The sequence below is a fragment of the Rhamphochromis sp. 'chilingali' genome (genome assembly GCF_963969265.1).
Source record: "Rhamphochromis sp. 'chilingali' genome assembly, chromosome: 3".
Lineage (NCBI taxonomy): Eukaryota > Metazoa > Chordata > Actinopteri > Cichliformes > Cichlidae > Rhamphochromis > Rhamphochromis sp. 'chilingali'.
In genome coordinates, this window is record NC_137931.1 from 41,738,567 (window position 1) to 41,810,655 (window position 72,089).

The 72,089-nt window shown below is 39.9% G+C and overlaps 2 protein-coding genes across 2 annotated transcripts; both read left to right on the top strand.

Moving 5' to 3' along the window:
• Positions 1 to 11,577: 11,577 nt before the first annotated feature.
• On the top strand, positions 11,578 to 12,860 carry LOC308393874 (mast cell protease 1A-like; the record flags this gene model as incomplete). The annotated part of the gene is made up of 5 exons (XM_080877891.1): positions 11,578 to 11,635; positions 11,737 to 11,896; positions 12,082 to 12,220; positions 12,391 to 12,606; positions 12,723 to 12,860. The coding sequence occupies 5 exons, from the start codon at positions 11,578 to 11,580 to the stop codon at positions 12,858 to 12,860; spliced, it is 711 nt and encodes a 236-aa protein (XP_080734017.1).
• Positions 12,861 to 21,333: 8,473 nt separating this feature from the next.
• Positions 21,334 to 22,828, top strand: LOC308393978 (granzyme E-like; the record flags this gene model as incomplete). Its single annotated transcript, XM_080878060.1, has 5 exons — positions 21,334 to 21,391; positions 21,712 to 21,871; positions 22,052 to 22,184; positions 22,351 to 22,575; positions 22,664 to 22,828. 5 exons carry the CDS (start codon positions 21,334 to 21,336, stop codon positions 22,826 to 22,828), a joined length of 741 nt encoding a protein of 246 aa, XP_080734186.1.
• Positions 22,829 to 72,089: the final 49,261 nt, after the last annotated feature.

Consider the following 72,089-nt stretch of genomic DNA (forward strand, 5'->3'; position numbering starts at 1 on the left):
AGCTAATATTTGTGGATGTGAATGTGGTTCAAAGCCACAACATTTGCAAATGTACACACACACACACACACACACACACACACACACACACACACACACACACACACACACACACACACACACACACACGCCTCCTTCTCTCTCTGTTCCAAGACAGCGTTTCAAGATTGAAGATGTGAAGTGTTGTATCATTCTCTTCAGTAGTTCACCCTGACTTTCATCTCGCAGTGTTTTCCCTCTGTAATCTGGCACTAACGATATATGTATTGACTCTTCAAGGCAAAGGTAAGGTTATTTTCATGACGTTCCGGCCTGGGGGAAATACAGGAAACGGTAAAGACTGACTGTAACCTGACTGACAATGAGCTTTGTACTAAGCTAAATAAGTACTGCTCCGAGGGTGCAACTGGACCAGCTTATGTAAGTAGTTTTTGTATCTTAACTACAGAAAAAAAGTTAGGTTAATAATAATAACAAGCTCATTGTTCAATTGTTACAATAACTACATACTGTTCATGTATTTCCAGAGATACTCTGGTGAAACATTAGTCTATGAAGGTGGAAAGGCTTATGGGGTGGTGTCCACCGGCAAGCAAAACTCAGATTTCCTGCCCTTAAAATCAACAAAAAAAGTAATGTCCTACTTTGTGCTGTGCAGCTTTGATTAATCGAGAGTGAGAATCCAGAATATCTTGTTTTTTAGCAGCGTATTATCAAGCAAGAAACATTATCTCTTTCACTGTTATCTTTCAAGATGACTTCTTTTCACCATGAAAATGCAAATGAGTAAACAGCTCATTTTAAGTAAAAATTGATTTTTGTATCTTAGATTTACAATATGATACATACTACAGTACAACAGACATTGATGTATGAACAAAAATGAGTGAAGATATCTAAAACTACAAAGCTAAAGCTGAAATGAACAATAATAGTATAAATCAGCGGTTCCCAACCCCCGGGCCTCGGACCGGTACCGGTCCGTGAGTCATTTGGTACCGGGCCGCGAGAGTTGAGGCTCAGGTGTGAAATGTACAGTTTTCAGGGTTTTTATCGGTTTTCAGCGTTATTTTGTTATCGTTTTTATCGTTTACTCGGTTTTCCTTGGTCTTTTCACGTGTGTTATGAATAAATTTTCTTTTTTTTGGTACCGGTACTAGTTTTATTTTGTTGTATTTATCCGCGACACCTTAAAGGCCAGTTCCATGGCGCAAAAAAGGTTGGGGACCACTGGTATAAATGAAATATGACAGAATAATACAGGTCAACCAAATTGACCTGCTGCATCCCCTGATTTTTGGAACAAATTGGCTGGAGTTTAATACCCTTCAGGGCCGTATGTGGGGATGCGATCACAGCTGTTAGTAGCATGTAGTATTTGTTATTGACTAATAGGCTTTATTGAGTGGGTCATGACACTCGCAAAGAGGAAGAACACACCCAGTTGTTGGTGCCTAAAAAGGAAATGATATTCCAGGCGGCTCATTATAACCCCATGGCAGGACATATGGGATATGATAAAACTCTGGAGTGAATAGAGGCCCGATTTTATTGGCCGAGCATCTGAGCGGATGCGCACTGATGGTGAACGTCCTGCCCAGAATGTCAGCTGGTTAACCAGCCCGTCATTCCAGAAGTGCCTTAATGGAGGTCCTGTTTGAGTGCATTGGTATTGTCATCATCGGGCTGTTTCACCGGAGTGCACGTGGCTACTGCTTTGTATTAGTTCTGGTGGATTATGCAATGCAATACCTGGAACCAGTGCCGCTGTGCACCATTTCTACAAACAGTGTGGTGTAGGTGGTGTTTCAGGTAATCTTCCAAGTCGGCATCCCGAAAGAGATACCTACTGACCAGGCCACATCGTTCATATCTCGCACACTAAAAGAGCGGTGCAAATTATTGGGCGTTAAATCGGTTCTACAGGCTGCCTGAACAAAAGCAGCAAATTGTTCAGAAAGACCTGGCTGAAATGCTGAAAATGGGAGCAATAGAAGTGCATGGTGTAGCCCCATAGTTCTGGTTGTGAAAAAAGATGGGGCTACACGGTTCTGTGCTGACTACTGCAGGGTGAACGAAGTGTTATGGTTTGATGCCTACCCCATGCCCAGGGTTGACGAGTTCCTGATAGGCACAGCTATTTTTTCACGACACTGGATTTAACCAAGGGCTACTGGCAGATTCCCTTGTCTGCAGAGTCCAAGAAAATATGTCCCAGCAACAATGGTTGAGGAGAGTGATGGTGCATCTAGGCTTCTCCACTCTGTACGGTTTGTACCAGTTCGTCAGATTTACGTTGGGCTTGTTCGGAGCCCCAGCCACTTTCCAGTGCCTCATGGACCAGGTGCTGCGGCCGCATATGCAGTGCCTACCTGGATGATGTTATCATCTACAGTGACACCTGGGCGGGGCATATGCAGCATGTTGCCATGGTCCTGGAGTCCCTGAGGCAGGCGGGGCTCACGGCCAACCCGATGAAGTGTGCGGCAGGTGTGTCCACAGGTGGAGAAAATGAAAGTTATTGGATCCCGCCCTCGCCCCAAGACCAAAAAGGAGGTTCCTTGCGCTGGCTGCTTACTATCGCCAGTTCATGCCTGGGTTCGCGGACCTGGGTTTGCAGGTGACCCCTTGACCAATCTCACCAGAAAGGGCACCCCAGATCTGGTCCAGTGGACTGAGCAGTGCCAGGCGGCATTTGTGTTGGTAAAGAAGGCTCTCTGTGGGGAGCCACTGCTCCACACTCCTAACCTTTCCCTCCCTTTCATCCTGCAGACCCAAACAGAGGGCCCTGCTCCAGTGGCTGCACCCCATGAAGGATGCCATTATCCAGGGGTCACCTGGTGGTATCTGGCTTTGCATCCCATTCAAGGTGGTACATAGGCCAGGGACACAGATGGTTGTCTCCCACTCCGGGGAGTGGTAGGTTTGACCGGATGTAGCCCCAGCCTCAGTTGGCCGGTGGGGTTGTGTGACAGGGGTGTGGTGTCTGGCTCTGCTGCAGTGGAGGGGTGGTGCAGCGGGCTAGAAGCGCAGTACCAGGGAGGCTAAGTGCCAGGTGAAGGGAATTTCACTAATGAACGCTCTTCTTTTTGTAGTGACACTGAGGACCAGAGAGGAGGTGTGTGTGTGTGTGTGTGTGTGTGTGTGTGTGTGTGTGTGTGTGTGTGTGTGTGTGTGTGTGTGTGTGTGCAGAAACAGCTGGAAAGCTTTCCAGAGCAGTCAAGGTGCCAGACAGGAAGCTCAGTGGCTGAGCTGCCATGAAGAAAAGCATGTAGTGTTTTGACACCCTGTAAAAATAAATTGTTTCACTATAATGAAACACTATGTGGGTCCGTGGTGTGTCACACCAACTTTAACTGTTTTCTTTTTACTTCATCATAATAAATACTCCACTTTCTTCTGTATCCTTTACATTTCTCGACCCATTTCTCTAGTGCTCAGGACAGAAGTTGACTAAAGATATTCATTGCCTCAGAGACTTTTATCAGCTGATATCAGGGGCCTAAAATCAGTCAGCAAGTGGTTGGTCTAAAACTTTTTTGTCCAGAGAGCTGTCTGGACAGCTACACTGTAAAAGTGACAAAGAGCAGCTTTTCCTAAATCTATGTGGTGTGCAACAGAACTCTCTCTGCTTTGCATTTGTCTGTGTTAAGTTGTGGAAAACCCTTTTTTTGCAGATTTATATTGCGTCTGTGCGTAAACGCCTAAACACTGTAATATTACAAGCTCACGAAAATAGACAAGTAACAGCTCTCAATTTCGCTTCCATTTCTGAGTCATCATTCAGAGTTTTCGGTGTCTAATCCATCTAAATAATGCATCTAAATAGATGGATTAGACACAGAAAAGACACCACTTTTAGATACCATTTTTCATTATTTTGTAATTGTCAGATTTCTTTAAAAGAGAACAGAACGTTAACTATAACTAAGAGTTTTTAGGAAAAATCCAAAATAGGCCTGAGGACTCTTCATGCTTAAGCATAGCAACATATTAATAACATAGACACTATATGGTGTAATTCAGTAACATTACTGTAATACTCTGTGAGAGTTACACTGTAACTTTCTTTGGAATGGAGTTTCAGCTCATTCTTGACACCTCAAATGTCAAACAAACAAGAATTTCCAGCTGGTTTTAAAATATCAGCTATGTATGTGTGATTGGTCCTTGCATGCATCATAGTAACATCATTCCACTTGGATCAATACCTTGTATATTCAAAGAGATATCTTTCTATAATATCCAAAAATCTTTATCCCAGGGTCGCCTTCATGAGTTTTGCTAAATTTAAATCACTACTTACTTTGCCTTTGATATAACTTTAATGAGCCAAAAATTATACTCTCTTATTAATAAGTTCTTGAGATTTTAGCTCTAACTGAGAACTTCATGCATTGGCCAACTTCATGCACATCTATACGTAACATTAGCTCCACTGTGTAAGGCTAACAATATCTTATTTTCTTTCTGCACTTCTCCTTTGTAGACTGAGTTTTTGAGCCTTTGAAAATCAGGGACCATGCATAGAAATGTGTGCATTTCCTAAACAGTTAAGAAAATACTTGGTTAATCGCTTGAATTAGAGCAGAAAATGTGCACTTTAATCAGTTAATTGTTTGATGAATACAGTCATAATTACAAATAGAAATATAACTTCTCAAATCTTCTTGGATCTAACTCATTGTGTATGTCCTTCTCTAATTTCTCTAAGTTCTTTTGCTCTCTCTCTCTCTCTTTTTTTTTAAAAATCTTGGCTGTGTGCTTGGGCTCCTTGTCCTGTTGGAAGATAACCCTTTGCTCCGTTCTGTGGTCCACAGCACTCTGGAGCAGGTTATCATTAAGGATGTCTGGGCATGGTCATGCCACGCAGGCCTGATTGGTAGAGTACTGCAGAATTGGCTATCCTTTTGGAAGGTTCTCCTCAGCACCACCGCCATAGCTTCCAGTAACCTTTTCATTGCAAGACAGTTGATGGCCTTTTGTAGTTCGTTCAATGTCAGTCCCACATCTAGCTTTTCCATGATAGTTAGTTGGGGAATCGCAGTTAGTGCAGTCTTTACAACTTCTCATGTTTTTGGCATTAATACAATATACATCTTGTTTGATAATTCTCAAGACTGAATGGCCAGTGTATAAATATGCCTTTGTACTTATACATCTCCAATAGATCTTTTCTTTATTGATGCAAACCTTTTAAAACTCGAGACTCTGCACTTGTAATATTGTATATAACGGAGGGATAACTCATGGGTGAGATATTGCAGTTTCTTAAATGTTGGTCACATTTGTTTATTATACTTACTTTTTTCTGTTTATCTGCTTCCAAACAGCAAATTGATAGAGACTCAAGCTAATGGCTGTGGACAAGAAAATCAAGAAAAAGAGTGGCATCTGGAGCAGAGTCTAAAAGAAAATATGTCCCAGCAACAATGCCATATATCTTAGTTAAGTCAGATATTTGTTTATTATCCTTATTCTTTTGTCTGTTTGTCTGTCTGGAAACATCTCAAAGAGAGAGATCTGAGACATCATCTTTATTTGACTCAGATGTGACTAGTTGCCTGCTCTAGCCTCCAGTTTTCTCTGCCTTTCATCCTCCCATTCCACTTCTGTCTGTAAATGCAAATAAATGTATTATTGATAAGGTGAAGGCTCTACACTAACATGCTGGCTACACTTGGTGGTAATCACAGAGTGTGCATCGGTTAGAATGTGCTCCCTTTTTTCCCCTAAGGGTTAATGCAGACAAATAATCCTAACAGTGTTGATGGGTTTACTATTAAATGCAGCACAGAGAATATGTGTATGCATGTGGTTCTGGAAAGTCGGAAATAATTATAATTGTTGTTAATAACTCTGTCATAAAAAAATCAAGGACTGGGACACAAGCAGCAATTAACTATGGATCTGATCGAGCCCTGAACTGTGACTACCAGCTTGGCTGAACTGATTATAAGGGGTCCAACTGCACTAAGTACAGTCCGTGGAATCCCCCTTGTGGGCATGGTGGGAAATAACATGCCCTGCCACATCTTCAGAACAATTGCTTTATTTGATAGAACAATGATATGAAATAGTAATTGGTCACAATCAAATCTGAAATTATAATTGAGTATATTTAAAAATATTTTCACACAACAGTTTATGTGTTTAAACACATATGTGTTTAAACACATATGTGTTTAAACCACACATATTACAGTGATCTTACCTGGAAAAAGAATTTTACTGTTTAAATAATTCTGCATGAATAGTATGAATAGCCTATTTAACGTCATGCCAAAGCACTGCAATCCGATTTAAATCCAGACTTTTACTAGGTCACTCCAACAGCCTATTGTGTTTTGTTTTGGCAGTGTTCATTTTAGATATATGCATCTATAAAAAATCTCAAAACCCCCAAACTAGATCGATAAGGCAGAGGAAAGGAAAGGCAGAGGTTTGTCATAGTGATCTGTGCTTTCTGGAAATAGAATTTAGAACATTTCAATGTTCAACTGATTCACATAACTCAGCAAAATACACAAATACACAAACCTAATCAAACACAACCAATGCCGTTGGCAACGTGCAGCACTGTTGCTGAATTTTGGAAAGTGTTTTGTGTGCTTTTGCAGCGTTTTTCTATTTGCTGGTGTCTGTTTGACCTCTCAGGGCCACTGTACATATCAGATCTCAATGGGAACCCCCCACCCGAAAACAACCAGTGCTATATCTATATTAATATACGTTTCAACCCCCCAGACCATCACTGACCCACCACCAAGCCAGTAATGCTGGCAGCATAATATTCTCCACGGCTTCTCCAGACCCTTTCACAGTTTTCACAGACAACTATGAGGAGACAAGATGCAAAAATCTGAAGACGTCACTTTATTTGAAAATTTTTTTACAAATTACTCGAAAGCTTTTTAAAAAATGTTAAATGCAAAACTTATTAGAGTACCATGCAGCTCATTGTGCAAATCGTTATTGTAAAATATTATTAAAGTAGCATTACTGAAATCTATTCAATTGTACTTTGCTTTACTTGACAGGTGGTGTTTGACTATATACAGTAGCCACAGACATTCCTAATTCCTAATTTCAGTTAGTTGTTTTTTGTTGTTGTTGTTGTTGTTGTTTTTTAATTTTTGCATATGCAAACAACACAAATCCCTCCTTCTAGCTCTGTGATCAGGATGCATTTAAAGGCTGAAATGTCAGTGAAGTGTCCCACAGATGAAAAAAGTTGCCTGACTGTAACTTACTTTGACTTTGACCTCACTATATCTACGCACTGTAACATGGAAGGATTGATACTTGTGCTCATGATCATGGCAAGCTCTTTTCATGGCACAAACTTTTACACCATGTTAGAATTAAGACAGTGGATGGTTCAAAATCAGGTCCGGAATTTTCACTGGAATATAGGCTTTGTGGTGGTTCTGTGTAATAATTACTTTTTTGAGTAATGATTCCAACACAGATCACAAAAAGAGGGGAAATAACGTAACAAACATGCACAAACACTAGACCCACAGTATTCAATTGATTTGCATTAATATAATTTTATTATCGCTGCTTAGCAGTGGTGGAGACTCTCAAAACAGAGCTGATGAGAACCCAGTGACAATTGATAGGAGAATTGATAAGGAATCGAACTGATAAGTGATATCGCAGTTCCCGGTTTACACAGGAAATCGCAACTTTGCTCTCAATAAACTATTTGATTGGGTAAGGGGGGTCACGTTGAATGAGTTATACTGCATGCTACTGGTCTGTGTGTTTCCTATAGATGTACAGTGACTACTGTAAAGGCAATACAAAAGCTGCGATTAAAATAACGCTACTGTAAATACTGGAAACTTTGCTCACACCCCGTCAAAATCGGACCGCTGTCCTCCTACTGATGACCTAAGTTACGAAAGTTAAAAACTTAGCTTCTTAACCCTTAATCCTCCGTTCTTTTAAATAGCCACCAGAGGGCGATACCTCCGTATAAAAAGACTTGGGAAAGCTTTTTCCACACCTTTGAAAGCACTTCGTTTCCACTGTGTATTAACTTTTCACAGGTTGACACCAGGCTTTTTCTTTCTTTTTTTATGATTGAGATGTTGAGTTGTTTGTTTCCTGTCATTTGTCACAGAGTTTCTCTAAATTCACACCCAGTTTCACACCTTGGCTCAGGCGATTAGAGGATCATTTTGTCCCTCTGTGGGGGGAAACTCCCACTAGGTTTATGTCTGGGACTCTCCACCATTTGACCTTAGAACTGAAGAAGGTTCTCGGATGAGAGGTGAAACGTCTTCAAGTAATTTAAAGAAGTCAAGACGCTTTTCTTTGCAAGCTCCTTTGACTACGATGACCTGGATGACTGAGAATCTTCACAGACATCTAAATTCAAATATTTTACTAATTTGTTTCTTCTTTCTGTCATTCACTTACTTTTACAAAACTGTAATTTTTAAGGGTCACTGTTGTAAATTTTAAATTAAATTAAATAGTCAATACTTGTATATGGTTCATCTACCAGTATGTGTATGTGTAGCATGTGGTTCATACATATTCTATGATGGTAAAATTACTGGGCCACCTAAACACTACATCTACAAGAGCCTCTCAGCCATAAAAACTTGCCATGAAGTTCACTGAGCACAGTTTCTGTCCTGATGTTAATGCCAGGATTAATACTCTGCAGTTTTTGAGTCAGCAAATAGTTGGTGACTTGTGCTGCACAATGCACCTCAGCACTCTGCATCTCTATAACTTTATGTGGTCTGTCACTTTGTGGCTGTGCTGCTGTGGTTCCCAAATTCTTCTACTTTGCAAGAAAAAAATCACTTACTGTTGTTTGTGGGCTATCTGAGAAGACCAAAAATTGACTAGGTTATTGATGTTATACACCTGTGCCATTAGAAAGAGAGATGCATTCAAAGATTAAAAAGTCTGGCCCAAAACATTTGACCAAATATTGCAGGTATTCATCACTACACTGATTTACAGGTATTCTCTAAAAACTAACCCATATAAGGAGTGACATAATTAGGGGAAATTTCTACTGCTATGACTGAAGACTTAAAAGAGATGATTTTTGAAAGACTCAGACATACCGAACCATGGCGGATACACTGCAGTTTCACAAGTCAGTCAGAGGAAACTATGATATAAATCTATACTTCCTGATAATTACAAACAGGATGAGAGATGCTAGAACATTCACAGATATGTGACCAAACCAGAATAAAGTTGAAATGACTCACTGAGTGAGCCATCAAAAATACAAATGTTATTTATAATGAGCAAAAAAGTACAAGCGCATTAATATATGGAGCTATATGTAAATTGAATGCACTGTTTGTGCTTTATTTAAACAGTTATTGTCCAACTGCATGTTAGCAAATATACTGTAGAGTAGCTGCATTTCTCTACACAGTAAAACACCATATACGGAGCTTTATAGCCAGGACATTCCTTCTTTTAAGAAATGTGCCAGACTTGGTCCCTGCTAAAATTTTGGCTACGTTTCTGATAAGTTTATGTTGATTTTTCAGCCCCATGATGGTTTCCTTCTCTTGTCTTTGCGTCTGCCTAAAAATTAAGATAAAACTGAAGTTATTCTGTTCTGGCTGGTGTTGCACTGTCTTTGTTTTGTTTTTGGTTTTTTTTGCAATTGTCGCACTTTATGTAGTCCTGTGTTGATTGTTATATGTCATATGTAGCACTATGGTCTTGGAGGGACGTTGTGTAATTTCACTGTGTACTGTGCCACGGCTCATGGTTGGAATGACACTAAAGCCACTTGACTTGACTTAACTTGTTATTATACTTGGCCCCAAAAAATCATAGAAACACATTTACTCTGGATGGCCTCCAGTACTACTGTGATTTTTGACCAGAATATGTCCTTCATATTAAATAAATATGTAGAACTACAGTCCTGCATTTTTGGATTATATTATAATCCTACAAATTTATGTTTGTCCCTAAAATTTGAAACATCCTGTCTCAGAGTGATGGCGAAAACCACAAAATTTGATAAATTTCTACATGTGAGTTTTTGTTTTCAAATTCACCATGAAAAAGAAGTGATTTGATAATTGAGTTTTTGTGCTGAGGTTTATGCAAGAGGAGATTAGAAACTCTGCAGTTGTTGAGTCAGCAAATTATTGGCAACCTTTATGCACTGTGTGCAAGCAAGTGAGCAGGAAGAGCAGAAATTAAATTGTTGAGGTTACTGATTTTATACACCTGTGTAATTTTATAGACTCTAATTTTATATATTTAAGAATTCAAAAACTACATTCTGTGCTTGTACTTCAGGGAGACTCTGGTGGTCCATTAGTCTGGGAAGCTGCAAAGGCGTATGGGTGGTGTCTGCCAGTAGGCCAAACCCAAATTATCTAACAGTCCACACTTATACTAAGATAGTTATATAGGGACTGAATTGATTGTATACTGAAACATAAGTGAAACACTATCAAGAGATCTAATGACTGAGATATCAATATTCAGGCTGATTACAATGATGACGATGGTATACGTGTTTGTAACACATAATTAGACAATAAACTGTTGCACTTTGTTCTTGATGTCTATTTTTCATCATCGTAATACAAACTAAACACGTCCTTTGTGATTGTACAACTGGCTTATCGTATTATACCGCGAAGGGCTGTCTGAGTAAAACACTGTATACTTAAGAATTTATCCTGCTCTACATTGCTGTATATCATGCTATATGTATTACAAAAAAGCAAAGTGACAGATGACTTGACCTGTAACTGGTGCTACATGTCAGCTGGCTTCCTGTTTCACGCGCCCCCAACATTCTGAAAATAGTTTGTTTCCAAGTAATCCGCCAGGCTTTCTCACTGAATATTGTGAAGATGCTTTCTTGAAGCCATGTGCACAAATTCTTGCAACTCTTGCAACAGTCATAGCTTTCCATCTAATACATCATGCTAACAAACAATAACTTTTCACACTGTTGTCACTCTTTAAGTATATTAAGTTAATTACCTTCTTAATTTTCTTTTAAATTTTTCTTTCATCATGAACCCCAAAAAACATTTTACCCCATGGTTTTAACATTCTTGCTATAAATTGAAAATGTTATAAAATGTCTTCTTTCTTTAACATTGTTCATAGAGTTTGTACTGTGAGTTGACTCTATCAAGTCATATACTTGAATCTTGGACCAATTTATAGCAAAGCCTGTCTCACAATATCTCAACAAAAAGCCATGTTATATTCACCTTTTTGTTTTGTTTGATTTGATTTATTTTAAGCTTTATTGAAAGATTTTGAATCTATAACAATGCATAATGTGACCCTTGTTAGAACTATATTACTATTAAGCCTGCTTAAAGACTCCAACTAAGACTAATGAGCTACATTTAATAAGCTACACTTTTTTCCAGCTTCTGGAGGTGTCAGAGATGATCTCTTTATAAATGTGGTTTGACACCCCATCATTTGCATTTACAAAAACACAAACACTTCCTCCTTTATTATAAGGAAGCATTTAAAGACTGAAGTGTCAGTGAAGTGCCCCATTGCTCTTCAGTAACTCACCTTGACTTTGATCTCACCATGTTTACCCACTGTAACCTGGCAGCACTGATACTCGTGCTGACTCTTCATGATCAAGGTAAGGCTCTTTTCATAGCACAAACGTTTATACAAAGTCAAAACGGAGTCCATGAAGTTAAGATTTTGATGCATAGAATATGAAAACCTTTTTCTCTCCAGTTCATACAGGAGAAATCGTGGGTGGCCATAAGGTTGCACCACATAGCAGGCCGTACATGGTGATTTTGGAGCTGAACAAGTCAAATGGTATTACAACATACTGTGATGGCTTCCTTGTAAATGAGCATTTTGTGATGACTGCTGCCCACTGCGAAGCCAGGTGAGTTTAACCCACTCATGTTTATCTAAAATGAATTATGTGGCCACAATAATGCTAAAGTTACACAACTTCAAGCCACAACCTTTGACTGCAATGTAGGTTTCATGAAGGATTTATCTTTTCTTTTGTTAATACTAAAAATTATTATCTTTATTGTTTCAAGATATTTTTCCCCTATTTTTCAGATTGTACAAAGTCTTTCTGGGACTTCATGATTACAAAAATCGCAGAAAAGTACAGACTGTGACTGTGGATGAGACAAATGCTTTTCCACACGAAGGCTACAACAAAACTTCTTTAAAAAATGACATAATGCTTCTTAAGGTAAATAAAGACCAAACTAATTGTATTTGACAAAAAGATTATTATTAATTTGAGCTATAATCAACTTTCATTTATTATATTAGGAAAAGCTCAGTCATCAACAAACAGCTGTTAATCTATATACTGTATATATTGATACTAAAATTCTCTTATTTCTCGTTTTCTTGAAGTTGCATCCCAAGGCTAAGTTCAACGAGAATGTGACATCTATTACTCTCGCAGGCCGTGATGATGTCCCAAAGTCATGTGCAGTCCTTGGCTGGGGAAAAACAGAGAATGGTAAAGCATCTGATGTACTCCGGGAAGTCAATGTGAACCTGACTGACAATGAGTTGTGTGCTAAGGAAAAAAAGTACTGCTCTAAAGGTACAACTGGACCAAGCAACGTAAGTAGATTTTGCATCTTATAACAAGAAAGAAAAAAGAGCATTGATCAGCATTGATAATTAGCTCATTGTTCACTTATGATCACAATAACTACATACTGTGCTTGTACTTCCAGGGAGACTCTGGTGGCCCGTTAGTCTGTGAATGTGGAACGGCGTATGGGGTGGTGTCTGCCAGCAAGCAAAACACCTACAGTTATACTATGATACCTGAATACAGAGACTGGATTGACTGCATACTAAAACATAAGTGAAAGTCATAATACATTTAAACCTCAGATCGCTAAGACATCTGATGACTGAGATATCAATATTTAGACTGAACTGAGACTGCCTAACAGACAAGATATCATTGTGACCTAATATACTGATACTGCATTTCATGTTCTTAAAAACAGTAATAATCAATTATTGCTTTGCCTTTCTGTTAGAGTAGATTCAAAGAGAACCCATGCCGTTATGCTTGTTTGTAACATTTAATGAGACAATAAACTGTTTTTCTTTGATGTCTTATTTTCTTAATAGAAATGCAAACAAAACATATTTTACATGATTATGCAGCATATTTTAAGTCAATGTAAACATATATATTTCCTAGATATATGAACAAAAATCAGGAAATATATTGTAAAGGCACTTGATGTTAAACATGTAAGCTAAAGCATGCATTACAAGTGAAACAAACAGGAACAGAATCACAAAAGCATATTGTTAAATGGAGACATCAGGTTGGGATCTGAAAAAAATTACTCAGGTTACATAGTTCATGATATATATCATTAAATGACCTGATATGAGGTACAGTACACTGGCTGTTCAAATAAACACATCCAACACTTTGTATATCCGTGATGTCTCATATGACCTAAGTAACACTGAGAATGTATTTGGTGATCATTTCAGCTTGCCTTTAGAGCCACCATCAGGTTTTTCTCTTTTAACACACTTTATGAACATGTACACTCACTGAGCACAATTGTTCAACTATTCATTTATGCAAACATCTAATCAGCCATCAGCAACTCAATGCATTAGGAATCTAGACATAGTCAAGATGATCTGCTGAAGTTCAAATCGAAGTTCACATGGGCATGAGGTCAAAATATTTATGGCCCTAACTACTAGTATACATTATGACTAAATGAATCGTTGTGTATCTCACTCCATCTAGTTTTGCACACGCTCCACAGTAAAATAACAAATGACAAAGTTCACAGGTTACAGCTAAAAGTCATTAATTTATAATTGATTGCTTTCTATATATTAGTGCTATTTCTTAAATGTGTAAACTTTGCAATAAATTGTATTATTTAATTAGTTTAGTCTCTTACTGTTACTGTCTTGGAGCAACTGTAACGCACATAGTTTCCTTAGGGATTATAAAAGTATTCTGATTCTGATGCTCCAGTTTCTTCCTGCCATAAAGTGTAATGCAGATTAGACTAGAGCAGTAGATCACTGCATATGCACATAAATGATCTTAAATTAATTATACCATAGACATGGGGACATGTTTAAAAAAATGCTTTAATATAAATAAAATAGCTGTCTGTGAAAATATATATATCAAAGAAAATGTACATAAAATGCGTACTATATACGTATTTTTTATTTTAGTACCGGCTCACAGGAAAGATGCATATTAATAAAAAAAAACATTAATATCTATCCATCCATGGATTAATATGTGATAAATGCCAGAGAAAGTTATGTAAAGTCTTTGTAGTCATGCATTTTTTTTATTTATTTGTAAACGCTTCATGCTCGTGCATTACCTTTTTCACCCACTAGAGGGTGCTGAAGCACCACCTACAGAAGAGGACGCACTCACTGAGGTCAGAGCAACGAAAAGCAGCTTTCTTACCTCAGAGATCAGAGTAGACAGAAAGAACAATGGACAGCTGAGGGTTTGTTGAATTGGAGCATGGAGCTGGTGAATAGGTTATGAGTTTATACGCGGTCTGGTCTATTCCTGTAAAACAAAAAACAAACAAACAAACAAAATTCCAGCAGTTTCCAATGTCATCAGAGCCTTTGAATAGCAATACTATTAAATAATTGCTACATACTATTATTATCATTATTATTACTCTTTATAGTTATTATTACAAGAACCCTGGCTGTATTGAAGCAGATTTAATCCTGCTCATAAGCACAATAGCCAAATGTAACCACAAGATGGCAGCAGTTTAACCCCCTTAGACCCGAACTCTTTCATGGCATGCATTTTTTTTTTGCAAGTTCTCTTAGCTATTTGGGCTGATTGAGACCTGATGAATGTAAAAAGAATTAGATCGGTTTTTGTTTTTTTTGTTTTGTTGTTGTTGTGTCTGAGAAAGATGAGATCCACATATGAGGACATTCGCCTTAAATTTCGATAGAACAGTGGTAGTAAAATGTCCTTGCTACTGTGCAATGACGGTTATTCAAATTTAAAGAACAAAACAAAAAATATAAAAAAAACAAAACAATAACAACAAAAAAAAACCCCAAAACGAAATATTTGTGACTAAAGTACAAATCTGAGTGCCTTTTCTACCATTTTCCATCTAAGTACCCTTGAAAGATAACCAGTAACATACCTACCTGGACTGCCTGGAATGTACCTGTTATAGCGGATAAAAATATGTCTAGAAACATTAAAAAAAAAAGTCCAAAATTATTTCAGTTGCTTAAATGGTTTGGAGAAACCTTTCAGAAACCCTTCATACCTGCACTGATTTCACAGAACATAAGCTACAACAATGTAAACAGTCTATGAGTGTGCTTTTGCCAGTGTTTTCAATTCACGTCTGCCCTGTATATTTCTTTCTTTCTCTTTTTTTCTTATGCCTTCCTCCTGTCCATCTTAACGTTCAAATCTTTTCTGAAAACAGGAACCTGGACACTGCATGTCTGATACCTGATGCATGAATTCTAAAGAGCTGTCAATTTATTTCTGCTTGCTTTGACTCTTTGCTTCTTGCAGTACTGTAGTTTCCTATTCACCTAATTTTCAGGGGATTCTTTCTCATACTGGCTGGTAGTGAAACCGCTGCAAAGTAGGTTTTAACCACCATCAAAATTCTGAACGTTTGTGCACGACTGCTTGTTTATCTTTTATCATCCCCAGCTCATTTCATTGCTTAGGAGCTCTATGACAAACGTTTCACAGCATATCTCTCTTCATCACAGTGATGCGTGCAGAAAGGCTTCTTTTCTGCATAGTTATTTTTCACTGATTGGAGTACAGTGGCGATAAAATGATAAGAAGCCACAAAAAGATAATGCACCAGAAAAGTGATCACTTTAGCATAGTCAGCATTTGGGCACATTTTCATTTTGTAGGTTGCATTTTCATTTTGTAGGTTGCCACAGCATACCTACAAAATGAAAAATGACTTGGTTCACTGAGGATAAATCATCTTGGGCACAAATCATTTGCATAATTTTCTCTTTATGACTATGCAGCAAGTCAAAAAAACGCTACATCATATAGGTCTCCTTGTTTTGTTGTCAATGCTTAGCAGAAGAGCCAATGACCGAAATGTGCATGCCCTTTCGCTTTGAGCACTATGTGCTGCAAAAGGATTTTCCTGCATCAACATAAGCCTTCTGAAAGTAGTTGATTCTCACCACATTTAATGCAGTATCCACTGTTACATTTTAAACCGTCTGAGAAAAGGTGCAACTGTTCAAGCGCTTTTACATCAAAGAAAAAAAAAGAGAGTAAAACACGTAATAGCACCTCAAAGAAATTTGCGTGTAAAATACTGAGATTTTACACAATCATGCAGAGGAAATGGTTTATGATAGTAATCTCTGCTTTTTGCAAATTGCAGGCACATTGATAGATGCAGGAACATTTCAACCAGTTACACAAGACTGAGATAAGAACTGAAGTTCAAATGAATCATAGAACAATCTGCATTTTATATATATATATATATATATATATATATATATATATATATATATATATATATATATATATATATATATATATACATACACATACATATGTACATGTATAGATAATGGGCAAAAATAGAGGAAACTTTAATATTTAAAACAAATTAAAATCATACGCAAGCCAAAGAAGAGAATGGGATGGATGAACGCATTACTTCACATACATAAACAGATAAATGAGTAGAAAGACTGAAGGTTTAAAATAGACCTTCAGAGTAGCAAGTGTAGAGTGATATTAAAAAAATATGCTATGTTTCACAAATTTCTATTTTGGTTGATTACTTTTCTAAAACCTGAAACAAAACAAAAAAATAGTAACTGAAATTGAGAAGTAACTGATCATTTGAGTCAGGTACATATTCTCCCCAATAAATGTGTAATCATATCATATCAAAAAATGTAACTTACTAAGCTAAATAGTATTGAATACAGGCCTTTATTATTCTTAAATGGATAGCTCATGTAAAAGACAGAATATGCAGAATTTTGGGTGTTATGTCTGTTACTTTGCCTTGTTGTTTAGATTAGAAATATACAAAAATGTGTAGTCTATCTGAATATTGAGTTTTTATGGATACACTCTTAAAATCCTATTAGATGACTGTTCACAGCAAGTCAAAACCATATTTCAGGTCACCAGGAAATGGGCTTACAAGTACTGTTTGAAAATACTTTAGGCAGTATAAGCAGTACCACATCACTTAAATTGTAATATAATGTTACCGCTTTAGCAGGTCAGTGTGCTGCGTGGGTGTGTCATATCTCATCCATCTCTCCTGACGAGACAGTGCACAGGTGGCTTCATTCAGCAGTCAGCCACCCAGCAGTATATAAGCTAGTGAAGCGCTGCTCAGTTGGTGTGTGGACCACTCTTGGGTGGAGAGTGTTAGTGTTGTGGTCTACTTGTGTTAACTATGATGTTTTTTCTTTCAGACATCCCACAAGTTTTGGTCTTCAGCACTTCTGTATTTAGTAAAACTCACACTGATTCTTTCTTATAGTAACTGCTGGTTTTAATAGTGTGAAGTGACTATTCGTCTTCATCATTTTGAAAGTACATGGTAATCTATTATTGTATATGTTGGTAGCCTTCAGCTAATCCAAAATGCTGCAGCAAGAGTCCTGACAGGGACTAGAAAGAGAGCAGATTTCTCCTGTTTTGTCTTCCCTTCATTGGCTTCCTGTTAAATCCAGAATTGAATTCAAAATCCTGCTCCTCACTTACAAGGTCTTAAATAATCAGGCCCCATCTTATCTTAATGACCTTGTAGTACCATATCACCCTATTAGAGCACTTCGCTCTCGCTCTGCAGGCCTACTTGTTGTTCCTAGAGTATTTAAAAGAAGAATGGGAGGGAGAGCCTTCAGTTTTCAGGCCCCTCTTCTGTGGAACCAGCTTCCAGTTTGGATTCGGGAGACAGACACTATCTCTACTTTTAAGATTAGGCTTAAAACTTTCCTTTTTGCTAAAGCATATAGTTAGGGCTGGACCAGGTGACCCTGAATCCTCCCTTAGTTATGCTGCAATAGACGTAGGCTGCCGGGGATTCCCATGATGCATTGAGTTTTTCCTTTCCAGTCACCTTTCTCACTCACTACTATATGTATTAACAGACCTCTCTGCATTGAATCATATCTGTTATTAACCTCTGTCTCTCTTCCACAGCATGTCTTTTATCCTGTCTTCCTTCTCTCACCCCAACCAATCAAAGCAGATGACCCCGCCCCTCCCTGAGCCTGGTTCTGCCGGAGGTTTCTTCCTGTTAAAAGGGAGTTTTTCCTTCCCACTGTCGCCAAAGTGCTTGCTCATAGGGGGTCATGTGATTGTTCGGTTTTTCTCTGTATCTATGAAGCGCCTTGAGGCGACTTTTGTTGTGATTTGGCGCTATATAAATAAAATTGAATTGAATTGAATTGAATAGATCGGTGGACTGAAAGTTTTCATGGCATAGATCTGTTCATAACTGCTTTCTTGAAAACAATTCTTGGAACCACAAACAGTCGTATCAGATTTACATTCATGTTAACAATTCATTCTCATAAACAATCATTTAAACAATGACTATAGTAAATTCAGTATATGTAGTAAACTATGATTGTCTTGTGCAAAGATAAGAACAGCTTGAAGGACAAAGTATCTTTAGCTAGCTGATAGTAATGTATAGTTTTACACACTCCTGACATCATTACTTGCTTCTTTGACACTGCTGCATCACTTATATTGTCAAACTATTTAAAACTTTCTTAATAATATGTGATATAATTGTTGGAGCACAAGCTGTTGTTGAAAGAAGGCTTTCAGTTTTCCTTTTTTTATGTTTTTGTCTTTATTAGATAATGCAGCAGAGAGTACCAGTAAAGCACTAGAGAGAATCGGAAGATTCGTGACAAATGGCTATAGGCTGAAGTTGAAACCAGGCTGCTGAATTTGGCCTTAGTGACATACAGTGGCCCGTGAATGCCATGAACTAAACAGACATCCAACTTTTGACAATTTATCAGAAATGATCTTACTTACCTCAAAAGTCTGCATTGCTTTTACCAGCTCAGCTATTTTTCCAGTTGCACACATAACCACTGATGGCCACATAGACAAAGAGCACCCTATTTGCAGGTTAGGTTGTTTCTGACTTGCCAGATAATGCCAGCAGTTGGTGTACTGCATCAAAATTACAAGATCGACCTTCTTCATTTATATTCTCAGGCCTTTCACCACAATTTGTTTATGCCAGAAAACAACTACTACCTATAACACCCAGCACGCCCCTGCGGGCGGTTTATCCTTCAAGCTCGGGTCCTCTACCAGAGGCCTGGGAGCTTGAGGGTCCTGCGCAGTATCTTAGCTGTTCCCAGGACTGCGCTCTTCTGGACAGAGATCTCCGATGTTGTTCCCAGGATGTGCTGGAGCCACTCGCCTAGCTTGGGAGTCACCGCACCTAGTGCTCCGATTACCACGGGGACCACCGTTACCTTCACCCTCCACATCCTCTCGAGCTCTTCTCTGAGCCCTTGGTATTTCTCCAGCTTCTCGTGTTCCTTCTTCCTGATGTTGCTGTCATTCGGAACCGCTACATCGATCACTACGGCCGTCTTCTTCTGTTTGTCTACCACCACTATGTCCGGTTGGTTAGCCACCACCATTTTGTCCGTCTGTATCTGGAAGTCCCACAGGATCTTAGCTCGGTCATTCTCCACCACCCTTGGGGGCATCTCCCATTTTGACCTCGGGACTTCCAGGTTATACTCGGCACAGATGTTCCTGTACACTATGCCGGCCACTTGGTTATGGCGTTCCATGTATGCCTTGCCTGCTAGCATCTTGCACCCTGCTGTTATGTGCTGGATTGTCTCTGGGGCATCTTTACACAGCCTGCACCTGGGGTCTTGCCTGGTGTGATAGACCCCAGCCTCTATGGATCTTGTACTCAGAGCTTGTTCTTGTGCTGCCATGATTAGTGCCTCTGTGCTGTCTTTCAGTCCAGCTTTGTCCAGCCACTGGTAGGATTTCTGGATATCAGCCACCTCCTCTATCTGCCGGTGGTACATACCGTGCAGGGGCCTGTCCTTCCATGATGGTTCCTCGTCTCCCTCCTCTTTCTTGGGTTTCTGCTGCCTGAGGTATTCACTGAGCACTCGGTCAGTTGGGGCCATCTTCCCAATGTATTCTTGGATGTTCGTTGTCTCATCCTGGACTGTGGTGCTGACACTCACCAGTTCCCGGCCCCCTTCCTTCCGCTTAGCGTACAGCCTCAGGGTGCTGGACTTGGGGTGAAACCCTCCATGCATGGTAAGGAGCTTTCTTGTCTTTATGTCAGTGGCTTCTATCTCCTCCTTTGGCCAGCCTATTACCCCAGCAGGGTACCTGATCACGGGCAGGGCGTATGTGTTGATGGCCCGGATCTTGTTCTTACCATTCAGCTGACTCCTCAGGACTTGCCTGACCCTCTGCAGGTACTTGGTGGTTGCAGCTTTTCTAGCGGCCTCTTCATGGTTCCCATTCCCCTCTGGGATCCCCAAGTACTTGTAACTGTCCTCTATGTCTGCAATGTTGCCTTCTGGTAGTTCAATCCCCTCAGTTCTGACTACCTTCCCTCTCTTTGTTACCATCCGACTACACTTCTCCAGTCCGAACGACATTCCAATGTCATTGCTGTATAGCCTGGTAGTGTGGATCAGTGAATCGATGTCTCGTTCACTCTTGGCATACAGCTTGATGTCATCCATGTACAGGAGGTGGCTGACAACTGCTCCGTTCCAACTGCTGGCTATATATATATATATATATATATATATATATATATATATATATATATATATATATATATATATATATATATATATATATATATGTGTGTGTGTGTGTGTGTGTGTGTGTGTGTGTGTGTGTGTGTGTGTGCGCTTGTGTAAAGTTACTGATTTTTTTTCATGGAGTTTGTTGAGCTGTGATCCGACAAAATCACCCCACAAGCTTAAATCTTGATTGTCCCATGACCAGCATTAAGCATATATATATATATATATATATATATATATATATATATATATATATATATATATATATATATATATATATATATGTAATGTAATACTATGAAAATAAGAGTTTTTGTCAGGCTGTGGAGGTGTTCCTTATGTGGTTCAAGGCCACATCATTTGCATATGCAAATAACACAAGGACGTCCTTCTGTCTCAAATATAATGAAGTATTTAAAGAGTGAAGCTGTCAGTGATGTGTCCCACTGCTCTTCAGGATCTCAGCCTGCCTTTTGTCTCATCATGTTTGCCCACTTTAACCTGGCAATACTCACTGTTTTGCTGATTCTTCATGATCAAGGTAAGATTACAGATAGATGTATTATATTATGTAATTCATGAAGAGATCTGCTTTGCCTCTGTGCAGCAGTGATTGCATAGAATAAGTTATATGATGGATAAATAAATTTATAGCATACAGATAAATATTATGGAATACCACTGGTTATGAAGCAGAACTGGTGAAGACACATTGAGTTCTGTCCTCACAGAGTTTCATAAAGGCATACAGGGGCTCCCCCAATAGTGTGCCTTCATCAAAGCATCCATTATGTATTGCATCATGTCTGAACTATAAGACAGTATGTTTTTGTTTTATAAGGTATTTGATTTTTATTTCAGTCCACACAGGGGAAATCATCGGTGGCCATGAGACCGTGCCACATAGCAGACCGTACATGGTGCTTTTACAGCAGAACAAGGCAAATGGTCATTCAGGACACTGTGGTGGCTTCCTTCTGAATGAGAATTTTGTGTTGACTGCAGCCCACTGCCATGCTGAGTAGGTTAAACACACTTTATGTTTAACTACCAGAGATTCTAATGCCCCTAATAAGATAAGTCTTGAAACTGGGAAATATGTTTTATGATGGCTCCATATATGTTTATTTTATTGAACACAATATATAAATAAATAATCTCTTTATTGTCACTTAACAGTTTTGCTCTTATTGTATTTCAGAACGTACAAAATATTCCTGGGTCTTCACAATTACCATGATATGAATGGTGTACAACACCTGCATGTGGAGAAAGCCTTTCCTCATGATGACTACGATGCAAATACTTTTGAAAACGATATAATGGTCCTTAAGGTAGGAGAAGCAAATGACTTCATTTGTGCTTAATAACATGCCATAAGTAATAATGGTTAATTACTGTAATGATTTATCATTTAATATATTTAATTTAGATAAGCATCAAAATGCTATAATTCTAATATCTAATAAACCATTTTTTAATCTCTGCTCTTTCCTTAAGTTGAAGTCCAAGGCAGAATTTAACGATAAAGTGAAGTCCATTGCTCTCGCAGACCATGGCGATGGCTCTCTGCCACAATCATGTGTCGTCTCTGGCTGGGGAAGAACAAAAGAAGGAAGCCATATGTCTTTGAAACTCCTGGAAGCTAATGTAACCCTGACTGATGATGAGAGGTGTGCTATGGAAATGTTTTACTGCTCTAAGGGCGAGACTGGACCAGGCAAGGTAAGTACTTTTTTGTAACGTAACATGAAAAAATTTAACTTTTAGTCAGAAACGATCATTTTTTTGCACATGTATTAATGCTTTTCAGGGAGACTCTGGTGGTCCATTAGTCTGTGGAGATGGAAAGGCATATGGGGTGGTGTCCACCAGCAGTAGCCCAACTCCCAGTGCTTCATCAATCCATAGGTATACTAAGATACCCACCTACAAAGTATGGATCAATTCCATAATCAATGGTAATGGGAAATACTAATACGTCGAATGCGTGATGGATCATGTCACAATATTTGCACCACTGAAGTAAATCGCTCTTAAATGAGATTAGAATAAGGTTCAATCCCCAAAATACTTATCCCAATCACTGTAAAAAGACAAAATAAAAAAACAACAACCCAAAAACAAAAACGTAACATCATACAGCAAAAAAAAAGTGTTATTGTGATTACTTTTTAAAGCATATTTTTCTGTATCCAGTTATTGAGCTTTTTTAGATGTGACATGTGTGGATATGGTACTACTTTGCTCTAAATAAATAATAATAAAGTATATCAAAGGTGTGTGATATTTGCTTTTAAAGCTTTCCCACTGCATTTTCTCAGTACTTGGGACCCCCTGTTTTCCTTCGACAAGAATGATATATCAGACACTAACTTTCATTACCACAAATGAAGTTGAATTTAAAACTATTTAGGGGAGCTTATTTGTACATGTTTAGGATAATATTATGAATTGAGCAAAAAATTTATATTTGTAACATTTTATTTTAAAACATTCAAGTTTAAGCCAACGTAAAATCTACAGTGGGGCAAAAAAGTATTTAGTCAGCCACCGATTGTGCAAGTTCCCCCACCTAAAATGATGACAGAGGTCAGTAATTTGCACCAGAGGTACACTTCAACTGTGAGAGACAGAATGTGAAAAAAAAAATCCATGAATCCACATGGTAGGATTTGTAAAGAATTTATTCGTAAATCAGGGTGGAAAATAAGTATTTGGTCAATAACAAAAATACAACTCAATACTTTGTAACATAACCTTTGTTTGCAATAATAGAGGTCAAACGTTTACTATAGGTCTTTACCAGGTTTGCACACACAGTAGCTGGTATTTTGGCCCATTCCTCCATGCAGATCTTCTCGAGAGCAGTGATGTTTTGGGGCTGTCGCCGAGCAACACGGACTTTCAACTCCCGCCACAGATTTTCTATGGGGTTGAGGTCTGGAGACTGGCTAGGCCACTCCAGGACTTTCAAATGCTTCTTACGGAGCCACTCCTTTGTTGCCCGGGCGGTGTGTTTTGGATCATTGTCATGTTGGAAGACCCAGCCTCGTTTCATCTTCAAAGTTCTCACTGATGGAAGGAGGTTTTGGCTCAAAATCTCACGATACATGGCCCCATTCATTCTGTCCTTAACACGGATCAGTCGTCCTGTCCCCTTGGCAGAAAAACAGCCCCATAGCATGATGTTTCCACCCCCATGCTTCACAGTAGGTATGGTGTTCTTGGGATGCAACTCAGTATTCTTCGTCCTCCAAACACGACGAGTTGAGTTTATACCAAAAAGTTCTACTTTGGTTTCATCTGACCACATGACATTCTCCCAATCCTCTGCTGTATCATCCATGTGCTCTCTGGCAAACTTCAGACGGGCCTGGACATGCACTGGCTTCAGCAGCGGAACACGTCTGGCACTGCGGGATTTGATTCCCTGCCGTTGTAGTGTGTTACTGATGGTGACCTTTGTTACTTTGGTCCCAGCTCTCTGCAGGTCATTCACCAGGTCCCCCCGTGTGGTTCTGGGATCTTTGCTCACCGTTCTCATGATCATTTTGACCCCACGGGATGAGATCTTGCATGGAGCCTCAGATCGAGGGAGATTATCAGTGGTCTTGTATGTCTTCCATTTTCTGATGATTGCTCCCACAGTTGATTTTTTCACACCAAGCTGCTTGCCTATTGTAGATTCACTCTTCCCAGTCTGGTGCAGGTCTACAATACTTTTCCTGGTGTCCTTTGAAAGCTCTTTGGTCTTGGCCATGGCGGAGTTTGGAGTCTGACTGTTTGAGGCTGTGGACAGGTGTCTTTTATACAGATGATGAGTTCAAACAGGTGCCATTCATACAGGTAACGAGTGGGGGACAGAAAAGCTTCTTACAGAAGACGTTACAGGTCTGTGAGAGCCAGAGATTTTCCTTGTTTGAGGTGACCAAATACTTATTTTCCACCCTAATTTATGTATAAATTCTTTACAAATCCTACCATGTGGATTCATGGATTTTTTTTTCACATTCTGTCTCTCACAGTTGAAGTGTACCTCTGGTGCAAATTACTGACCTCTGTCATCATTTTAAGTGGGGGAACTTGCACAATCGGTGGCTGACTAAATACTTTTTTGCCCCACTGTATGCTGTCATTGATGTTAAAATACACTAAGATAAACTTAATGGTGATTAGTGCTTTAAGATATTCATACCAGTGTTACAAACCAGGCAAATTACATCTGTACAAAGGCAAAATTGTGTTTTAATATGAAACTACACAGAGACTACACAGAAATACACTGCACTAATGTTTTTGTTGGCTATCGCTTCCGTTGAGTCCCCATGTATTCATATTATACCTGTAGATTAGCTTCTTCTAATTTGGTTCACTAGTCAGTTTTCCCATGTTTTATCTGGCACCTTTCAGTTATTATACAACCCCAGCTGCAAATAAATTGGGAGGGTGTGTAAAATGTAAATAAAAACCAAATGCAATTATCTGAAAAACACAATATCCTATATTTTATTCACACTAGATCATTGAAAACGTAGGAATAATTGGGCTCAGGAGCACTTCTGGAAATCAGTATTTAAGAACATGGGTCACTGGGGCATTTACAAATGCATGTTAAAGCAAAGAGGAAGCCATATCCAATCCATGACCCATAAACGCTGCCATCCTTTCTGGGGCAAAGCTAATTTAAAATGGACTGAGGTAAAGTGGATTACGTTCTTTAGCTATTAGTAACATTAACAATGAACGGTAGAGGTTTTAGAGCAACATATGCTCTAAAACTGAAAATGTCTTTCAGAGAAAGCTTCACATATTTCAGCAGGAGAATGCTAAATAGCATACGGCGTGTATTACAACAGCATGGCTTGGCAGTAGAAAAGACTGAACTGGCCTGCCTGCAGTCCAGGCCTTTCACTAATTGAAAACATTTGGAGCATCATGAAAAAAAACATGACAACGACAAGAATGGGACAGCATTTCTCCCACGAAAGTGCAGCAGTTGGTCTCCTCGGATGTCAGATTTTTATGGAGGAGATGCTACACAGTGGTAAACATGGCAATGTCCCAACTTTTTGCTGCCATAAAATTCAAAAAGCTCTCATTTTTTTTTCAGTTTAAACATTTGATACATTATCTGTTTTGTAGTATCAATAAAATATAGGCTTTTGACAACTGCAAATCATTGTATTCATTTTTTTACATTTGACACATTTCTCACTTTTTGGAACAGAGGTTGTTTGTATTATTTGCATAGTATGAGATGTTCTGTTTACATTCCTCATAGATAGATAAATGATTCAACGTGCTATCTAGTTATATAAACAAAAACAAGGGACTTTGGCCTTTTAGTAAACCTGTTCAACCATCTTATGTCTATTATGTCTAATATAAGGATAATTTATGTAACATGGATGACTGTTCAAATCCTCATGACTAACCTTTTTGAACTTGGTAATGTTTTACCTCTAGTGCCACCATGAGGTGGTTTTCTTTTTTACATTGTTGCAGTTAAAGAAATATTAAGACTACATACATATACACATATTTACATACATAATATTAAATTCACTTGTAAAAAGTAAAATAAAAGGTTTTATATATTTATTAGATACATTTGTTCATCCGTTTGTCAATAAAATGTCTAATTTGCTAACCAGATGGCATTTGAGCATGTTGACAATAAGACTCACTCAAGTTCAAACTGACCATACAAAAGTGGTTTGAGTGAACTTGAATGTGACATGGTTTTTGGTTCCAGACAGGCTGGTCTGAGTATTTCAGAAACTGGTATTTTCCCACTCAGCCATCTAAAGTGTTTTTCATGATCCAAGCTAGAGCAGCACCTGATGCGAGAGTTTAGAGAGGAATGGTCAGACTGCTGAGTGGGTAGGAAGGAAACAGTTACTAAAATAAGACCAAAAGTCTGAGGCATTTTGTTACATGTAATATTGAATAAACACTCAATAATATGCTAATTTAAAAGTGCTCTATTAACCCGAGAAGCATTACAATGCTGTAAACATGATGGTAATATTTAATGTTATTTCTGGTCTTTCTTTAAGTTGTGGTCCAAGGGAGAATTTACCTTATATGTGAGACTTGTCTTTGGCTGGAGATGAACAGAAATCGATAAACACGCCTATTTAAAACTGTAATGTAACCCTGATTGATGATGAAAAGTGCTCTAGGAGAACTTTTACTACTAGAAACTTAACAAACAACAAGCTTTTGCTCAGAAATTATGATTAATTTACTGTTTACTTGATGCAGTCACTAAATTCTATTAATATACTTTTAGAGATTGATGCTCCATTATTCCATCTTTGGAGATGGCCCAGATGGCCTGGCCTATAGTCATACTAAGCAGTGACTAACATGGTGTTTTGAATGTATTAATGTTCATAGTTTGGTACCCCTTTTTATTTTGCTTTTAGTGCCACCATGTGGCAGTTTCCTTTTTTACATTGCTGTAATTAAACTCACATCAAGAGAGAGACTAACAACACATATAGTGTTCACATATTCACATACTCAGTATTCTGTACACCTAAAAAAACAAACAAACATAAAAACCCTAAAACTTTTATATTTCATTAGTAGCCAGTGATTATCGACCACCATTTTACACTAAGTACACCTGTTGAACTGCTTAGTAAAGCAATTATCTAATCAGCCAATCATACACCAGCAACCCAAAGCATTTAGGCACGTAGACATGATCAACATGGCCTGCTCGAATTCAAATTAAGCATTAGAATAGGGATGGAAATGGAGGTGACTTTGAACTTGGCTGTTTGTGCCAAGGTCCGAATGACTGGCAACTGGTCTGAGAATTTCAGAAGCTATTAATTTTTTGAGATTTCTCCACATAAGCTCAAAGGTTCATATAAAAAGATCTGAAAAATTGAAAATATCCACTATGTGGTATGTCATTGGATGAAAATTCATCGTTGTTGCCACAGGTCAGAGCACAAAGGCCAGAGTGCTTCAAGTTGAGAGGAAGGCAACAGTAACTCAAATAACCACAGCAGCAGGAGAAAACTACAGCGCTGCCAGCTAAGAACAGGAGACTGAGGCTATAACTCATGTCATATCACCAAAATGTACAACAGAAGACGGGAAAAATATGGTCGAATAAATCTTGATTTCTGCTGTGACTTTTAGACGTAAGTTCAGAATTTGGCATGAACCACATAAAAGTATAGATCGATCCTGCTTAGGATCAAATGTTCTCAGTTTTACATTGCTGTAATTAAAAAAGCCTTCAAATACTATATACTTGTTCATAAATTTAGATTCACAAAACATGATACTGGAAACCCAAAAATAAAGGTTTGATGTTTTAATTGATGTTTCTTTTCAAATGAGGAAAACTACTTGATGCTGGCTCCTTTTCTAATACCGCTACGAGGTGAGGAGTCCAGAGATGGGGCTGGAGACTGTTCCAGGAAGAATATTTAACGCTTAACCTGATCTCTCATTCTTTTTCAAACCAGAGCAACACAATATTAAAATATATGACAATGATTTGGCATATTTATCGCTAAAAAACAGTAAAAACTTTAGAGTAGAAGTTAGTATTTTTATTTAAAATTATGAGTCATTCACATCTAAGCCTTGGTTTTCATATGAAATCAACTTTTCTTTAAATATTTAGCAACTCTCGATTATATAACTAAAATATACATTGCAAAATTTTGTAATGAGTAATGACTATTAATGAATATTAATCATATTAATAACTGAAGGTTAGAGTTTTCAGAAAGAGCTAAAGCAAGGCTTGAGGCCTCTTCATAAATCAGCATACTGGCACAAGAATGGTGCAGACACTAGATGCCTACTTCAGTTACATTAATGGTGGACTCCATAACCAACTTTACATCTCATTACTGACTCCTCAAATGTGGGAAAAACAAGAATCTTCAGATTATACTTGAAATGTCATTTAGATACATGTGAATGGTCCTTCATGCTTCCTATGAGCATTATCTTAAAACCTTATATGTTCAGATAATAAATTCTCTTTTTTTTTCTTCTCATCTCAAGTATCCACCAACTCCACCAACAATATCCTTTTTTCCAGAAAAAACACAAACAAAAATAATAAAAGGATTTAAAAGATTATTTTTAAAAAGGACTGAAGCTTTGAAAAATCATCTAACTCCACTGAAAGATTGGAACCTACTTTTTAAAAGCTGTTCTGTCCTTTAATATCCAAAATCTGCCACAGGTGTTTACTTCAGATGAGTTTAGGTGACACTGGAGTATAGCATGTGATTCAAATATTTTCATAATCACCAAGCCATCCAGTGTCCTGTCATGCCCCATGAATAAGGACATTGTCATCTTGGATTCAAGCACACTCATCACTCATCGCAACAGAAGTTCTTCACAAGATCAAAACAATTATTGTACAGCCTACACTACACTGAACAGCATAGTGCTTATTTGCAGTAACCTGAACCTCTAAGGTGACAAGAGGGCCCAAACTAACATAACAAAGGCAATGAATGCTCTTCCTGTTGTGGTTGAGGGTTCTGCTTTTTCCTTTAATTTGTCATCTCTCTTCTGTACCGTACAGTCATTGCCTTGAAAAACAAAACAAAACAAAACATAATACAATTCTGTGTTATTCCACTAGGTGGCAGTATGTGTACGATGGCCCAGTCCCTTACAGTAAACCGCTTTCTCAAACTGTGGGTTAGGTTAAGGAACACCTTGCAGTTTAAGCCTTGTGCTGCTGAGATTACAAATCAGTGATGCATAAAAAACAACAACAACAACAAAAACAAAAACAAGAAGGGCACAAAAATGTTTGAATAAAAAGATGAATCATTCTCACCCAAAAGGAAAGCTGAAATGCAAGAGTACAAAATTATTAAAATGTAAACAGTAAACACCCCCGACCTTCCCACCTCAATCATACACACACTATAAAGTGGAAAGACAATGACTGTTTTACTGTTGACTGAACTTACAATTAAAGGGCCGCGACACAAACTTTTGCTTGCAGCAAGCTATTCTGAAACTGTAGTTGTGGACTGACTCTAAACAAATTGTGCTTAGTGCAAGCAATTAAGATTAGAAAGTTAAGACCACAGTCAGGTTAAAAATAGAAGACGATAGTGCTGCAGTAAGCACTCTAACTTCTGAACTACCCTGTTTCTACCTCAGCACCTCCTACACAAGCGCACCTCATGGCTTCCTGTTCAACACCACAGTTTTCCATTGTGGTAGACTCAGGGCTGTCAAGCTTCACTGACAGCTTCAGTCAGGTGAGAAGCTGCAAAATGGGCATGAGAGATATACTTTTTTAAAAAGTGCACATAAGATCTGCATTTGTGCTTCTTTAAAATACATATATATATATATATATATATATATATATATACATATAAATCTTCTTTGTTGTTACATGTAATTTTACTGATTTTGTACAATGGAATTTTCATATCAATCAATATGCCTAGAAGGAAATTAATTAGGACGAGTAAATCAACAATAAGGTTAGCCTGTGTGCATGCGTGCGTGCATGCATGTGTGTGTGTGTGTGGGCGAGAATGTGTGTTCTTCAGATATACAAAATTATAATCGCTTTTGCTATTTTTGCAATGTCATTTATAAAATTCATTGAAATGACAGAAGAGGGCACTCTCAGTAAACCTAATAAATGCCAGCGAGGACCAATACCTTCTGTGAGAGCTTCATTGACTGCAGCCTGTGAGTGCTGTGTCTTGTACTTGACTCTCTGTTTGATGTTGATTGCTATTCCGGAGCTGCAGCTTTGCAGAGGCTTTGGTGTTTCAGTGCCTCAGTGGTCAAATGCAACTGTGATGTTGAGTTTTTTGTATTTGATGATTATATAGCTATGATCATTTTAGATTTTTTTAAGTTTTTGTTTCTTTTCATTATTTTGCTTCATATTACAATGCATATTTGAATTCCAGCACAGATATGCCACAGCTAACAATTCTATCAAATGAAGTAAATCTATAAGTAGTTGTATTTTATTCCTTTTTCTTAACCTCAGAGCTACAGGGAGTACATAAATGTAGTAGCATGCTCTTGAACTGATAGATAATGAACTGAAGATAAGGATGCAAAAAGCTGCTTGTGTATCTTTAAGAGGCAAGATCACATTGTTATTCTGGGTTTGTCCACAAGCCGACTGTGGAGGTGGACAGATAGTGGTTCTGAGGGTGGTGTGCGGAGGAGGAAGAGGGTGTGGGAGGGGCGAGTGTAGGAGTCTCCTAATATGAGTCTCCAGGGGCCAGTATGGATTAGAAAGAGAAGGGGGAAAAGAGAGAGAGAGAAAGAAATAGAGAGAGTGAAAGCGACTACAGAGATGTGGATAAGATGTCCTTTAGATGCATCCCATGTTTTACAGCACATCCAAGGAGGCAGAGATTGATCCTGTGTTCCCCTCTCTGCTACAATGGTGTTGCAGGCTGAACACTCAAGGCTAAGCTACCCATTAACGAGCCAATAATTTGTGTCATTATGTGAAGACTGCAGCTGGTGCTACTGATGCACTGCTTCTCACATGTCAATGCTGAAGACTGAAAGGAGTCTTAGCACTGCTCATTATAAAGCCGGCCTCTCATCCCTGCTTCCATCCTTTGTCTTGGAAGCATGCATGGCAAAAAAGGCTTGGCCTGGATAGCTTATTTATTTCCTCCCCAGCTCCCCCTTTTTGAAACACAGCATGCTCAATATAAAATCAATGTATTAAGTGTTCTCAAGTATGCAGAGTGACGTGCTGCCATTCCCACTCTATGCCTTTGGCTGTGATTACAGCTAATTTGAATGATTGAAATGCTTCCATAGTGGAACTGGAGTGAGTGAAGTGAAGGGCTCACACAGATGAAGGGGGAGGAGGCGAGAAAGGCTTGGCTCTACTCCAGGTGGAGGAGGTGAGTCATTCCCCACACAGATAGACAGTCTATCAGTGTGTGTGTGCACGTGTGTGTGCATGTGCCCAAATTGTTGCTGAGAGAGTAAAATAGTGCAGTGAGCAACATTATATCTTAAGAATGAATGCCATTGTAGGCACACAGTGCTTTGTTGTATGTGTTTTTGCAATTTTCTGTTTTGATTAAAATGGATATCTTCGGCTAATCTGTGCATTGCACAGATGAAAAGAGAGAATACCAGTGGTCTTAGGTGGGCTGACTTTACTTTCCAAAGTGGGTGTAAGATTCACAAGGCTCCACATAAGCAACTGTAAACAAGGGTTTCAGTAGTATTTGGCAGATAATATGAGCTTGTGAGCTGTTGAGTATGTTGCGGTACATCCTAGAGTATACCTCCACTTTTTTTTTTAAATGTCTGTTTAGTAAAAAAAGGCCTTGCCATAATTGCAACATATTTCTTAAGCATGCATTGTTCTATAACACAAAAAGTGCCCTTATTTCATGAATTATGCATGCTAAATAAATACATTAATATGTGCAAAACTCTGCATATCACTTGTTGATTTGCTGATGTTGCAGTTGCACAGTGACTCTGCTTTTCAGGCCACCCGATTCCGGCACTAAAGGTGGGCGTCAGATTCATTGGGCTTCAGCATCAAAGTAAACAAAGGTAGTGAGAGGTTTCAGTAACCGGTCCTTGTGTCCCTCGTGTCAGATCGTAATCTTTTATCTTACAAAGCTAGCGTACTTAGTTTGAAAGTTATTTTTGGGAAAGTGGCAAATTATTTAGGTCTTTACCGCAAAAAGACACAGAAAGGAAAACACCCACCTACAGCGATTGTCTAGGCACATTCACATGGGTCTTATTGTTCCTGTCTGCTCTTGAGATGTATTCTTTCTTCCTATCAAGTAGTGTAGACACATATCTCACTATATTCAAAGGGTATTTCTGGATGGCTGCAAGCAAGTTGCTGGTTCCTTGTCTTGCATCGAGGGAGGGGTGTACACAAAGAGCCATTCTGTTCTAGACAAAGCAAACAAGCAGGAATACAACTCTACTGCCTTCTTCCACCCCCCCATCTATCTATCTATCTATCTATCTATCTATCTATCTATCTATCTATCTATCTATCTATCTATCTATCTATCTATCTATCTATCTATCTATCTATCTATCTATCTATCTATCTATCTATCTATCTATCTATCTATCTATCTATCTATCTATCTATCTATCTATGTCTGTCTCCACCAACGCCATTGAGAAAGCACAAATAAAAAGTTGTTGTCATGGAAACCTGCCGTGCCTTTCCTCCTCTCCCCTCATCACCCCCTCAGCACACTCAAACTTGGAGACACACTTGCGCGTGCACACACACATACACAACAATCTCATTCTAGAACACTCAAGAGAGGAACAATTTCAAGAGGCAATGCAGAAAAAAGGACTTCTGACTTTTAGACAGGCAGAGTGAGAATACAGACAAACACTAGAAAATACTACAAATTGTTGACAGTGGAAACCACTGATGTACAAGTCAGGTCATAAAGACAGTGCTTTGTTTTGTTCTCTGTAAATGAACTCTGTGTATACCTGCTTGTTTAGCATAGATGTAGGAATCTAATTAGAGCATATGACGAGTGGGGAAGTAAAACCAATAAAAAGATGCAAATAATGTTAAAAGTATTAATACCTAGAGATTAACTTGTTTTAAGTTAATCTACTCACCTGGTTACTTGCCAGTGATCATATTTGTACAAGAGGGTGGAGTTCTAATTTATGAATGAACTCTGTATAGTTTGGATACAAGGCTCCATCCATAATAAGAACAGGAGTAGCCCTCCTCAGTGAGCCACCAAGTAAAGGGCAGTCTTCAGATGGAGCAGCAGCTGGTCCGCTGCTGCCGCCACTGTTGTTACTGATGTTGATTTTGTCCCTGTGGTGGCAACGTGGTCCTTAGAAAACCAGCTTCCTTTGCTGTCTTCTACGAAATCACAGAAATGCACATTTACGCTCACATGCAGACAAACACTAACACAGGTTGCCGTGGGTGTGTCCCCAGCTGCTCCTAGAACTGACGCACTTCCACTACGCCCCCCTACATCCTCCCAGTGGAAGGCACATGTCCCGCAGGCCTCCTTTCATTCAAGGTGAGACACAGATGAGGTGACAAGTTGCTACCATGACAACGCCTAGTTGGGTAAAGCCATGCAGCATGAGCCTACATGTTGGCTGATAATGAAATGGCCCCTCCTTTTTTCTCCTCTCCTTTCTTTACTGGAACAGAAGAAAGACAGAATAGCTATGATGGTGTTATGTTTATCATGTTGTTGTTGTTGTTGCGGTGTTATCAGCCTCTGTTGATTGGTAATGTGGGTGTGTTGGATTTGTAGATTCTGGTCAGGTGTCTAGCTCTCCTCAATCAATATCTAATCAATTCACTGGATGTAATTGCCGAGGTGCTGATTGCTTCTCTAAGCTCTTTCACCTGAAATGCATTTTCTTTTTTCTTTGGCTATTTTGTGGGGGGGTTTGTGCTCGATTCATTGTTGCTTTCAAGATCAGACACAGTGTAATTTCGGTGTTAGCTTGCCAAGAATTGATGAGCCTGTACTTCCCATCTCGGTCCTGATGTGATGCATTGAGCATGATTGGCATGTTGGGAGAGAAAATAAACCAAAAGAAAACAGAAGAACAAAGTGTTTGTCAAATTAGTCTATCATCCCCCCCAACAGCTAATGCATTTGATATGATAATTATGTTTGTTTATTTTCCAGCTACTTGTTACGCTAATTAGACTTAAACAAGCTTATTAGGCAGAGGTCTGCATGGGAGTTCGACTTTGTTGTCATGTTTATGGTGTAGGAAGTTTTGTTAATTTTTTTTGTTCCAATTTAATCACCAATTATAAACAATAAATTACTCTGGATGATCTATAGTAAGTGTTTAAACATGATACGAGTAATTCAATTTGACTTTAAGCAGGTGAAACACTAGAGCCTTTTACCATTAGGACAGCAAATTAAAACCAAAATTAATATTTTATCTGCATTATCATTGTGTCTTATAAAAAACCTTCACTCCACCTCATCCTGCTTCAAATATTGCATTCAGATGGACTGCACCACAACAGCACGTAGATAAGAAGCTACATTGCAGGTGACATTTAAAAAGAGTCACTACCTCACTAACCCCCTCATCTGCCTGTCCATTGTCAGCGTCCTCGGTGGCCTATAATGAGAATTTGTACGCCCAGGCCATTATAAATAGCCCATGTCCTAAATAAATGCAACACTTCTCTTTGGGTGCTATTTGGGCTCCATGATTCACGGTGATTCATGGCAGTGTGTGTCCTCTGTGTTCTCACACATGAGCTGGATGACCAGGGGGAGGAGATAAGGACTGCGACGGGAACATGGATCATGGGCACATGTGTGTAGTATTTGTGTGCTTGTTTGTGTAGGCTGTGCCACATGTACAAGTGGTAAATTGAACAAAGAGAGAAAGAGATGTGGAAACTGAAAGTGCACCGCTGAAGTGCCAAATTTTTCAGCCCACTTTTGAGCCCACTTTCAAAAATAACAGACCTACTTGAAGGAGGGAGGAAAAAATAGCAAACAGAAATGACCAATCATTTCTTTCACTGCAGTATTGAATGGCAATGATACCAGATACCATGTAGTGTGTGTAACTGTAAGTTTGTGTTAGAAATGTGTGTGGCGGGGGGGGGGGCAAGTGTAGCTACTTAAAGAATAGAGAGCCTTGTTATCACGCAGCTGGTATTTTCCTACTGTGCATGCAAACTGTACATTACCTCCTTCATGGCTGTGATAGGCATAGTGATTGAGTTATGGACACCTATTTAATTGCACCCTGCTGTCTGTTGTGTATGCACCAGCAAGGTAAGAAGAGCAGACATGAACTAATAGACTGATACGAGAGCCAGCCGAGAGGGCACATTCTGTTCTCTACACTTTGCAACCTGATATATTGCCTGCTTGTTTAGCTTCTAATTATTTACTCTGATATCACTTGGCATCTGCTGCTGGGACTGTATGCGTGTTTGTTTTTGTGCATGCATGTGTGTGTCCATGTGCGATTGTGATTTCTAGAGCACAATATCTCCCAGTAGCCATGTGGGTGTGTGGTGGGTAGCTTAGAGTTACATTAATAGCCAAAGGGCAGGCAGGCAAGCAGGGAGGGAGGACATAGACAGGAAGGGGAAATACAGTTTGCTGGTCGCCCACCACTTCCTGTGTCTCTCCTACGTTCACAGCCCACGGACCAGAGCTGCTTCTAAAACCAGTTTGTTTGCTTGCACTGCAACAGAGATAAGAGTGAACAAAAGGTAAACACTGTGACAAATGGGTGAGGAATGCTATCAAAAAATACTGTGATGGGTTTGTCGCTATAGCAAAGTTATGCAATTTACTGGAGATGACTTACCAGCAATGCCCTACCCTTTCACTTTGGACTTGCCAAGTGTGTTCTAAGTGAGGCAGTCAAGCATTGCAGTAACAAATGTAACAAAGATAAAAAAGATAGCAAATATTTTTTAATTAGTTTGTCAGCTTAATATAATTACTTCAGGCATGTGTGTCTTTTAATGAAATATCCAACAAAATCCTGTTCTTGTTAGAGAAAGTGGAGTCAAAGATGACACTACTTCGATCTCATAACAGTTGTAACAGTTGCAGTATTAAGACATATCCAGTAGAGGTCCTTCTCTCATTAACTGTTGGCAATTTTTTGTCTTGAAGTGGAGAACAGCAGCAAAAAGAGGTAAAGGTGAACTGCAGAAGTTTCAGAATTATAGCTATATGTAAAAGACACTCAGGTGATGATGTACTACAAGCACCGCTAGTTTCTGAACATTGTACCTTTGTAACTAAGAGATAATAACCTCAGTTTCTTTAATATGAATCTGGGGCATTTTAAGGCCTGTCAATATGTGCCACACCACTGTGCATTTACCTCCACTGCTGATAATATGCAGAGGCAGACAGATGCTGTTGAGTTGTGGTGATGCAGGGCGGGAGATTGAACCAGTGGATAAGAAGCCCCTGATTTGCACTCGTGCTGTGCGCTAGTAAGAGGCAAACCCCCTGCCCTTCTGGGATCCCACATCCCCATTGAACTTTCCACCCACTCACCAAGGAATGTGGAGAGAGGAAGAGAGGCGGGTGGGGGTGTAGGAGGCAGAAATGGGGGATATAGAGGAAGCAGAAGGACAAGGAGAAGAAAAAATTGAAATGGCAACAAAAGACCGAGCAAAGCAAAGTTTGAAATACAGTACTAAGAAATGGCCCCTATGATAATACTCAAAGACCTTTCACCAGACAGTTAGAGAACAGGGACAGGAGTGCAACTACAAAGCGAGCGATGACACATTGTGCGTATCCATGTAGGAGTGGAGGCTATTTGAGGGAATGCATGGCTGAAAATGTATGTTCACTTTATCTTCTTCTGGTCAGGTATGCTTCGACATGCATAAGATCATAATAAGATTACAATGACAAATACGTATGGATTTGCACACACAGAATCTGCAAGCATATGCGCTAAAGTGCACACATACAGATAGAGTTTGATCCCCACAATGCAATGCACATGCATACTTCAGTATCTGTGCATCTGTATGTGTGTAGCTGTGTGTATAGCTTTTGCTATTGTCCCATCCGTAAAAGCTTGTTTGTGCCACATGCCCTTAGGTGCTTGTTTCATTTTGTTTTTGACACCCAGTGTTGTCAACAAGTTGATAATGCCTCTCTCCATCACTATTCTCTCTTTCTGCAGACTTTCTCAGAGGACCTAAGCTCTGATGAAAGCAGGTGCCTTGGTACGCTTCTCATTGAATTAGGAATTCCACCGCGTAAAGTGGCAGCATTGTTGATGAAAGGTTAGAGCTGTTTCAAATTCTCCCCCCTAAATGAAAAGGCCCTCTCTCCAGCGGTTGTACAAAAAGAGGGATGACATTTTGGTTGCATCAGCTGTATATCTAAAGTGTCTGCAGCAAAATGCCAAAACGATCAAAGCCAAATAGGGAGGATAATACACACAGAGAGCACCTAGGCACTTTTTGTTAGGTTATCTACCCACAAACCTTAGTCAGACCTCATAAAAAGTCATTACACCCTCAGTGATAATTCTATGAATACCACCCATTTAATGATAAACATTTACATGGTGACAGTGAAAAGAAATGATCAGGTCTTTGCATTAGGGATTCGATTCGGTGGTTGAATTAGTGTCTGTTCAAGGGCAGAATGGAGGATTGGAAACTCAGGGGGTGGAACATGAAGAGATTTCATAAGAGGAGGCAGGTGGTGGTGACACAAGACATTAAAGCTTTCTCTCTCCCTCAGGATCAGTCTCTGCATCTTGCTCTTCCTGCCTTTTCTTCTTGTGCCTACCTTCAAACACACCTTTTGTGACATATTGTGTCCACTCACATCTACCTCACTTTGAGGTGTAGGCTGGAGGATTGAGAAGGAAAATGTTGCAATTTCAAAGATGAGAACGTAAGAGGCTGGATCCTTGACCTTTTTTGTCACTGCCCTCGTTCCATTCGCTCATGTACACATCACTACCGTTCTGTATTGTTTGTTGTTTAAAGAACAGACATGCTATCTGCTTACCTCACCAACCTTCCACTTTGCTGGTGATGCCGGCTTTCTGTGTCTTACAGTGACTCACTAGAGATCAGAGCACTTCATGTTTGCTCCTCTTCTAAGCCAGTGACACCCCACAAAAGGGAGACATCATGCTTGAGATTCAGTCATATATAAGGATTATCAAAGGAACATGATGTCGGAAGGTAAACTTAAACTCTGTGTCTGCCCAACAGGCAGACAGAGCTGCAAGGCAGCGCAAACAGAATGGATGTATTTGCTTTTCATGTGAAAATCAATGGGCCCAGACAGATGGTGGCTTGTTTCCTCACTATTTACTCCCCGGCTTCATGACAAATGTCCTTGTTGCCCCTCCTGGGCTGACGGTGCACAGGTAAGCAGAAATCATCCCTCCCCTGCTCATTCTAAACGTATGACAGATGTCTCAGCTTTCACAATCTTTATTTCTTTCTTTTGTAGTAATTTTTGTTTCTCACATGAACACACACACAAGGCTTTTATTCATACAGTACAGTGGGTGACTCATAAAACTGAAGAGGAGACAGACAGCATCTATGGTCCATTACCACCAAAGATAGAGAGTGACAAATACGTTGATGAGTACTTCATGCCAGCCATGCCTGAAGTGTCTGAACTCTGAGGGAAGGTTAACTTGGCCCGGCTTATTTAAAAGGCTGATGTGTTAGGAAGAACAGCTAAACGAAAAAGGACTTGTCATTCTTTTCTGAACCTCACAGAGGATACCGCCAGTATGACTCAGAGATATTACAACAGACTGGCTGTGTGCCAAAGTAAGAGCCATAACGTTCATTCAAAGCTGAAAAGTAATGTTTTTTAGATCAGAACGCCCACTCTGAAGCCATTTTCCCTGGACACAGATTTACACAAATTGCTTTTACTGGAATCTGCCCCAGTTGAGACTGTATGTGAATATTTTTCCTTGTCTCAATCAGTACAAACTTCAGCACTAGAGGCAGGAATGATCCTCACTGGAATCAGACTGAGGTCTGCACTGCTGAATCTGTGGGTTTTAACAGAGCCTCGTATGGAATCAGACTTTCCTTCTGCTGCTCAGAGAGATATTTTTAGTCAGACAGTGGCACTTCCACTCAAGTAAAAGACGGCACAGAAGGTAACTTTGTCTGATTTCGCATTCACAGACAGACTGCTGGTCAAACAAAACTTATGGCAGGCAGCCTATAACAGGGTATGCTGCTGCTTCCTCTTTCTTTCTCTCCGTTGTGCAATAGAAGTAGGGCTGAGAAACATAGAGGGGGTGGATGGGGGTTGAAAGTCAGCATTCCAGCTGGATCGGAGTGGAGCAGAGGTTGCACGAGTAAAGCGCATGGGTGGAGGTGTGGGTGTTGCGGTGGCGGTAGTGCAGGGGCGTAGCAGAGTAAAGAGCAAACAGCAGTTCCTGATTCCACAGCCCTGAGCTCACCACCTTTGAGCTTGCTGCCAGCCACTCCTTTTCTCCTTCACACCATCCTTCTCCTCCCACTCCTCTCTTTGCTATATCTCTGAATCTGAGGTGTTAACTCCTTGTTGGGCAGTCTCAGAGTCATTGGCATATATGTCAGTTTTCAGGGAAGCCTAGGAAAGAGGCGGGTGTGCACTTAGGGACCTTTACTGGAAGCAAAGGCGTGTTTTCCAGTAAGGTTAAAATGATTCACTCTGCCAATGTTTTTAACCACTGGCAACACCTTGTTATCTTTATGGTAATTAACAGTGACCTAGCAAGGTAGATATGTCAGCATAATCTCTCTCTCTCTCTCTCTCTCTCTCTCTCTCTCTCTCTCTCTCCTCTCTCTCTCTCTCTCTCTCTCTCTCTCTCTCTCTCTCTCACACACACACACACACACACACACACACACACACACATATAGACTGATATAACACAAGATCAATCAGTGAAGCAAGAAGCAAAACAAGAAAAAACAGGGCAGACTGAGGAGGAGCTCCGGATTGGTCATGCATGTGTTTCACCCATAAACACTGGGTTTAGTCAAGCTACGCTAAATCATGAACGTTGGCTATATTAGCTTTATAAATAATACCAGATTAGTGATAAAGCCAACTGTTGCAGTGTTAACCCATTTATCATCTTAGGCTTGTCCACAAAAGACCATTATTTCAGTGGATAATAAGATGCATTAAGCCAGACTGACAGGTGAATACAAGAATACCACAGGACACGAAATAGTGACACACATACTGTACAGTATGTCATGAAGGAGAATTAACATCCTAATATGGAAGGGTTTAGGAGAGGCAGTGGTGGTTGGGAGCATCTTGCACAACACAGTACCTGGAATGGACTGAGTAGGGCTTGGCAAATAAACAAGAACCCTGTGTACTGTCTTAACATAATGCACAGAAATGGTCATGTCTGCGGAGCATTACACAACCCAAGAAGCAGGCAGTGACATTTGAATGAGCCGACTGTCATTTGGTGACGTCTACAGGGCGGAAAAAGATGACCTTATGATAGATAAACTGTTGTTGTCTTTGTCTTGTTCTACCCCACCCATGCAACCTTGTTCTACCGCTTACTCCATTTAATGAAATAAACACAGCGCATGTGGTTGCATATTGTCCTCTGGCTGCTGGAGCTATAAAAAGATGCACTTGGCTGCATTTATTTATCAATGAATCTGGGCTGTGCCTACCCTGCTTTCACGCTGCAGGATCAGGTGGTATATGATTAAAGGCACTATTAGAGTTTGGCAGCTGTTGACTTTACTCTGTAACCTCTCCTGGCAAAATGCACTCTAATGTGTTTGAGTTCCATTTGAACTTCAAGCTATCCCACTGTCCCATTCATGTTAATGAAAAATGTCCACCTTTAGAGAGCACACTACAATGTACAAGTGTAATTAGTGTGAAAAGAGTGATGTGATAATAGAATTTTCAGATATAAAACAAGGCATTGCTTTGTATTTTTTTTCTCACTGTGGTATTTACTCGTACTTTCGCTTATTTTGTCTGGAAACTGAGACAAGAGGGTTAATGAACTGGGGTTTGTGCGCATCTGTGTGCTTCTGTGCCGATGGGTTTGCGGTACTGTGGTCCACACACAGAATAGGGGATGTCAATGTAAACACGGCCAGTCAGCGCAAAGGAATGTGTGAGGGAGGGGTACGGAAAGGAATGAAGGGGGAGGTAAACCGAATAGAGAGTGAGAGAGTGGTTAAAGTGGACATTTTGGTGTAAAAGTAGAAGATGAGAAGGAAATAAAAGTTGATGTGAGAAGTTGAGAAATGTGTGGGAGAAATAGATGCTCTTGAGTGGTTGGGGAAATAAAAAGTGATGAAGAAAAAGGACCAGAGGAGAAAAACATAAAGACTGAAGGAAAACGGGGTGAAGACAGGAGAAATGTCTTTAGAGTTGAAGACACAAAGAAAGGAGAGAGAAAGGGATAGAAGTGGGATGAGGAAACCCAGGAGTGGGATGGAGAAGCAGGGGGTATCTCACTGTGGAGGTTAAGAGATGGAAAGGGGGAGGAAGTGGAGTGGTGAGATAGCAGAGTGAGAGAAGTTGGTAGAGGGCAGAGGTGAAGGCAGAGCATTCATTCATTCATGGGATAGCGTGACAAAGGAAAAGCCAAAAGAAACTTCAAAGGCCTTGGGAGGCCTTGATAGAGAGACAGGTTAGAGTTCTATAATCCAAAGAGAGCTTAAGGGCCAGCTACTCCAGCTCCTGGGGCTGCTGAAACTCATTTAGCCAGTGGGCCCCAGAGGCACCAAAGAGGGGCCAGGTCGTAACCAGAGGAGCTGTGAGTGACGAAGTGCAGAGGACTGAAGGCAGAACAAAAAAAACAAAGGCTGGAACACGTACAAAACAGGAAGGTATACTTAAACTGCCTTAATTTACCTGCAGAGCTACAGGTTTGGCACAAACACTACTTACAAAAGAAAATTTGTAAGATCATAAATACTAATATGACTTCTCAGTGCATCATATGCTATAGTTGGCTACTGTACAAAATTTTAAATGGTCCAAACAGATGGGTCTCCATCCTGAATCGAAGTGACACGATGGAGGTAGAAGGAGGGGAATGTCGGATGTCAGATCATCCAGTAACATGCTGTTCACATTCAGGAAAAGTTGAGGTTTTTTGTTTAAGCAATTATGTTTTACAATCACCCACATTGAATTCCTTCTTTGCTGACACATATGGAATTACTGTACTGGCTCTGAACCACCCAGAATGACAGAAAACCGTAAAATATGGGTTGGCTGTGCAAAAGGAGACACTCTTGTGACGAAGCTTCAGTGCCTGGTGCTAGCCTCTGAAGGGACTGAGTGTCAGCTGCAGAGTCGGAAAGTTGTCAAGACCAATGAGAGCATCAACCACAGCCTACATATTAACTGCATAAAAAAGCATTTGACATCTGGCAAGAAATCTATGAGCACTGAAATTTTCATGGGTGTGATGAATACATACATATATTCCTTTTATGTATTTAATGATGTGCGTGTTGTATGCCCGTACACTCATGTGTAAGTGTTTGTGTGTGCCTGTGCACGTATGTGTCTTTATGACGGAAAGCCGGGATGAATGAGTCATCCTGCATTAATCATACAGAAAAGCTTGGATCTCATTCACGTCTTTGCCAAACTGCCCATATGAAACTGACCACAGACCATGCGAATGTGAAGAGGCTTGAGATTGGGCACACTGTGTTCAGATAATAAAACCAAGACGAATGCCAACGTAATTGGTTGACTCAGACACAGTCATCGGAAAAACAGCCGCACGGGGTATCTTAAAGAAGAGAAAAGATACTGTCAACAATGTAGGCAGCAAAGAGGCTGTGGGTGTCTGAAGTTTTGTTGGAAAAAAAAAAGAACACAGGAAGTACAATCAACAGCTGCAGGTAAGTGCTTAGGGCCATGCGAGATTGTAGGTGTGCCTATAATAGCAAAGGACTGTTTATGTGAGCTTCTGCTGTGAATGAGTGTGCACATGTGGGCTGCCTGCCCCTTCTGCTCTGTGTGGGCTCTGGGCGTTGGCTTGATTAATGTCTTTGAGCCAAGAACTTCTAAATGCTTTTAAGTGTGACAACAATAAGCAAATGCTCACATAGAAATAAAAAAAAATGAAACTAAAATGATCAAGTAAGGGCCCAAAAACTGGCTGGTAAGCCACTGGCAACCTACAGTTACTAGGACAAAATGTGTATTTCCCAGCCAGTTAGTTGCTGGATTTTGCTGGCTGTTGCTCGGTGAAATCTGCTCCAAAGAGTGTGGTGCACCAAATATGATCTTCAGATAGCTTTGGTTGCTAGCAGATTGGCATGGTCACCTGTTGTTTGCTCCAAAGACACTAACTTGTCTAAAAAGCACTTCAATGAAACTTGAAAAAGTGTGATGGAGACCAGAAACAGAGAGCAATGCCATCACAGTAAAGGATGTGCATTGTTGCATCAATCAATGCATTTCAAAAGGAACTCTTTGCTTTGAAGGCATATGGTCTCTGTTTCCAATTTACATTGCACTTTTCAGTTTCACCACCACTTGGCCAACAGTTTGTTAGTGTTTGCATATTAGCGTGTTTTCACACCTATATTTAATTTACTCTTCTCTGAATCTGCTAATGACATTTTAAATTTGTATTTTTTTCACAGTGATTTGATTTGGTTATAGAGGACATTCCAAGTGAACTCCAAGCAAACCAAAATGCGTCACTACAAAATGCTTATGAGCCAAATGTGTCTGAGGTGGAAGCAACAAAAGAAAATACAGGAAGAAGGTTTTGTTTGTAGACTACTGGAAAACATGGAGTATTTACATTCATTTCATGACTAATTGCTAGTCTTTAAAGACCTTTAGCACATCTATAGTAACCTGTTGCATCCCACAATGTAAAGCATATGTGACTGTGGGAAGTTTTTAGGTCAGACTTACAACGTACACTTGGTAGTTGGTTGGGATCACGTCCAGACTGCAAATAACTGCTCTGTAGTTCATGTGGAACTGCACCAAGATCACTTCCTCCAATTGGTGCAATTGTTTTGGTCTAAGTCAAAACAGACAACCTGCTAGCGACTGCTAGCAAACAGCCACCAGTCACAGACAGACAAACCATTCGCACTCACAGTCACATTTGATTTTAGAGTTTTCGATTTGTCATTTAGAATCACTAATCATCAACTAACTGTGTGTCTTTAGAATGTGGGAGGAAGCCAGAGTACCTCGAGAGAACCCACAGAGACAGAAAGGTGGATTCAAACCCAGGACCTTTTTGCTGTGAAGTAACAGTGCTAACCATATAGCAACATACTGTCCACATAAAGCTCAGTCCTATCACTAAATTAATTATAACACTGCCACACCAAATAAAAAAACACCACTTACTAGCTGTGATCTGACTAGACTATTACCAGTGCTGTTACAGCATTAGTACAATGAAACTTTACATTCACTTTGTATTAGGGAGATGCTAGGTTTTGACTAATGTCCAGATGACCTGCATATGACTTCCATTTCCATTCTCTTGTACATCCGTTACAGATGTCTAAAAAAAGATCCGAACTTCTTTTCATCATGCAAAGTGAATCAAAGGGCATGAAAAAGTGCCATAAACTGTCCTATGTGTACATGACAAATCCTGTATCTTTACAGATGATATCAATGAGGAAAACGAGAAAAGGACTTCTGTGATGAGAAACAATGTTTCCATGCAATTCTCTCCTCCATGCACCTTGGAGGTAGGTGAAGTTGTGCCAAAAATATGAACTTCATTCGCAGCTTATTGAAAGTATAAAATCCAAGGCCATTATGTACCAAACCTCACACTGTTAACAACTGCCACAGTAAATGGCTTCCCATGGAGCTACACATGTTTGATAGAATTTCATGTCATGAACAATAATGAATATTTCCTATCATGATACAATTTCTGAATTTTCAGCTTGATCTGAACATACTGTTGATTGAAGCTTAAGGCATATAAATCATTGTTGAATGTCCCTATTAATATGAAAAAGATTATGAGACAAAACATGTAAATATGATCATTCTGATCATTTGCCTCTAGTGTCAAATTTGATGCAACGCCCTAGCAAAAAGAAGTTATACCTGCAATTGGACCATTTATTCCTGCAATGAAGCAACACTGAAGACTTCTTTTATTTGGTGATATTAGTTTGAAATAGTAAATAAGTTAGTCAACCTCTGTTAGGCTAACAGATTCAAATTTGTGAAAGCACCCTGTTTTTCACAGGTACTCTGCCATGAAAAGGACTGCATGAAGGCTACATGAATGATTCGTCCTTATGAAAGTAACACCATAATTTGATCAGATTAAACCAACCAATTGCCCAGCTGATCTGGACACTACAGTACACATTTCATATATCAGTTTTTACTATGAATCTCTGCTATGCATGGTTTTTTTTAACAAAATACTGTTTGCTATAATTTTCTCACAATGAAAATTGGAGATTTAAGGGAATGCACTAAGGCTTCCCAGGGTTCATTTAATTAAGTCAATAATCTTCCATTATCAGTTTGTTGCTCCATGCTGGGAACTGGTTTATCAGTCATTGGCACATTTTCAGTGGAAGATTTTCTGCTTGCTTAAAGTAAAACAAAATCTGCTGAAAACAAATGTGCCGTATGTTGCACATACATAAATGCACATGCTGGATTAGTACCATTGTTGGGTGTGACGCGTTCCAAAGTTACAGGTTACAATAATCACAATAACTGCATTTTTCAATTAGTAGTAATGTAATGCATTACTATATAAAATTCAGCAATTACATTACAGTTAGCTGCAGTCCAAAGGTTTTTCATTTATAAAGAAAAAATAATAATAAACGTGCCTTTTTCTCTCTGCGAATTGGTACTAAAATCAGCTTATTCAGTACTTGTGCAAGACTGAAGAAATGTTGTGTCTTGATGCGTGCTCAATCATCCAGGTAAGTAAATCTCCAAAAGTTGATTCTGTTCATCTGGACGTAGCGTTTTCAGTGGGAGAAATGTTTTGTCACTCATCCAAGTGACTTCTTCAGTCACAGGATGTGTACATCCTGATGAGGATGTACACATCCTGGACAGGGAGGAACGCTGGTTTGAGTGCAGAGTCAAGGAGGCAATTTACGTGAAAAGCGAAAGACCATCTCTGAATCAAAGAGGGGGCCTAAGGGTACATCTTTCACCATCTTACAATGCTGTGATTGCAGCCATTCCCCAACTCTCCGTGAATGGTACTCATGGCCATTGATCAGTGGGCCTTGATCAGTGGTTGCTGATCAATGGTCATGAGAATTTGCATAATTATGATGAAAGAATTGACCTCCCAGTCCATTGTTCCTTCAGTGGGCTGGTTTCAGTCATTATGCAAATGTGCTGTTTATGAGATTGGGGAAACCTGCAGTCAGCTGAGACTGAAGAAGTCACTTGAATGAGTGACGAAACATTTCTCCCACTGAAAACGCTACGTCCAGATGAACAGAATCAACTTTTGGAGAAATGTTGGAGTGGTCTACAGCGCTACAGATATGGACTGGTAACTAGTAATTATATGACAAGACGTTTCAGGTCAATTTACAAAGTAACGAGAAAGTAATATAACAATTTACTTTTTCCAGTGATCAACTAACTGCTTTACTTTTCTTAATAGTTACATTTTGTGAGTAATGACCCCAACACTGATTAGTGCACATTTTTACAAATGCAGGTTTCTTCAAGTTAAACACACCTCATCTAATGCTTTCTAGTGAAATTTATGCGCTTTTAAACGGAATCATTAGGGATATGTCGACCTCATTTTAGTGATGCACATGCACCGCAAAAGACCTACACAGAAAATAAGTGTTTACCTTGGGAAATGGAAAGGCTAAAAAATGATCATGGTGGTATAGAGGGCATAATGAGCATTCCCTTGTTGGAGATTAAGGTGGACAAGATAGATCAAAAACTCCTCTGCTCTTCTTTAATGTAGAGAAGGTGGACTATCTTTGAAAAGTGCACAGCTCACCCAGACCCAAAGGCCCTGGTGACCCAGTTAGTGAGTCCCTGTGGTAGGTTTCAGTACTTCTGACAGGCTTGCCTCGCATGTGAGCTCTGTTTTTAGCTACTTCACTTCCTATCTGACTCTCACACTAGTGCACACTCCACTCTGTATCTGTGGTCTCTGCCTCCTACTCCTGCATTAACCAGGGCTGCATGTGCAGTGATCGGCCGAGCTCACGGTTGCACTGTAACCTTTACATGGATACATGTATTTGTTTGCAAAAAATGTGTGGGCTCCTAAAGCATACCAGGTTTCTGCTTAAACTAAGCATAATTATGTGAATTGTCTATTCAGGAAGTACATTGAGGTTATTGCTGGGCAGGTGAGTGTGTGTTTGTGTTTATGTGTGAGTGTCACCCATGAGATCATCGAATGATGACTGTGGGGGCCTGAATGTCACCATCGGGAGAACTGTCACGAAGAGAAACGCCATCTCTTGCAACAAAACGTGACAAGTTTGTTATCTCTCCCCTTGCTCTGCTCTGTCTCTTGTTGTGTTGCTGCATGAAGGCTTACAGTGTTCTCACAGAAATCATGAAATACTGTTCATTTTCACAGCACGACAGGGATGACGAGTCCTCTTTTTTCATCCTGAGGCTTGGTGCTCTTATAGAAAGGTTGCTATTTAATGGCCATATGTTGAATAATGGTGAGGCTTTGTGTGTCTCCAAGCACACACATATACACTTAGGAGAGGTACATCATACAAAAGATCCAAGGAGACATAAATACATTGTTTTCAAATTTAAGCATAGCTTTAAATTTGACATAATATGCTCGCCACACTCAATAGTGCAACTGTATTTTGTTTTACATTCCAAGTGAACAGTTAACCACGCACTGTATAGTATCACTGAGAAACTGGCCAAAGCTTCTGTTTTATAGAGTGAAATACTGTTAATGGAAAACTGGTATGTTTTGGTGGATATAGAATTTATTTCTTTTTAAAGGAAAGAATAGGCATATTAGTATATCATGCTACATGTGACACATTGTCTTGCAAAGGTGAAAGTGTGAGTGGGTAGAGGCAGCTGTCAATTGTGGGATGTGATAAATGACAGATATTGGGGGGGGGGGGGGGGGGGGTCATCCCAGAGCCTGTCGTGACTCCCATCCTGGCCCATGCAATGACCAGAAGAGTGGGAGGAAGACAGAGAAAGGAAGACAGATAAACAGAGAGAGATGACCCAGTGTGGAGGAAGGAAAAAGGGACTAGGGAAAAAGAGGAGAAAAAAACGTGGGTCGACCTGTTTTAATTTTTCTCTGCAGTGAAACGAAGGACACGGCAGGAGGGGTAGGTGGGTGTCAGAGCGGGAATGGAGCATCATCTATTTGTCATCTATCTTTCTGACTCTCATCCCGCTATCTTTTTTCCCTCTGTTTCCCTCTTTCCACGCCTCTGTCCTGCTGTTTCTGGCTTCTCGTGGGAGTGTAGCGAAGGCAAATAAACAGAGGAGATTGTTTATTTCTGCCAGTGGGGAATAACAGTGCATTATTAACCTTGTATTACCTTGCCTTGGGTTACCTCAACCCACTAATTTATTACAGAGAACATAGTGTAATGATTTCTTCTACTCTGGATATGTCTGCATGACACAGTGGCTGTGTCAGAGGAGCAGAACCTCCTCCATCTCTCACAACACACCAAATACACACTTGGAATGGATGTACGCACATAAGCATGGGCAAACTTTCAGGGTCGTGCATGCGTAGGAACATTCACACATACATCAGAGAGCACTAATACACAGACACAAATACAAATTATCACTTAGATGCACAAAAGTAGATATGAATCCCTAAAGCACACAGACAAGGCAGAGTCACACATCCACACACGCACACACAGATTATTAGCTTCCAGTGCCAGATGTGCCACCCACACACAAACACACAAGGCCTCGTCGCTTGTCCACAACAATCACAGGAAGTTAGTCAGTGCTGCTTCTAATCTCTCCATGCAGGATGTGTTCCATAAAATGGGGACAGCATATAGAGCATGTGAATAGAAAGCAGCCTTCATCTACAACATAATTTGTATGTAGCATCAAATCGCTTGGATCAACATTCATTTGAAGAAATGTTGTATGGACAGTGGTGTTACGAAGGGGTTAGAACACTAGGTTTTCAAACTGTGTTAGAATTTTAGATTTCAGCAATACTATATATTTAACTAAATCTATATATATGTTTACTATAGATACATTTTGGCCATCAATAGGTAGAACTAATGGCTTTACTTACATCAGCAGTCACAAGCTTCAGCTGCCATTCCAGAAGAAGCCAGTCAGAGGCATGAATCAGAGCAGCAAATCTAAAAGGCTTTGTTGTTGAGCATGTGAACAAAGCACAACACCAGTGAATTTCACCCCAAACCAATAAAAGCATGACAGTAAATAGATTTAAGATGCAGACTGTGTGGTTTGATCTTACAGAATTTAGAGCTGTGGCGCTGGATGATTCTCATTTAAATGTACCTTGAGCACTGTACTTAACCTTATAGCCTGAATCTGAAGTTGTGCATTTTTTGTATTGATGAATTGCACACAAGTCCACACAAGATTAAAATAAATTAATAAATAAAAACTAAGATTTCAACTGACCAGTAGTCAAACTGTGGACATTGTGGCTGCCAACCTCTCACCTTGTACATATTTAAATACTTTTGGTTTTAAAAGCACATGTACCTGTTGATTTTTTTTTTTTTTTTTTTTTTAGTAAACATTAATGTATCTTCTTTATATAAACTACTCTGGACAAGAGTGCAAAAGGCACTACAGTCTAGGTAAAGCGCAAATGTAAATCCCAACTTCTCTCTGGCACAGTCTGAATAACATAGCTGTTATTGTTGCAATGCCCAATCTCAGCATCTCTTAATAAAACGTATTTTTATTTAGGAAACAACTTGACAAACAGTCCTCCTCCAGTTTGTGTATCTGATTTACATTTCCTCCTCCTCATCATGTCAGTGCCAGAAATGTCCCAACCAACTAACCTTGCGAGTCTAGTATTTCCAAAAACATTTGTAAACTACCCAGCCCACACAGTCTTGCTGCAAACTCCCCAATTTAAAATGACTATGGAGAAAATTCTGACAACCCATCCATGCGACCACTGCGTAAAAATGAGGAGAGAAATGACAGATTTCAGTATTATTTTTACATTTGGATCTCTGTGGGCTAAGTGGAAGAGGCAGCAGACTAAGACAGGTTGGTGTACTGGAGATATATATATATAAAAAGGCAGTGCAGACTAAAAACACAGTGGTGTGTCTGACATTCTGACACAAAACACAGACACACAGGCACATGCAGTGTGGGTGTGTACCTGCTCTTCTTCAGACAGCTTCATACCGAGGTGATAATTAGCTCATGCTGTATCCTGGTTCTCTCAGCACATCAACCTAACAATGGACACACGACCACGTCAATGAAACGGCTTTGTTCTAACGCATGAGCAGCCTGTTTGTATCACAGCCAGGGCTTTTGTTTAGTGTTTGCTCAGATGGGTTTATGCTTATGTGATTGTGTGTGCGAGCCTGTTTTTTTGTTTTTTTTTCTTCCTGTAAGTCCACTGAGATTTGCACCTCCTTCCACGTGGTGTCTCCTCTCCTCTGACCAAGTCTGGAGGTGGCAAGGCTGAAGCAGCACTCTTGCCTCCGGGGAATTCACTGAGTAACAGCGCAGACCGCCGGGCACGAAGCTGATGTCCAACCTGCAAGAACGCAGACAGAAGCGCACCAACAGAAGCTCCCACACATGGGGCACGAACAAAGAGGCATGCAGCCACATACGCTGATCCTCTCCACCCCCTCTTCCTTCCTCCTCCATGCATGCATGCATGAAGAGATGGGGAGTGAAAGAAAGACAGCGATAGGAGAGGCAGCATTGATTTTTATTTTATCGTTTCAGAAAACCTGTTTTTTTTGAAGAGATCTGATGCTGAATTATTAATATCATCATTCAATTTTGATGCCTTTCTCTTGTTGGAAAACTAGGAGTTCCTGAGCAAGGGGCCCTGCATAACCTCCTGAAGACATAGTGATAGTGCAGCAACCACCTCCACCAGCTCCACCCATACACACACACACACACACACACACACACACACACACACACACACACACACACACACACACACACACACACACACACACATCAGTCTATCTGTCTTTCACCTCTTGGTTCATCCTCCATCCTCTCTGGTGTGGAAGTGTGTGTGTGTGTGTGTGTGTGTGTGTGTGTGTGTGTGTGTGTGTGTGTGTGTGTGTGTGTGTGTGTGTGTGTGAGTGTGTTTGAGAAATAGGAGGGAAAGAGATATATGGAGAGGGAGAATTAGATCATGTAATGAGAGCTGCTGGCAGTGTGACTAAATTGGCTAACTATAGCTAACAACATTACACACTGTCCATCTGGGGCCTAGCCTGTCTTCCCTTTGCTTTGTAAAACCTACTAGTAAAATCAGCCATGTAAAGGACTCCCATGGACAGGGCTCCCTCTTGAGAATAAAATGTAGTGTAAGCAGAAAAAAAAACCTAACATGTTTAGTGTGTTCAATGAAAAAGGGGGTGCTAAATGCTTTTGAAATGAGCAGGTTATCTGCCCCCACTGATATTTTCCACAAAATCAAAATGTTCAAATGAAATGATTTCACACTGCCAATCCAACACATATTTTACAATTACCATCAATGCATAGTCTACATGTGATCATTTATCTCATGCATGCTTTTCTTTACTTTTGATCAGTAATTAAAAAATGCAGCCAACACACTGTGTTTTATAAAGTCTGTTAAATCCTCTACCCTCTGCAGTACCTCCCGGCTGTCTCTGTGTCCACAACTGGCAGTTCGCCTGAGTAGGAGGCCAGCGCCAGGCAATCTGTGCACCAGCACCTATGCTGACCTGGCAGCTGCTGGACACCATGTGTGCCCAAGAATGTGGGCACTGGGCAGATGCTAGGAAGTAGGCGAGGATGGAGGGATACTGGAGGAAGAGAAAGAAGACGAAAGTGAAACAGAGGGGCAGCAGTTGGTTTCTAGCTGTACGGCAGCACTTGAAAGTCATAAATGTGTTCACCCCAAAAGTTCTTCAAAAACTTCCTCAATGAAGACTCCTGACTCGTAGTCTAAATTGAGTCTAGCTTTGTAGCAAAGTTATTTTTAAATGCACTTGGGGAATAGCGAATGGATGAAATACTATAAACACTGTAGGATTGTTTTTTTTTATAAATTTTTATACGTTTTATGATATGCTACGTCCACACTAGCCCGGATAGATTTGAAAACGGCGTTTTCGTGTGAAAACGGCGTTTTCGTGTGAAAACGCTCCGCGTCCAGAGTTTTCAGTCGTTTTGACAGAGCTGTGCGTCCACATTGAAACGTCCGAAAGCGCTTACGTTCCAGTACTGCGCAGTACTGCACGTCCAAGAAGATTTGGCCTGCCTCATTTCTGTCTGCCGTTTATTTACTTTCCAGCTCGTTGAAACTTTGCGGCAAAAGGTTGAGGAAAAGCACTGAGTATATTTAAATGGACTAACAATGAGGTGGAGTTGTTGCTGCGAGTAACACAAAAGTACAAAGCTGCAAAATCGAGTGAGAATTATAGAATTTGAAGAAAAGCTATCTGGAGCATGTACAAACTGATATTAATCTTTAATAGGGCTGTCAAAATTGAGAGCAAACAAAACAACTGCTGTATTATGCCCTCCGCTATCTTTATTTAATTGGTCACATGACTGCATCCGTTTTGAAATGTATGCGTTTGCGAGAGCGTTTTCAAAACGCTGCTGTTTTCATTGAGGAAAGCGTCGTCTCAGTGTGGACGGAAGGCCAAACTGGAGAGAAAATGCATTAGTGTGGACGTAGCCTTAGATGGGTGATTTGGAAGACAGTAGGTATATAGATACGTGCAGGGTCAGCGTAAGCATGGGTGGATAGCAGAGATGAGCGTGTAAGAGAGCAAAGAAGAGAAAGGAAGTAAAAGAAGAGAAAGAATAAAACAGAGGGAATAATAGCCAAGGTGTAATACTGCGAGGCTCCCAGGCAAAGATGAAATATTTGCAATTCCACTGGGTCCCTGGGCTGCAGGCTTTCACTCCATTTGTATGGAAATGAGTTTGTCTTTCTTTTTCTGAGTGCAGAAGATACCAAAGAGAGAGAGATAGAGAAGGATGGAGACAGAGGGAAGGTGGGCAAACTGACTGACTGTCAAGGATATTGTGATTCCTGCCAATGCAGTTGGAAGGCAGGGGCCTTAGTTATTTCTCTGCAGCACATATGGATAAAATAAATCTATGTGTTTATGACAGACTGATCTATGCGCTTGCCGCACAGGGAGCCAGTTTGCTTGTTGTAAAGCTCTTTGTTATTGACAGTTTTTCCCACCAAGCTTTCTCTCTCCCTGCTCACTCTCCATTTCTATCAGTGCCATCCTGCAGTCCAGGCCCACAGCTGGGACTACTCTGATCCAGGGCCCAGGCCTGCTTTCTGCCAGATAATTAGCAGATGTTGCGGAAGGCCTCTGTTTTGCTATTTTCAGCTGCTCCTGTGTGTCTGCATGTATCAGTGGCATGTGTGAGTGATGCTGCCACTCATGTATTCATGGCCAGCTGCTCATCTCTGCGATGCCAGGTGAGGAGGACAAGACATTCCCTCTCCGACACCCTCCACCTCACTCGGTTTCTGATCCTCTTTAACTCCCTTCCCCTTCCCTCTCCATCCTTTCCTTTCCTTTCTGAGTCACAGCTGCCAGCCACAAGTCTGCGTAGGTCTGAGTCATGCCTCAGCTCTCGTGAGATGGGCCCTGCTGTCTGTGAAACCGCAGACATGAGATATGAGAAATGGGAAATGAGAGAACAGATACTTGCACAAAAGCTGACAGACACATACATGCACGCACACACACACACACATACACACACGCACACACACAGAATTTATGTACAAGGAGTCATCTAGGACGAAGCACCTGTCTCTCCCATTAACTATTGGCTGTTGCAGTGAAGTGACTAAGGCTTTGTGAGGCAGGACTTTGATGATTTTTTTGTAACATTAAGTTTTCTTTGGATGAATAATGCTTTCTGTGATGCTGTTTTGACAGAAACACATATTTGTATATGTTTGTATATGTACTGGGATGTGCCTGCATCCCTGAAAAAGAAACCCCTACAATCCTTCCACAAGCGCAGTCGTGTTAAAAATATTTTGCTTACTTTTTTTTTGTTTTTGTAACATTGGAGTGGTTGTTAGATTCTTCAGTTACTGGTGTATTGTGGGAACGTCTGTTGTGTTGTGTAGGACTTGTAACATTTAATCATTTACATAAGCTTTTAAGTATTTGCAGCACATTTCTTTATGACACATATGTGTTGGCAAATTGGTGAATGTGTTTCTTAGCTGCTTCTGTTTTACTTATTTGGAGTATTTTTTTCTAAATGTAACATATTTGTTGTCAATGCAGTGAAGATGTTGCACATATTTTGTCTATTAGCTTGTTTTCTGTTTTAATGTAGCTTACCATCACCAGTGTGTGAATGTGTGCGTGAATGGGTGGATGACTGGATATGTAAAGCGCTTTGGGGTCCTTAGGGACTAGAAAAGCGCTATATAAATACAGGCCATTTACCATTTACCATTTATTTAAGGCATAGTGTAATGAGACTTTTTCAGTACTCTATCCTTATTTGGCATATGTTAACTAATTTCCGACCTATATATGAGGCCAAATCAGATTTCTTGCTTTTCAGGTTGTTTATTCATTTATTAGCAAAAGAATGGATCTTTTGTTCTCTTAAAATTACATCATGTGTAAACAGTAAGCTGTCTACAATATATCTGATGAATTCAGGTGCTTTTTGCCCATCTTAGTCTCTGCATCACTTTGTTTTAAACTGATTCTGAGTTCATTCTTTTGGACATGCATTCTGCTCCCCAATATTTTTGTCTTCATCATCCTCTTTCTCTCCTTGTGTCTTTGTTCTTTGTTCTAATTTTCTTAGTTATTTTCTAAAGTGGTTTTTCTTTATTCAAAAATTAAAGTAATTTTTTCTAGCAACCCACCACTCTGACTCTTTGGTGTCATGAATTTAGGGTCCCATTTTCATATTTTCCAGTGTGTGTATAATCTCAGAGAGAAGAGTGCATTCAGTATTCCCATCGTGTTATATTGCTGATGATTCACTGCTGTTAAAACACCCTCAGCATATCTCTCCGACACCCACCGAGACCCACTACGTGTGTTTGTGTGTGCGTTTTGCCATTTGCCAATGCGTGTATTGAAATCTTGAGGTTCCAGTCTAATGTTAAAATAAAGCTGGAAATTGTCATGTGGGAATAAGGATTGAAATGGCTGTTTTTGTAAGTAGTATAATACCAGAGTCTGTAGCAACAGCAAAGCAAATGCTGGAAAGGTTTTAGACCATAAAGCCGCTACTATTCACAGTATCAGCTCTAAAGCAGAAACTGAGGAAGCTTTTCCAACTCGAGATCAAAGAACTTTACCTTCCTGATTAGAATGCAGGGCAGCTCAACTTTATGATGCCGCTGCTACACCATTCTAGCATAAGAGGATTAGCGATCTGACTTGTTAAACTACACAACAAAACCACAATAACTAAGGATCAAAATGCGAAAACCTAGTTTGAAGTACAGAGAGAGGTATCCATGTATGACATAAACAGATTGGGAGAACTTGAAAGGATTCCTCTCACTGAGTTCAAATTTCCACCCGGAGGTTTTGAAGTCTGTAGGCTAAATTTGACATTTGTAGCTCAAATATTCAGAGTTGGAATTAAAGACGGATAAAGATTATTTGCTTTGATCTATTTGAAATTTACATACCCGCACATATTCCGGCGACCCTCTCCCCTTATCGGATTCGTTTTCAGCATAAATCTTCCGCATCATCATTAGTCAGTGACCGACCCTTGTGAGGTCAGCTGCTTCTGCCAGCCTGCACCCCAATTCCAGCATCTCTGTGGTCCCTCCATCGCCATGAGCGCTCAGGCCAAAAGCCTGTGGCGATGGTCAAGAGCTATTGATCCCTCGAGGTGATAGTTCACACAAGGGCGGCATTGCCACAGGTCAAGGGTCAAAGCTGAGTGGGTCAAGTGAGATTGAATGTGCCCGCCTTGTTGCCAGCAGCCATGAAGGTCAGCCTGGCCCAGTTCATTGCGTGACCCCAGCTGGTCAATAGTGCCTCACGTCCATCAACTGAACTCTGATTCCTCATTAAATTTTTTAAACGGGTGCCCATTGCATATTATTCCCTTGAAGATAGAGGAATGGCCATAGAGATGCACGCAATACTCCCTGAGATTGATTTTGGATGGAAATCATCTTGACCTGCACACAAGGCGTCTAGCAAGGGACTGATTTTTGTCAATAGTGAACAATTGCTGCTGATTTGTTGTTTTAGTGTATAATCTGTCCAGCTGAACTACATAGCTCATCAGCTGAGTCAGGAGGTCAATTGCAGATTTGCATGGATAGACACTTTTCATCATATGATTTGGCTTTTCAGCTTGTATAAGGGCAGAAAGAAATGCATATTTGCATGGATAGATGCTGCATTGAATGCTTTGTCATTTTAACTTGTGTGAGAACATAAAGAAAAGCTTCTTGTGCAATAACTTTTTTCTCATCTCTCAGTAGGAAAATAGTTTACCTTAATTAATTACGTAAATTCAGTTCTATGACAGACACAGTTATGTCAAGGTACTTTATATTGGAAGGTATAAAGGTATATATTTGTGACAACAAAGAATCCCTGATGAGCAAGCGAGCGAACACTTAAGGATAAAATAATCTTTTAACAGGAAAAAATCTCCAGAAGAAGCAGGCTCAGGGGGGGCAGCCATCTGCCGTCACCGATTAGGATGAGTAAAAATTAAGAAATATGATTTTGGATGCCTTAGTGATTGCTTTGAATCACGCCGATCAGCTGTTGATTCAGACCTACATTTTGGCATCTATTCTTCAGATAGTCACAGAGTTTTTGCATGTTCCGGCTGTCCTGCAGACACACCTGTGTACACACCCAAACGGATGCACTTACAGTCAGCCACAGTCAGTTGGTACTGAGGGATGCTCGCATAAGGTTGTTAGTGTTAGCACATTTCAGAGATGGCGAGAGAGACCAGACGCATGAGATAAGGATGTGGGAGGGTATAGTACATGTGTCGACAACAAAAATATAAATGTATACAAAAGAGAAAAGAGGTCTGAACATCTGTGCACATTTGGTACAAAGTGGTTTACCACAGGTTTTAAAGCATTTTTTTTATTTCAGCACTGAGTCACTGAAGTAATAAAAATGCATACATTGTTTACATTTTCTTTGATTTAATAATAAACGGTACATAACATGTTGTACTTTTGGTTTATACTTTCAGTTACACAATATGCTCTGGTCGCCCCCCTCCTTTCCTTTTCCACTATTCTCTCTTATAAATCTTCGTTCATTTATACTTTGGGCCCCCCTCTTTTCTCTCTCTCCCGCTCTGCCTGTCACTGCGAGGTGTGTGTAGGCAGCATTGTGATAGGAATAGATGTTCCCCCTAAGCGAGACCTGCAAGAGCCATTTGAAAAAATCAGCTTAATGGAGAACAGTAGGTAAGGAGTGGGCAGCTTGTACTTTTTTTCTGAGCTTTTTTCTCCTATTCTTTCTGCGCTGCTCCCACTGTCTGTCATTTGCTCTACATCTATGTCTTTTGGGCTCTCCCCTCCCTTTCTCTGTTTTGTTTCCCTCGCTATGCCCTGCTTTTCACCCCCGTCTTTGACTTTAGCTTGTCTTCCTCCACTCCAAGTGTTTCTCTCTCAGGTGGCACATCCCCCTATCTTCCCTCCACCTCTACTTCACCTGCCACACTCTCCATGCCTGCCCTCTCTCTGTCTATATCTGTGTCTATCTGTCGCACTCTCCACCCCCTCTCTTTGCTCTGTTTTTCTTTCACGTTTCTTTCTTTTATCTGGGCGCACATTCCTCTCCTCCCACACTCAAAATTCTCACTAAATGATTCCAAGTGTCTGGGCCCCGTGCCTCCCTGAGCAGGCAGCACAGCCACCACAAACACACAGTTACACCCACAAAAAGATGTCGTAAGCACACAAGTCTCATTCTGGATGCTGCAGAAAGGGGATAACAAAGTAAACAAAAGATACAGAGAAATGTGAGGTCTCTCCTCCATTCTTTGATAAGAATCTTTTTCTGCATGTTCCTTCCATCCATCCATGGACATAACTGTCTTTTGTTGTTGTGCTCCAGTTCTTTGCTACATAATCATTCTAATCATGTTTTTAGTGCAGTTTATTCATTGTGGAAACTTCTCAGAAAAAGGTAACATACATGACAGATCACAGTTATGTTTGAGTTTGCAGTTGAAAAATTGAGTTATATTGCGATCGACCAAATGAGAAAACAAACCACAAACCTATTTCAGAAGTGCCCCGCATGTGCTCAATGACATTTGATCTCTAAAAAATCTGAAAAGGGGTTTTCAGAACCAACTTGACATTTTGGCAAGCATTTGTGTTAGAGTATAGTTTGTGCATTTATGTGCATACAGTTAGACAGTCCTTTTTAAAAAATGATATAAGGGCAGCAGCCTCTAACATCATTTAGCACTGCACCATAATAGATGTCGTGAGACCACAGTGTGACTCATCAACCTGTTAACCAAGAAAACGGTGGCGATGGTAGCTGCAAATGGAAACATTTGCTTTCTACTATGTGGTTACTTTGTGACGGGGGGGTATTCTAAGAAAAGCAAGAATCTTTCCTAAACCTTACTGAGAAGTTATCTAAATCTAACCAACAGGCAGCTACATACCCTAGTCTTTTGGGTAAAAGGTCTTGAATCTGACTTTTGCTACCATTGATCCTTCACCTCTGTATGAACCCTGTTGGATTCTGTAGTTCCTCAATGCTCATGATCCTGCAAGATCTGTGATGTGAGTAGTGGTCTAGCACTGCATGTTGAAAATTTAGAATGAAGATGTTCACAGTTTCACATAGTTTTTTAAACTAGGAAATATAGAGTTTTGGGGGCTCAGTCATTTACATACTGACTGAATAGCCAGTTCTTTCCTAAAGATGTGGCCAGTCTCCTTGGTACATTAAGCTGGTCATATGCATGGGAAACTCAAGTGACTAATTTGCATTAATTTGGCTTGAGGGGGCAGTGTATTTTCAACTAATCAAAAACAATGCTCAAAGTTTTAGTGCATACTGTCAAATGGCTGACACCTATAAAAACACATATAATGCTCCTTGAAGACTACCCTTTGTCTTGATGCTGTTGCACTCACATTTTGCTACAGTTTTGTCAGGACATATGTCAAAAGAAGGCTTTTCTGCTGTATAAGCCGTGAGACCAGTTTTCCCGTGCTTCACTCGCATACGTCCGTTTGAAGAGGAAAAAGACCTCCACGGGACTCCGATGTGAAAAGATGTAACAAAAAAATTTATCCCACAGTTTGCATCTTACAGGAGTGGTCAGGTTTAACTTATCCTCAACAAAATAACCTACTACGGTAGGAAAACCGTGTGGCTCTGTTCTACCCTGCTGCCGCGTATAGCTTATGCCATGTTAACTCTTTTTCTCTCTCCCCCCTCCCGCACCGCATGCGCTAATTTGCATACATCCGTGATGCCCGGATTTGACTATAAACACGAGTCTTTAAGGCACATATATTCATGGTACTACGTAACCAAACCAACACAGCAATAAAATAATTTTAGTTTCACCATAAACATGCATTTACTTCCTAAATTATTAATTACACAAACAAGCTTAACAACAGCGAAATATAAATACTAAAACATATGAACTATCTTAACTTGGCTCCCACATCTGCAATACAAAAATAATGCAGAACCACCAAGCAAGTGTTATATTCTACATTTCACTAGCTGTGCCCATGTCCTCATTTTAGGTTTAATAGCGTTTTAGCAGGTAAAAGTGAATGCTTTGACATGAATTGAGCTGCAGTTTGGGGAAGGCCTCGAAGGGGACTGGTGATGGCTCCCGGGCCTGGCAGATCCCCATGTACTAAACAGAAGTGAAGAAGTTAAAGAATGTAAAACAAGGAGGGAGGGCGGGTGGGGCACGTAAAGGAGAATGAACAGCTTGTGGAACTGAGGGAACCTACATAGATGACAGCCAGAAGGAGCGTGTTTGGAGGCGTGGTCCTGCTCCTGAAATTCCTATACATAATCTCCAATTAAGTATTTAGTTAGTAAGTTTTTCTCACTATATGTAACAGATTTCATTTATATTTACTTACTAAATTACCCAACTCTGCTACAGGAAGCTACTCATCGAGTTTGATGATAATACTTCATGGTGGTAGAAGAGGAGAAGCCAGGGATAAAAAAACAACAACAGCTGGGTTTATCCCCACTTGGATGGTTGGTAAACAGCTCAACACTGCTGCCCACAGAATCACAATGCAATTATTAAAAGCTCTACTTCTATAGAGTATATAGGGCACAATAGCACCTTTGTGCTTGGCCTTCCCAGACAACCTTTTCCATATTTCCGTGTTTCTCGAGTTTTGTTTTGCTCAATTATATTCTTTGAAATGTTATTGTTTTATAAATTACAAAAGGCTAATAACAAAATAAATTAAACCACAAGTTTATTTTCATGCTAGCAATCATTTTTTATCTGATTAAATGTCACATTTTTCATTTGGCGAAAAACTCATTTTGGAACAAAACTGTAAATAATGATGAAATCATAATTCTTTTCTCCATCTTGCATCACGCTCCCTCCCTCTAGACTGCTGTTTTCTGCTGCCTGTTTCTGTAATCTTTAAGACATCAATAATTCAGGCATGAAGTTGAGAATGAATTATTTACATGCTGATACCAGACATAAATGCACAGTGCTCATGTTATGGGCCTACACACCAATTTTAAATGAGCCGAGGAAACTACCTGTGAACCACAAAGTCAGCTCACATTCAAGACACACTCACACCCTCTTTCCTCCAAAGACTATTCCACTAACCTCGCCACATTCTTCTCCCTGTCAGCCATCCCATTTTCAATCCCTTCATACACATTCAATTCTCTTTTCATTCTTTCTTGTCACCTAGATTACATGCATGTAGAGCGAGGCGCTTCTGTTTGAAAGAGACAACACAGGGACAAGGATAAGTAGTGGTGGCTGAAAAAGGGATTTCACTGCCTATCCTCTCAGCACACAATGCAAGCCAACAATCCTACAAACTAATCCCATCGCTGCTTAAAACTCGAGGTGTAAAAACACTGGGGGAGCCAGGCAGGAAGATAGGCACTCAAAAGGATAGCAATGCAAAACACTGTCATTTCATCCTGTTTTCCTTTCCCTCCTTCTCTTACTTTCAGTTTGTCTGACATTCTTTCTTTTTCTCTCTGTCTTTTTCTGTCTGTTTCTCATTAAAACAGTGCTAGTGTGAGTCATAGGCTATTACTGTATTATCTAGCCTCTGGGTCTATTTAGACACACACTGCCTCCTTAACAACTGTTCACATTAATCATTTGATTCAGCATGACGCTAATTAGGATTTGTCAATACTATTAATCTGCTCATCCAGCCCTCATGTGGATCTGAATATCTTAGCGATTATGTACAGTTAACCAACATTTGGTAAAGCGTTACCTGTTTCCAGGCCAACACAAGCAAATGATGCACAGAGATGAGGGAAAGCATCACTCAGACAGCAAATCCTTCATTGGCAGACTCCATGAGGAAGTGTTCTAGACTTTGAGCATGATTACATATCACATAATACAAAATAATATAATATCATTTCATACAAAACGCTATAAAGTCAATTCATTTTCAAGCCCTTCAGCTAATGCCAGGAGACAGTTAAGTCAGCATATGGTGCATGCATTCTTTTTTTCTTCTCACCTGTGTCATGTGTTTAGGCATGTGGATGTCAATAAAGTGGTGGTAAGTCAGGGTCTGGCTTGCTAAACCTGAGAGGTGCAAGCACATAACTTGTTATTTAAAATGTAGGTATTCAAATGTAGTGATTCAAACCACTCAACAAATATCACCCAAAACACATACTGTTTCTGTGCTGTTTGACACACAATGTGTGTTGCTAGCGAAAGGTACCGTTGTTGCAATTCTCAGGAGAAATAAACGTTAATGCGATAACTCTCTTAGACATCAAGAAAGACTTAGGTGCAGCTGAGGAAGCTGAGGGATCATTTTTAAAGATAAAGACTTCTTAGCAAATGACATCTGACAAACTGAAAATTTAAAGCTTGCATGTGTTTTCCAATTCATGCTAAATATTTAAACCAATAGTGGATCTGTACACGACGCGTTGCTGATGTTATATGTTTATTTCATGTAGAGTAATGTCTCTGTCAACAAACTGCACGATTCTAGTTTTTTATTAGTTATTAAATTGCAGTTACAGGTTACAGTGATGGAGTATGTTGTTCCGGTGCAGGGAAGGCTGCAGTATCCATGGACACTGCTAGGTTCTGGGAAGCAGCAGACATAATAGAGAGACATGGCAAGCATTCTGAATTCAAATTTATGAGATATTTTAGCAACAGCAAAGACGGTTGGGAAGAAAAATCATCCGGGGGATAAAAGCTTATTAACACAGCATTTGTGGGAAAAGCCAGAAGAATTTCAAGCTATTGTTAACAGATTTCACTGGATATTCTGTACATGCAGTTTTTATGTCCCACTGACATTAAAGTTAATTTAGATAATGTTTCAAAATAGTTCCCCAGATGAGTGCCCAGACACGTTTCAGTATGCATGCTGAATGACAGGGCTTCGTTTAGCATTCCCCCACCTGCCAAAAACACTTGTATATAACCATTATCTCAACCAGAGGAGTCACTGATTACTAAAAGTGCAAACATCTTAACATGATGACTTTATTAGTATCAGAGTTGGCACTTGCAGCAATGATAAGGTAGCAGGGTAGGAACAAAGTGTATTGCATATATTTATTATTTTTTAAATATATTTATATATAAAATATATAAAATATATTTATTCTTTATGTTTTAATTTGATATAGTTTTACTCAATACAGCAGATGATGGATCAATGCAAAACATTATATATCAACAGATCAATAAATTAAGATCATACAAAACATCAGTTAGATAGGAACACACAGTATGTGCATGATGCACACCTTTATACATAGTTTCAAATATTCCTGTTGCTCCAACTAAGAAAGGATTAATTTTTTGGTGTTGCATTTTAACAAAGTGAATATACATAATTTTTCATTATGTAGGGAAGAGGCACGTTTTAACCCAAACCTCAATCAAGTTATTTCTGTTCTTAGTCCTAGGCAAGTGATTTTTTTCTGCAAGCTTTCTTTTCCCTCACCTGATACAAAACATGTGTCTGCAAAACAAATTGAATTTTGCAGACACATGTTTAACTTTTGCTCCACTGCCAATCCCCCAACCTTCAAATCTTGGACCATTATCTTTCGTTATCCAGTATCGGCCGGTTCATTAAGAAAACAATGCCAAAGTACACCCTGTGCATATCTCTGCAATACCAAGGGAACCACAGAATTTCACACCTTGAAATGAGTAACTGCTTGTGTTTTATCCTACGAGTTGTTGAGAGCACAGGCAGCAAATGAAATCTGTAAAAGATCTCAGAAATTCGTACCGATACCAAAGATGCATGAAACCTTTTTCTTACCACCATCACAAATGTCTATCAAGCTAATAATAAACAACTTTATATTCATTTTCTTCTGTCAAAAGTCAAATTTCGAAAATGACGTTGTGGTATAGTTTGTTTGAATGTGCAATAAGTATATGGATAATTTAAAAGTGTAGTCAAATAAATTATTAGAAGCGTCAAGTCCTTCAAAAGTAGAGGTAAAAAGAGTTTAAGAGCCAAGAGAAACAGAGCCAGAGATGCAGCCAAGCCAAAATTGCTCGAGAGATGAAAGGCCCAAAAAATCTACACTGAAGTCTTCGCTAGTGTTTTTTTTTCCTTTGGAGAAATAGTTTGAAATGTACTTTACTCCACAGACGCGCAGAACTCTAGGGAGTGGGCTGAGGTGTGACAGAGCCAGACATTAAACAGAAGCTAGGCCAGGTTAGAGGGGCCAGGCGTGGGAGACAGGAGAGAGCCTGTGGGATAGAGCCCTGTGTAGGCACCAACTTAACCTGCCCCCTCCCCCTCATCTCCAGTCCTATCTGCTCACCCACGCACTCTCCTCCATCCCCACTCCCCCTCTCTCCTCTCCTCTATTTTCTCTCCATTGTATTCATCACCCTCTGCCCACACTGCAAACTCCATGCGGAGACAGAGAACAAGAGCTCGGCTTGTGTGTTTTGCTAAAAAGTGACATATAAGAATGTGCTGCAGCACTCCCCCTGATTGCCGCCGTTTCCCTTCCACACTGAGGACGATTTGAAGTGGTCTGTACTCCTCTAAACAACATCAGCAGACATATACAGAGACAGTCAGAGCAGAAGGAGGGAGGTAATCATTCCCAGGCCAGTGTTTAGTAAATGCACACAGTCAGAGGTGAGAGGAAGCAGCTCTGTGAAACCAGTGGCATGATTAAACTCGTCAGAAAGACACAGAGCAGCCTGAAATATTTTACTGTGAACTAGTGCATCCAGGACAAGACTAATTTACATTGTCATTTTCTACCAGTTGATTTCGTCTTTAATGACCGGCTTTCTCTCTGGGGATCGTTAAAGATAGATTTCTGCTGAATTCACACCCAGAGCCTGTGTCATGGCTCCATGCGAACACGAGCCTCAACACAAATCCTGTTGACAGAAACTGATAGTAAAAGCATCTAAGCCATAAAGTTTTATTGCATTAGGTTGACTGATCAATGGCTAATTGATTTATCAACTTTGTTACCTTACCTTAAGTTTGTAGTTTGTATTTTAACACAGGACATAAGATTTAATGCACAAATAAAGTTAACTTTTAACAACTATTGTAATAGATGCTCAATACATGTTTTTGAGCAGTAGAGCATTTTAATCCATTTAAGAAAAAAATAATTTTGACCCTCCTCAGAGCTCAATATAGCTTATTGATTATGCCATTGTTTAAAGGCACAGTTTCACTTTCACTCAACTTTCACATCGTGTCTCTTTAAAATAACAAATTGAAGAGGTAGGGAAAAATAGCTTTGCAAGAAAGGGCACTGAACTGTACTTTAATGGGGTTCTGCCCAGCGTCAAGCTTTTATACTCTGAAAGGTACCATTCTAGTCCATCTTTTTCCTTTAAAAAAAAAACAACTGAAATCCAGACAACAGTTTAATGTTGCTCTAATGTGAAGGTCATGCAGAAAGTGCTTGCACCGTAAGTTAAAGGCCTGTGGTTGATGTGGTCAGCAGTTACTCCTCCTCTTCTAAACCAAACACAAAGGGCAGTGAGCGCTCTTTACCAACGGGGACAGTACCTCTCTTCGCTTTCTGCTCTGCTGCTTTTACAACACAACCATCAACTTCAAAAGAGCATTGTACAGGTCTTCTTGTCCCTTTCTGTTTTTACTCATTAGGCTTTCTATTCATTTGTGTGCACTCATTTGTCAGTGTTTAATAAAGTCTTGCTCCCTCCTCCTTTTCTCTAGCTATATGTCAGCATAAAGAGCACTGTAGATGATATCTATTAACCCTCTCAGGCTCAAATTAAGTTTTTGTTGCTAATGCACAAAAGAATGCCTGCAGTGGTAATTCTGAGTAAGAAAAACTCATAAAATATGTATGTGGGGTAATCAGGTTGTTAGCTTTTAACTGTTGCAAATCTGCAACGCCTGCCTTGAGAGAGTTAAAGAAACAGAGAAAGAGACAGTGCAGGAGAAAAAGGTCAAAGTTAACAGGAAATGGCCCAGAGCCATGGGTTGGTCGGACTGAATGATACACAGTGTGGTTGTCACCAATCCTAAATTCAGCACAACGTGCAATAAATGTCCTGAAGAGAAAATGTTTATCTTTATCATTACTCTTCTGCCGTATGTGATTACGCACTGAATTCTTAGCAGTACGTCACATCTGATCTCAGTGCCCTTTGCCTTGACAGGCAGCCACTCATGTGTGGCGTATTCACAAGTGTAATGGCCTAAGGCTGTTCAAGTTGTCTGCAGGTTGTTCCTGCTCTGTCTAAATGTGATTATGTGTGTTTGTGTACAGGCTGGGACCAGTATGCTCCTGTGTAGCCATGGCACTACAAATCACCACCTCAATCGCTGAGATTTCCCAATGAGGAAACGAGAGGACAAGCATGTGATTGACATTTCTTACCAGGCGCGTTTACTCAAGTGTGTGAGAGTGTTTGTATGTGTACAGTATACACTGGTGTTTGTGTGTGCCCTGGCGTGAGAGCTGCTATGCCACTCTGATCCCTGTCAGGGCCTTAAGCCAAGCCCGCGGCAGGTCCGGCAGCAAAACTCATACAACTCTAGAAGTCTTTTCCAGCAACCAGACATGGACTGACACAGAGAGAGGAGGAGTGCTGGCAGTGTTCCTGCTCACTGGTACATTAATATTTTTCTACAGTCAAGAGGCAGCAGGGCTGGCTGTCAACACAGGACTTCCCTCCCCTTTCATTCTGTGCATATAAAGGCAAATACAGATGAAATACAACATGATGCAGCTTGTCTCACAGACCTGCATCACCATGTAACTAACGTCACACAGCTATCACATACACCTCTCTTGATGTACTTCAAAACCAAAAGCCAAACCACCACGCACACAAACACACATATCCAAGCCCACATCACAGAGAGTGAAAGAGCAGGCTTTGTCCCGTCTTTGCTCCATGTGAGTCGGGAAGAATGAGTGGAAACATAAACAGCAAAATCAACCATAAGAAGAGAGGATGAGAAAACTATTGGAGGAGGGAGTAAAACTCATTTTGTTATGACACAAAACAGCAGGCGGGGTGAAGAGAAAACATACAAAAGTTAGGAATGAGAGACAGGAAAATGTTCAAATGAAAGGTAAACAAAGCCTGACAGCTAGAATAACATCCACAGCGGTTCCTTGACCGTTCATACACTCTGTGGGCAAAAGCCTGCAATATCAATTTACGTTAGCAATCAAAAGCTCATAGGTGAAGGAAACGGTGTTTCCTGAAAAAAGGCCAAAAACAGTGATTAAAGGAGCTGGACTTTGCCTTTGAGAGAAAATCTTTTTTCTGCCTTGATCAAAAGACACAACTTTCTTATCAAGTCACTGAATATAAAGATGCTTCAGCAAAGAGACTGTTATTTTGGCAAGAAATTCCACCTTAGCATCCCTAGTTCAGTGAATTTTATTCTTCTTTTTAGCCTTATGTATTAATTGAACAACATAAAATACCAGTTATTTTGCTAATTTTGGTCAGAGTTAGCCCAGTTGTTTGCTTTTTAACAGAACTAATAATCTCTCTGAGCTTCTTGGCATTTACCATCTATAACTTTGACACAGAGTGGTGTCAATTTTCTTATCTATTTCATAATAGGAAAATATGTTCTGATTAGTTATGGTCTCTTGTTTGGTTGGGTGAGAGTATATTTTTCCCTGCTGCCAGTAACTTAAATTAAGTAAGAATCTGAACGGAGATCAAGTTTGTCCAATTGGAGTTGAGATATGGGTGACAGCTGGGCCTCCCACAGAGCTCTGGTGAACAGAATGAACACTGATGTTTCTCGATGTCGTAACACTCATGGGACCAACCCACCATTTGGACGCCCAAGTCTGCCCAGCAACAGTTAATGCTGAAATGTATGCTATTGCACACAGACTGTGTCATTTACCATGCACTGCAATCACTCTGGATTGATTGGAACAAAATCAATGTTGTTCTGGGACGGACCGCCAACATTTATAGAGTTGTTGGCGCTGCCTTCCTGATGTTGCGCCAGGGAGTGGCTTGGTGTACAGTGGCGGTGGGGAAGGTTTGTTTAAGACTACAGGCCTCTGGGTGTTGACACATGGCATGAGAGCGGAGATTATGGAGACAGAAATTTTTGTAAAACTACTTTGAGCAGTAAGGGGAAGTGAACGCGTGTTTATTTCCAGACTGGGAAATACATTTGAGTCTCAGAACATTATTTTGGTTCCTAAAACTAGAACAATTGGAATTAATGTGCTGAGTTAGAAAGTTTATAACAAGAAGAATTAAAAAACAAATAAAAAGAGAGATCATATGTCAACGGAGCTGTAGTGCTGTATTGAGGAAGGAATGTTTTTATCATTATCAGCAGCTATTCTTCAGGGTGACCCCTGGCTCTCTCATCAGCAAACTCTGTGTGTGTATATGAGTGTGTGTGTCTGTGTCTGTGTGTATGTCAGTGAGCTGTTTGTCCTCATCAGGATTAAAGGGCTTTTCACAGAGAGGAAGCCTTAACGCTACTTAACCCATATTGCCTTAACCCTGCAGCCACCGACCTTTGTCTGTTCTCTGATTCCCGAACTTCCGCTCTCACATAGAACAACTCTTCCCAGAAGATATGACTATTTACCATAAAAATAACCTTGGAATAGATTTTCAGTTTTTGTGCGACAGTGACCTATCAGTGAAAAGACACTGAGACCACTCTTTTAATGGAAAACACATTGAGTCTCACATGAAAGCTGAAACACAGACAGAGTAGTCCTTGTTTTGACTGAAAGGCTGTAGGCAAAGAGGGAGAATTCTGCCTTTTTTCTTAGATGATGTAACTGCTCTTTATTATGCTGTTAGATCACCCCCCTCCAATCACACACACACACACACACACACACACACACACACACACACACACACACACACACACACACACACACACACACACACACACACACACACACACACACAATAAATAGAATGCAGTCATGCAGTCACAGGAGTCAGACGTTTGCAGCTCCAAGTACCAGGGGGCAGAAACTCCAGCAGTGGAAAGACCAGTCAAACCCAGCACACTTACATAACATCATTTCCAGACAGCAAAGCATCTGCAACCAAAACACATAAACCTGTCTTACGAAATTGCAACCAAACAGTCTCATTGTACTTGAGCCAGGAAAGGTGTAAAGGTCAAAGCCTTTGTCAGCAATAAATGAACACTATTGTACACCATGTTAATACTGTGTTATTTTGGTAATTGCAATGTTAGTAGTGAGACACAGGAGATCTAAAGAAGCCATAAATTACAATGTTACTGTAGCTGTTTGAGTAGCAGGTCTTAAGCACTAAGCATTATCTATTAGAGGCTCATATATGTCATTAAATTGATATAAAAGGCAAACAAGTCTAATATGTAACTGTGTTTTGCAAAACGATCATGGTAAATAAATGTGTTAGAAGTCTGCTGAAGTGACAAATAGTACATACCTGATATCTGATGATGTCAGAGAGCGCCCATAGGGTCAATAACCCTGCAGGTACTCCACAATCCAAAATCTTGATTATCACCCTGTGGTGCCCTGTGGTTCATTTTCATGTACCAATACCAATTTTAAATGCATGAAAACAGCTATGGTGAAATGGGACCAGAATTATTACTCTCAGTCAAATTAGCCTCTGGAAACTAATATAATTATTTAGCACTTCAGTGGGTCTTAGAGGTGTTGGGAAGGGGGGCAGAGAGATGGTATGCTAGAGCTGACATGATTTCATGCAGAAAATTTATTCAACTGTCAATATCATTTAGATCTATCCGGGCGAGCACTGAGGGCTGCGGGGAGGGAGTCGCAGTTGGAGCTCGGTCATAATGATGCTGTCTTGCCCCGGATGCCAATGCCATGTCTGTATCCAATCTGCATGCATGTGTTTATGTACATGTCTATATATGGGTGGGCAGGGAGACAGACTCAAAAATGTGTTTAATTTAATAGGAGTTTTGGACAGTAAATCAATCCATTGTTTCTTATCGGTTGTCATCATTTACTCATGACAAAGGAACAATCAAATCAGTCATAAACTCCTCATCTTACCATTTCATCACTGCATGGTCAGTGCCACTCCTATCATCCCACCCATGATAACATCCCTCCAGATCTTTTCCATTCCAACTGTGAACTCTATTTGAACCCACGCCTTTGCAGAAACAAAGATATGACATCAGAAAGGAATAAAAAGAAGAGCGGTCAATGACCAGGACAGCAGTAGCGCTTGTTTTTCTTGTTTTTTAAATTCAAAGCCATGAAAGGTGATTTTAGTGAAGCAACCATCAACAGAAGATGGAGAAAACAGTTCATACTCTCACTCTTAAAATGCAAAGTCACAGGCGCTGGGTCTCTGAGACATCTGGAAAAAGAAAGAGAAGAGTCGGTGCGGAGACTGACTACAACAGACAACAAAGCTATACTCGGCAGGAGAATGGATTCTATCTATCATTTGCATGTCTCAGCTTGAAGCGTTAAAACCCACAAAGAGAGATTTGCATTTTCTTTACAGTCATTTGCAAAGGCAATTCAGGAATGACAAGAGTGACTTTGCTTTAATAAGATGGCTGCTGTTCATTGTCAAAAAAGTTTGTCTAAAGCCGCCTCGTCATTGGACTGGTTGATTCACAAGTTTCCGATGTTAGTACCTTAAAGTCCATGTTAAAGGGGGTTATGTAAGGTAGTAGTGAATGTCTGTGTGCATTTGTTTGTTCCCTCAGGCTCTGTGAGTGTCTGGACAATTATATCTAGCAGTGAGGCCTGCAGAGTAGAAGGAGGGGAAATAGATCAGACAAGAAGCAGAGAGGAAGAAAAGCAAATGGAGGTGAAGATAAGATACTGCTGAAAGAGTGAACCATAGGAACCCTACAGACAGACAGGAATCTGCATGTTACACCACTCTACAGAGTGTACAGAGAGCAAACAGAAACATAGTCAAATCATGTATCCGCCATACGATATGAAGTCTCCTATCTTTGAGAGGAAGATGAACTTTAAACCTGCAAACCTGTTTGCACAATAACAAATAAAGATGTTTCAGTCAAATTACTGCTGAATAGTGATGGGATTTCTGGCTCTTTTTAGAGAACCGGCTCTTTCGGCTCCGCTCACTAAAAAGAGCCGACTCCGAACCGGCTCTTTAGGTTGTTCTGTTGCTTTAATTAATTTATTATTAACAACAATATAAAATTATGCACAAAATGAATTACTAATGTAAAAAAAAGTGGTTTTATTTATATATGTTTATATATAAATATATGCGGTGGCCCCTAGAGACAAAGCACGTACAAACTCCAAAACACATCACTTAAATTACACAATTGAAAGCATATGTGTATTGTTTGTGTATTTATACACATGCACTCATATATATTCAAATAATTCAAACAAATATTCATTTACCTGTTACTACCACACACCAAATCCGGTCGTTGGTACTTGCTGGCTTGTGTAGTCACTAGGTAACAAAAGCTCAACACTGCGCCCAGCATCCTGGAGCGCTCCTGTTGTCTTTTGTACGTGTTTTGGAGTTTTTACGTGCGTCTGAGTGTTTTACGTGCTTTGGAGTTTGTATGTGCTTTGTCTCTAGGGGCCACCGTAAATATACCTTTATTTATTCACTCCACATAAAATGTAATAAATAAATCATATAATGCAAAAACCAACTATTCACATTTCAACTTTTAACTATTTAAATTTTCAGCTTTTTCCTTTTAAACTAATTTAAAGTGAAACAACACAAAACACTGCAAACCAGAACACAATTAAATATAAATTAAAATATGAA